Here is a 64,675-nt window from a genome sequence, read left to right as displayed (position 1 = left end):
ATCTGTCTGTGACCCTAATTGTTTAAATACCCTGTTAATGGTATCAAGTTACATTGATAGCATTATAGGCTGAGGACAAAAATATAAAAGACTGTTAAAAAATTGACATTAAAATGAACTGGTAGGACGAATTGCACATGCCCTTTTAAAACTATGTACATATGTCAGTTGCATTTGTGCTACTGGGCATTTAGCATATACACATATTTACTCTATGAAGTAACTGGAACTGGTCCTTATGTACCTTTTTCCAAATGTCTTTTATCAGAGGTTTGCCTCTGATTTTTATAAAACAAGGTGTTTTTTTAAATATAGAAGACTTAAACATATTTTGGCTTTTGGTTGATATTTCTATTTTGTTGGTTTTTAACATATGAAAGTATGTAGAGCCAAGACCATGCTCATCTTTAGCCATTGACCAAAAAGAAAAGTTAAAGCAAGATTGGGGAAATAACTTACATGGTATAAATACCAAAAATGAATATTTTAGTAAGTTAACATGAGCTAGTAGACTATTTTCGTAGTTAAGTATTTAGCATTGCTTATGGTAAAGAAAAATATTTCTCAGAGTGATTAAAGATAATGATGATTAATTCAGGATTCTGATCTTAATAGCATAATAAATTTGGTAACATTTCATTAAATTTATATGTGGTTCCTCTCACAGTTTGACTGGCTTACAACAAAATAAAACATGGATATAAAAATAATTATAAATATAAAAATTAAAATTATAAAATATTAAAACAGGCTGAAAAAACATGGGTTTAGAACAGGGAGCTGGTGGTGGCTTTTGTGTTATTACACTAGCCACCTTCAGTCAACAGCTTCACCTTTTAAGGCTTTTCCTGGAGGCCAGGAGAGAGGAGTGGATCTCACCTAATGTGGAAAGATGTTTCAAAATGTGGGGGCCATGGATGTAATGTAAATACATTAAATGCATAGCTCTGTATATGCTACACAGCCTTAATGTAACAGTGGCTTTCAGCCAAGCCGTCTTTTACAGAGATTCATTTTTTAATTGGCCAGCCCAGTTGTACAGGTTTAATCCCATCCCTTTCATTATATTGTTGTGATAAGGGGAGTCTTAATGATCAGCTTTTAACTGTTAAGAACAGTAGTTTAAAAAAAACAATAAAAAATTACTCTGATACCAAACCTTGTAATTCTCAGTCAAGGTCTGTTTTTTAATATTATGCCAAGTCATAATGAAGTTTCCTTCATTTGCACTAAGAATATTGTGTAAAGTGAGCTTTTGTGGTTTGTGTAAACTACCCATTGTGGTTTAAATGCAGTCTATGGCTTATCACCTGATATCACCTCTGCTATTAGTGTGTATATAGACTAGACATGGTGCTTTAATATGGTTTATAGTTTAACTTCATTTGTGAACCCAGCTGTTGAATTCTGTAAACCAGCCACTGTGATTTATAAAACATAGAAAATTAATAAGAATGCAGCCAGTTTCAATTCAGTCAAGAAACCATGTTCTCAGATGCTAATAGCAATGATTAAAATGTAAATTTAGTGAAAATTAACTGTCCTGGAAAACAGAAAAATCTGATAATATTTTAGTAAATTTCCACTACAATGGCCTACTGAGTTTCTATCATAGATTTCTGTTGCAGGGACATTCTGTTTATTACAATGTAAAAGAAAGTGTGGAAATAGAGAGCTGATGCAACAATTGTGGACAAATATGTGGTAGCAATCTTGCCTTCAAGAGCACACTGGAATAACACTAGTGTGATTTCTGCAAAAATGTTGATCTCTCCAATAACCCCTCTATTTATCCTTAAAGCGAGCATTTATCTACATTTTTGCTTTCAGACTTCAGCTAACCACACTGTTATTCTTTTAAGTATAGAGTTAAACAAAATGCAAATCTACAATATTTAGTGCTTACAAATTAATCACCTCTTATACAATTCTGGGGTACACTTAAACAGCGTGTGGTCCTCAATGGAACTGCATCTACATGGAAGGAAGTGTGTAGTGGGGTGCCCCAGGGCTCTGTTCTGGGCCCAGTGCTCTTCAACATCTTCATCAACGATTTGGATGAGGGGATAGATGGGGAACTCATCAAATTTGCAGATGACACCAAGCTGGCAGGAATAGCCAATACTCCAGAAGATAGGCTTAAGATACAGGAGGATCTGGACAGACTCGAACACTGGGCACTATGACTGGGCAGTACATCATATAGGATATATAGGAAAAAGTTGGAGGTGGAAGATTACTTTAGTGATAATAGAAAGACATCATAATTTCATACTATGGAGGAGAATGTAATGATAAACCATTCTTGTATTTTTTTAAGATAACCACATGAATAGACAATACAAAATGATAGAAATAGGAATAAAATAGAGCTGGAAGGGACCTTGGAGGTCTTCTAGTCCAGCCCCCTGCTCTATACCATCTCAGACAAGTGACTGTCCAGCCTCTTCTTAAAAATCTCCAGTGATGGGAGTGCCCATGATTTCTGGAGGCAAGCTGTTCCACTGGTTAATTGTCCTCACTGTCAAGAACTTTCTCTTTAATTCCAGGTTGCTTCTCTCTTTGATAAGTTTCTAACCATTGTTTCTTGTCCTGCCCTCTGGTGCTTTGGTGAATAACATGACCTCCTCTTCTTGGTGGAAGCCCCTCAAACCTGGAATACTGCTGTCATGTCTCCCTTATTCCTTCGTTTCTTTAGACAAGCCAAACCCAAATCCTGCAGCCATTCTTTGTATGATTGATAATACAGTGCTGGATAATGACCCTCTCAAGTTGGATGGCGCTCAACTTACTGAGAAAGAGCTACAGTCATTGCCATCTTGACATGCAGGAAAAGATATCTAAATTTGTAAAGACATTAAGAACACAGAATGTACAGTAGAAATTACAAATATAAATCAAGTACACCAATGGCATCTTAAGCATTTTTGAAGTAGACTGAAATTCAACATTTCACTCTGAAAATTATGTTTATTACTCCCCTTATTACTTTCATAATTATGAAGTATATAGCAAGGACTGTACGATCTAGAAGCAAACTGCCATGTCCAAAAAAATAATGGAAATTGCCAAGTGAAAAGAAGCCACAGCCAAGAAAGATAAATATCTAGGGAAGGAGCTTAACAAAGAATGTCAAAAGGCTGTTAGAAGAAATGTAAACTAATATTAGAACAACAAAACCTAGTACTATATAGTAGGTATCTTAGCAATGGTGTCTGCCATGAAGATGGTGCTACATTCGAACTTCAGATCCAACTGATCTGTTATATTTGTTTATATTATATATAAATATCTATCTATCTATATCTATATCTATCTATCTAACATCTGCTACTCTAGTGCCAAATAGCTCCCAAAAAACTAATGTGAAATATGAAGATGCCTGATTTTCAGTTATGATACTTTCAAAATAAGAGTTTAGACAAGAGTTCTGAATGACTAAAAGAAACATGATTTATTAAAAAAACCCGATGGTCTCCTCTGGATAGATTTGCACTTTAAGTGTAGGCACTGCTCTGATTTTTTTTTAAAAAAATCAGTATTTTCTTAGAATTAAAAAACTTCAGATTGCTATGCTCCAACGATCTGAAGGTTTAATTCCTAAGTAAACACTTTAGGACGCTAGTATTTGTTTATAATTTCCAGCTCCCTGTACATTACAGTACATTAAGCAGCAGCTCTGGAAGCAAATAGTAACAATTATCAGAGACAGCCCTTCATCACGTACTCCCTATAATATTAACTTTACTAAAACTGCCCTACCTCCTACACGTCCCTACACAAAGCGGCTTTCAGCCACCACCCTCTCCCTTTCTTCTCCACCTACAGGTAAAGTGGAAAGCAATGGTTGGTTAGATATGCTGCCTTTCGGAGATTCTGACCAATCAGACACAAATGAACAGCGGCCGGGTGCCCAATGGGCGTATGGCTGGGCGCCCCTTGCCCGCCACAGGCAGGGTAGTGGACCCTGCGGTGGGTATTTAGGAAGAGGACGGTGGAGTTGGGGGCTAGGTGGTGCGTTGCAGGTGCGGAGGTGATCTGGAGTTCCTAGTCAGGCAGGAGCCCGAGTCTTATGCTCCCCGCCCACTTCGCTGCTGCCGCTCCTCCTCCTCCTCATCTGTAGTAGTCGCCGCCTCGTCCATGGACGATGTAAGCCGCGAGGGATTAAGCTGCCGAGGCGGGCAGTCATGGCCACATCCCGGCGATAAAAGCGCCGCTGAACACTCTGGAGTCTGCTTCTCTCGGCCTCGTCCTGTCCCCTCTTCCAGAGGGCGTGTTTGCGCGTGAGAGAGTCAAGAGAAAAGCCTTCCTTGTTTATTTCGCCTTCGGAGCGCCGCCATGTCCAGCTCCTCCTCGCAGACCCCTCCTCACCACCAGCCCCCGCAGAGGATGCGCCGTGGCGCCGCCGGGTCCCCAACCAGCGGTAACGCCGGGGTTTCGGTTGCTAGTAATGGGTCTGGTGGCGGAGGAAACGGCGTTGGAGGCGCCCCCAGTGGCGGCGCTGGGACTAGCCGGCTGCTCCAGCCGATCCGCGCCACCGTCCCTTTTCAGCTCCTGAGGGGCAATCAGCACAGCCCCACTCGCTTGCCGACCTCCTCAGCCTCCGTGGGGAGCAATACCGGCCCTGGAGGGCCGCGCGGCGCAGGGGGAGGAGGCGGGAACGGCGGCAGTCCGCCTCCACCAAACTCTACTTCGCCGTTGGCTCTGGCGGCTGCTCCTGCTACCGTCGTCGTCGTTGCCCCGCCGGGAGCAGGCGGGGCGGTAGAACCGAGCAGGGTGAAGGTAAGGCAGAAGCGCTCGCCTGACAGCAGCGGCACCGCTACCACCACCACCAGCAACAACGGCGGCGGCAGGCGGAGGAGCAGCTCACCTGAGAGAAGGAGCCCCAGTTCGCCCATATATAGAGGTAAAGCAGAGACGGGATAGAGCTGTAACCCACCCACTACCATAAAAGTCTCCCTTGTCGTATTGTCTCCCTCCCAAAGACCTAACACGATTAGTTTAAGGAAAATATTAGGCTTAAATTTACCATACTTAACAAACGTCCGCCCTCTAACGTTGCTAAGTGATTTCTTTGTAAGTTCTGCTGTGTCAGTGAAGCTTCAATTGGGCAGCTCAAAAGAGAAATAGCAGATTTCTAAACAAAAGCTTTTCCTCAGCTGAAATCGAAAAAGGTTTGCTCCTTTACTTATACGTTAATTACTGGGTCCTATAACACTTTATATCTCTAGAATCGGACAACTAAAAGGTAACAAAAGCATTGTTTTTTTCCAATCCAGATAGATGGGTAAAAGGAGGGCTTGGAAGTGTAGAATCTTGGGGCTGAATTTGGAATAACACAATTTGAAATGCATTATACATTGATGTGAGTGCTGAAAATTCTTAGTGTTTTGCTCTTTTAACTTTTTTTATCAAGTTTTTTATGATTGAGAGCTTTAAAGCTGAATTCATGCTTTTTATGCAGATTCTCATCTGTTTCATTGACTAAAGTGCTTTTCTTTAAGAAGCAACTTGATTTTAAGGGGCTTAAAGGGAAGCCAAGTGCTAATACTAACTGTATTTTCTATATAATGTACATTCCTAACTGCTTTAGAAATCCATATATGCTTCTACTTACAGAAATAAGAAATATGAAAACTAGATTAAAACAAAATACTGCTAATTAGAAGTGCAAATTCTTTATACTATCAGATGGCAGGACAATTGTTTACATCATTTCTAAAACCTGTAGGTTATGTGAATGCCTGCAGTTTGTACAAAAAGTCTTATAAAAGTATAAATGCCAATCCCTTTGCAGATTAAACCTAAACGTTAGTGAAGTCTATAATCTGTTTTCCTTGTTTATTCATTTTAAATATGTCATGTAAATTTGTAAACTTAAGTTCCTCAATGTATTGCAGATATAAATCAAAACACATTCTAAGTGTTACAGAAACCAATGAATTATTTAAGTCTTCTAATGTGACTGATTATTTTAATTGTCCAACTGTCCCTTTTCCTTTTCCATATTTTGATGAATCAAATTAATACACTACTTATTATAATTATATACGGTACTTCATCTTCAATAGTTTTGCATCTGTAATAATGTGTTTAATTTTAATAACAAATAAGCCTCTTGGTAATATTATAAGCAGCAAGTTGATTCTTGGCTTAAATCCTTCCCATTAATTCTTAAGGTAGACAAATTTCACAAGTTATTAGTTCCTCTGATTTGAAAAAAATATATCAAAATGTATATTGTAGTTCTTTGCGTTTGAATTTCCATTTAGAAAAAGTATTTGGTAATTATGGAATTAATTTTTATCTGACTTGATAACTTTATATTATCACGTTTAAAAAATTAAACTGGGGCACAAGACAAATTCAGACAGACAAAGTAGTAAGAACATTTATTTACTTTAAAAAAGTATTATGCTGTGAAAGCTCTTTTCATAGAATATTTATTAAGGGTAAAATAAACATATATATGACTTAAATCGTTCCCTAAAATATTTTTAAAGGAGTAAATTAACTTATATTCAATCAGTCCTTTAAGCTAGAAATTAGTGACCATGTTTTAACTCTGCCTTTGGCGTTTGTAGCAGTCAACAGTTTGAGGGTAAATGTGAGCGTACGATAATATGAAATAGCTGACAGACACACTTACCTGAATGCAAGTAGTAATGATTCAGCCAGTTTGCTTTGACTGGTTGATAAGTGCATAAACTAACCAGTTTTACTCATCCATTCCTGTAATTTGATAAGCATGTGTTTTTTTCTTTACACAACTCAATAGCTATATTCTGTTAACTACAAAGTAAAATACATTTTTTTAAGTCTGCAAAATTGCTTTTGGGATATGCAGTTGGCTTTGAACATAAAACCTATGCCATTTTTGATTTGTTCTTTCCTCAGCTGTTACCTTTTTGGCCTGTGTAGCATAATTGAAATAGCAATCTGCATTTGCAAAGACTTTTAAGACTTTTGGCTCTTAGCTGTGTTGGGAGATAATGCTTCAACTACTAAACATCTGAGAATCTTACTGCCAGAAATGGAGATGTAATCTTCGGTGTTTAATATATATAAAAGTGCAAGTGAGTTTTTTAGGAAAAATATGTAACTTAAATTCTTTTGCTTTTGTGTTGTATGATTCTTCTATCTTTTTACAATGCAGCTATTGCAGTGAATTTTTTCATAAGAACATGTAAACAACAAATTGCCAGATATTCTAAAAGCTGCAAACCTTGTACAGGTCAGGCAGCTGCCACTGCAGACGCTGACATCATTCCTGCATGAATGAAAACAGCTTTCTTTCTTCCACCCTCATTTTTCATCTCTAGGATGCTCTCAAATTCTTGCTTCAAAATTAGTACTAATTCTGAGTTTAAAAACTTACAAGCCAGAGAATAATTACATATTAAATTTATAAGTACATTTTGCAAAATATTATTGTAACTTCCCTGTTTATTGGCTTCATCTGCTTAATTATACATCACTGCATTTTATATTTTGTGATTGTGTATTTGAAGCACTACATACTATCTGGTATCTTACTGTTTGTGATTTTTTTTATGACACTAAGCTATATCTTGCTCTATTTCTTTTCAAACATGCAATACAGCATATATTTTATAAAATGCTTTGGTGGTATTACAGATGAAAAATATGCAGGAGTTAACCGATTTGTAAATAGTTGCAAAGAATAAACACAACTGACTAGCATGGATTGGCTGCCATTCCATTAATATATTATTTATCTACATACTATAAAAGGTCATGGCCTTTAAATTGTGAGAAATGCAAGCTACTTGTAAAATAGTTTCTTTTAAGTAGAATTAATGTCTTATAAGTATGTTACAGCCTTTGTCATGTTCTTATCATATGTCAAATAAAATACTTTTTCAAATATTTATAATGGCAAGAGGAGATGATGATTAAAATGTACAATTCAATATAGTTTAAATATATGTAACTTGTCATTTATAATGATTAATTTTTTAACATGCTTCCAATGAACTGTTACCAACATTTTAAGAGCAATTTTGACACTCTGGTTGTATTGATTGCATTAAGCCCTAGAACACATCCCATAAGCTTTTTTCACCAGCCCAAACTTTTGACCAATCTAATATTTTAAGTGAAAGGAAATTAGCCTGAGTCATAAATAATGAGCTTATAGTGAAAACTGAAATTTGTAATTAGTTTCATATTTGATTTCATGTTATATGGCATAATGAACTCTCTCTGATATGTTTGGTGGCCCAATGCCTTGAAATGCCACAATGCAAGAAGACATCAGATAGTTTCTAAATTTATGTTTATGCGACTATGAATTCTGACTTTACTTTGTCATTGGTTGCTTGGATAGGGAGAATTTCTGTTTACTACAAAGATCTAAAATGTAATAAAATTAATTATATCCCTGAACCTGAACTACACTGGCCAAAATCCAAAGAACTCTAATATTAGTTTGATAATCCCAGCGAGGATTTCAGTTTCTAATCCCCCCTAAATACTGTTATTACTCCAATCATATTTTTATGACAGTGCTTTCTGAATTTTTTTCTACTTTAAAGAAACAATCTGTGTCAGTGAAATGGACGTTTCAATCAGTTTTAAAGCTGGGATATTAAATCCTAAATACCTGCATTCAAATTTTGTGAATGGATTATCTTAATTCAGTGAACCTGTCCAAGTCTCAGTGTTATTAAAGTTCTTTGATTCATGTTTTTTAGCATGTAGTGAGCCTAATATTGAAAACCTATGCAGAAATACTAATAATAATCTTTATGTTGGTGATTTGAATGAAACTATTATTGTATTCTTATATATACTGCTGTGTTAGTAACATGTAATTCTGTATGTATACATTGTTAACACCTAAGGGATACAGATAATTGCCAACTAATAAATAATTTTGCATTCTTAACACAGTTGTGTGAATCTAAATGATTCTGAGGCTCATATTTTAGAGAACAGATTTAAGATCCAAACAGATCAGTGGTAAGTGTGATAGAATGGTTGCTTACAGAAGTATGAATTATTAGTTAGATGTATTTTGCCATATTAATTAGCCTATTTGCAAATAGACATAGTACTTGTTTTCAGTGGCTGACATGCTGACTACAGAGATAAATTACACATGCAAAAAGCATTCTGGCTGGGTTTCCGCAAATTGTAAAATTAAAATATTGTAGCTCAGTTGCTGCAGAAATGTAGACGGTAGAAACCCAAACAACTAGAGTATTAACCCTGATTTAGTTTAACCTTAATTGTCATATGGACTAAAATAAATAAATAGATAGATAAATAATGGTGATAGTTTCATTATGGATGATATTTAAGTAAATGAAACACTTTTTCCCTCATTAAAATACAAGAGTTTAGGAATTACATTTGTGACTTTTTTTCTGTCTGAATCCTGAACTTGAAACAAACATGATTTTTACATGCTTAGCAGGAAGGGTGGTAGCTATAAAAAGAATTGTTGGCAGGGTTTTGGTGTGGTTTTTTTTTTTTGAAGTCTGATCAGGATTGAATATGCTTATTGCCTTTCACAAGGGAAAGGAAAATAGAATCTTTCCAATGCCTAAAACCTAAAAATATATTTTTTATCCTTCCTCAAAATATTGGAAGTTTTTATGGTCCTTTTCCCAGTCATCATTCCACAAATCTTTAGATTGTGAAGAAAGAGATTAGATTTCATCTAAGTTAAAAATATCTTGAAAGGCATAATAACACTTGGAATATGCACAATATTAATGTGCATATTTCTGGTTTTAATTCACCCAGGTCCCTAAATTTCCCATAGCCTGAGACGGGAAAAAACATGCCTTGCATTTCAGTTTAGGCATTAGAGTTGGTGAATAGTTTAGATAATTATAACATTTTTGTTTTGCTTTTCTATTTTGAACAAGAACTATTAAGGCAGTTTTTTTCTTTTCTGATCCCACATAGTATTGTGGTGGTGTAGTGGTTAGAATGCAGTATTGCAGGCTAATTTTGTTGACTGCCAGGAGTTCAGCAGTTCAATTCTTACTGGTTCAAGGTTGTCTCAGCCTTCCATCATTCCAAGGTCAGTAAAATGCGAATCCAGATTCTTGGAGGTAATATGCTGACTCTATAAACAGTTTAGGGAGGACTGGAAAGCACTGTGAAGCAGTATATAAGTCTAAGTAATATTGCTAATTACTATTATTTTAGTATTATTTGTAATATACCACTGGGATTCAGCTGTAGTGCATAAGAATTTGCTAATTTTTTCTTGGGAGGTGGGGAAGGGAGGTTACTAGTGATATTATAGTTTTTGTTTCATTAGATTTTTTTTTATAAAATCTCCACACAATTTTAGTTGATGAAGAAGACAGAGGAATTTTAAGATTGGAGGGCACTGTCAAAAAAAGGTGAAAAAGTTATCTTATTAAAGTTATCTTATTGTTACAGTGCATTACAATGCTATATATTATAGTATTATAGTTGTCTGATTCTTATTAAGGGCCTAGATATATCCTCTATTCTGACTTTTCACTTTTCTTCTCCTCCTCCCCGGGTTTTAGTTATATTACTGAAATAATGTAATTATTTTTGATCATATGATCATTTTTCTGCCCACCAAGTAGTTGATTGTATATATGTTTCTGGTCCTAAAATATATCTTCTGTCAACTAAAAGTAAAGCGTAATTATAACACAATTAGTTAGCTAATTGTAATAGAGTCCTTGATTAAATTAATATTTTGTGTCTTGGCCATATATACTGAGAACGTGTAGGAGTCTATTACTAAAGATGGCATTTCCATGGCATGTTTTCCCCAATCCATAAGTAGCTTTCATAATGAATAAATGAGAATGTCTTAATATATGGTACTTTTTGATCCATTCTGCCAGAATGACTTAGAACAGTGGCTCCTAATCTTTTGGGTGTCAGGGACTGGTTCTGTGGAAGGCAGTTTTATCTGCGACCAGGGGGGTATGGTTTCACATGCTGTCTGGATACAGTGCGTACACTGATTGGGCTTTGCTTGTTTGCACAGCCCCAATACATGGTGGGCCAGAGACCAGTGCTGGTCCGTAGCCTGGGGAATGGGCATCCCTGACTTAGAGAATGGAGATGGAAAAATTTGCAAATGTGGATTTTATAGAATATGTTACATGTGTCATTAGGTAGTTTTTAATATTGCATTAATACAAAGATGAAATTGTAAGTGTGCTGAAAGAAACTGACAAAATTCCATATCCCTAACATTAGGCTTTATTTTCTTAATAAATTTAGCATTTGTCTAAATACATAGCTATCACAACTGTCATAATTTTAGAAACAAAAGTGTTTTTCAAAATATTTTAATATATTTTCAAGTGGTGCTTAAAAGTTTTTGAATCTCTAAGATTAAAAGTATATAAACCTCTAGGATTCATTCAGAGGGAAAATTAGAATAATTGTAATCAGTATAATGTTAATTGTGTTAGGAGGTCAGAATATTAGGAATTTGCTATTCAAGTCTGATTTTCACAACACAGGTATGTGAAAACATGTCATAGTTCTAACAGAAATTTCTGCAAACAAGTAAAACAATTGTTGATACTAACCAGACTAGAAAAAGTTACAGAACTATTTGAAAGGATTTGGACTCCACCAGTTCACTGTCAGGCAAATCATGTACAGATGGAGGCAGTGCAACAGCTTTTTACTCTTCCTGGGAGTGACTGACCAATGAAGATCACATCAATGGCAAGTTGTGTAATATTCTAGGAGGGCACAAAGAAGCTCACAATAACTTCTGAAGAATTAAAGGCCTCTTTTGCATTGGCAAATGTCAGGGTTTATGAGACTACCATCAGGAGAACACTGAACAACAGAGATGTTCATGGCAGGTTATAAGGAAAAAGCCACTATTCTACAAAAATAATATTGCTATCCAAGTACAGTTTGCAAAAGACCATGTGGTTAAGGCAGAAGGCTGTTTGTAAGAATGTTCTGTGCATAGATGAGACCGAAATAGAACTTTTACTTGCATGAAATGAGTTATGTTTGGTGAAAGGCAAACATGCATTTCAGCATAAGAATGGAGCTGGCATTATTTTAATTTGCAGCTGCTTTGCTTCTTCTGAAATAAGGCGGCTTGCTATCTTTGATGGCACTGTGAATTCTGAATTGTACCAGCAAATTCAACAGGAAAATGTTGGGGTGTATGTCCATGAACTGAAGCTCAAGAAAAAGTGGGTCATGCAGTGAGACAGTGAAACAAAACATAGCATGCATATTTCTTCAATCATAATAGTACTTCTAATTGCGGGAAATCCTTTATTGAGAAAGAGATTTAGAATGAAATTGTAAATGAAAGAGATTGTTGCTAATTCATTGATCTTTTGTATAAAATTGTAACATTGAACACAGGATTGAAAACTATTTTATAACTCTATACTTATAATCATGCATGTAACGTTTTTTATTTCAGTGGACAAGTCAAAAGTCCAGCAAATTAGAACATCTAATACTATAAGACGGACCTCTTCATTGGATACAATAACAGGACCTTACCTCACAGGACAGTGGCCACGAGATCCTCATATCCATTATCCTTCATGCATGAAGGACAAATCTACTCAGGTAAATTTGAAAAGCCTGCCACTGCTGCTTAATTGCTGTCTAAATTCTAATGATATAACTGATATCAAAGTCAGTTAATATATGTTTTTTAAAAAAATGGTATGGAAGGTAATAAAAGTAGATTTTAAAAGTGCATACTATTATTTATCTTATTGTTGTATTGAGAAGAGGGTGTTTTTGAATTCAGAAAACATGGTAGCCAGGGTTCTGTTAGAGGCTTTTGTGAGAGATTATGATTAAAAAGAAACTACAAAGTAAAACATTGTGTTTGAACATTTGCTGTGTGATATTACCACTTGCAGCAGTAGGAATTTTAAAAACTTGGCTGCACATATTTTACTTTGCTGTTGTCATAAGCATTGTAAAACATGGATTATGTGGGTTAGAAGAGAACTATAGTTTGAAATTTTTGTATTTATGGTTTGCATGCAGGGATTTCCTGTGACCCAAAAAGGATTTTTGTAAAATAAAATGATTCAAGAAAAGGCTGGTGGTTTAAGTCATTATATTTTGCTGTCTTATTTTGAAACCTTATTCTGTCAAAGGAATATTAAACTATCCACTAGGAATCAGCATTTTTTTCAGTCTTAAAATAGAACATTCTGTAGCATTCTTCTATAGACCATACTGTTTCAGGAGTATTTGAGATGATCCAAAGGTGGTATTCTGGATGAAGCAGATCTGCTTTGGGGCCAGACCATTTCAGCAACTTTTAGACTACTTCCAGCTCAGTGGCTTTGTTTGCAAAAACTGCCAAATAGCCTCAGAAATGGTATGGACTGAAGTAAACAAAATGTTTTAGAGTACATTGACTTCTGCTTTGTCATGCAGCCACTACAGAATCTTCAGGTTTCAGCATTGTCTTCAGCATTTGCCATTGTCTTCTTCCCAGGGTTGTGTGCAAGGTCGCTTACCGTAGTTGGCTTTGTGCCTAAAGTTAGGCCTGGAACTCTTAGTCCCTGTTTCTAGACTGATGACTTAAAAACTACAACAAATTGACTCTACCCCTTCATTACCCCTCTGCAAAGTAAAATGCAGTTGAAGATACAGCAGCACATTGATAAGTAATCTCCAAATATTTTTTTTAAAGTTACTTGGCAATCAGATGTCTTTGAGCAGTTAGGGCTGTGTTCCTGTCCCCATCTACTATCTTCTCAAGAATTCAGCCCAATATCTAATCTAAACCAAAAGAAGTAGGAGTATGAGTCTTTGCTGCCTTATTAGCTAGGATGGGAAATATATGAAAGAAAAATTCAGTTGAAACCAAAGAAACAGTAAACAGTTCTTAAACCAGTTGATTTAAGTTGACTTAACACTGTTTTTAATTACCAGATGTATGCTTTGTTCCAGTTTCATTTCAGAATTCGGAATATATCCATGATATGTCTTAAGCTTTGGAATGCTTGAATTAAATTTCTTGACATTGGAATGTTTTCCACATCTCAGTTGCATAGCATAATTACTGTAAATACAGAACCCATTGATATTACCCTTTTATTGGGGGTTTGGAATTACAGAAATAAAATTGAAAATAAAAACAGTTTCAACCTAGTTGAAGGTTATTTTGTTCTATACTTCAGGTATATCTTCTTTAACATCTCTTATTCAGATATTTTATACAGCATTATCTTGATTAATATTAGAAAAAGTTACAAATTTTAGATTAGAATTCTTTATTGGCCAAGTGTAATTGGACACCCAAGGAATTTGTGGTGAATAAGCTCTCAGTGTACATTTAAGCAACAAGTGTAAATCATAATCAAAATCATAAAATACATCCTATGATAGTCATAGGATGCTAAATAAGCAAACAGCATAAATCGTAATAGGATACTAATATTTATTTATTCACTTATTTATTTAGATTTGTATATTGCCCTTTCCCAAAGGACTCAGGGTGGTTTACAGGGTAATTAAAACAAGAAATACAAAAGTTAAAAACGATTAAAAAATTACAACAGTCCCTGAAAAAGTAAAAGCCCCCAATTAAAATTAAAATTAAAATTCTCAGCCTGGGCCAGAGAACTCGAAGAGCTAGGTCTTCAGGTCCCGGCGGAATGAACGGAGGTCGGGGGCAGTCCTCAGCTCCATGGGCAGCTGGTTCCAGAGGGAAGGCGCACCCACTGAGAAGGCCCTCCCCCTGGGTGTTACCTGCCGGCAATCTTTTACCGGCGGCACCCTGAGAAGACCCTCCCTGTGGGAGCGCACTGGATGAAAGGAGCTTGATGCTGGCAGCAGGTGTTCCCTCAGATATCCCGGACACAAGCCATTTAGGGCTTTATAGGTCATTACCAGCACCTTGAATCTCACCCAGAGGGCAACCGGAAGCCAATGCAGCTCGCGGAGTAGAGGTGTTACATGGCAGTATTGGGAAACCCCCATCACAACTTGTGCGACTGCATTCTGCACCAGCTGAAGCCTCCTAGTGGTCCTCAAGGGCAGCCCCATGTAGAGAGCGTTGCAGTAGTCTAAACAGGAGGTCACGAGCGCATGAGTGACTGTGCGTAGGGCATCTCGGTCCAGGTAGGGTCGCAACTGGCGCACCAGGCGAACCTGGGCAAAAGCCCCCCTGATCACGGCTCCTATATGGTCTTCAAAATTGAGCCTGGAGTCAAGGAGGACGCCCAAGTTGCGAGCCCTATCAACGGGGGGTAACACCTCACCCCCCACCGTTAAAGATGGAATGGTCTGGTTAACCTGAGATGCCGATATGCACAGCCACTCAGTCTTGGCAGGGTTGAGACGAAGCCTGTTTCTCCCCATCCAGACCTGGACCGCCTCCAGGCAACGGGACATCATGGCGAGGGCATCGCTGGGTTGGTTCGGGGTGGAAAGAAAAAGTTGGGTATCATCAGCGTACCCCACCCCGAAACCGCGAATGATCTCACCCAGCAGCTTAATGTAGATGTTGAACAGGAGGGGCGAGAGAACCGACCCCTGAGGGACTCCACAAACAAGAGGCCTCGGGGTGGATCTCTGCCCTCCTGTCAACACCGACTGCAAGCGGCCCAAGAGATAGGAGGAGAATAAAATAATAAAATAATAAAAGCAAGCAATAAATAATAAGATATAAACAACAAAGTTATAGTCATAAGAAGCTAAGGAAATAGATTATAGTGAAATATGAGAAGGATAATAGTAATACAGCCCTACTAGATCTAGACATAAGACCAGTGTTATAGGAATTAGTTATTTAGCAGAGTGACAGCATGGGAGAAAAACCGTCCTTATCTAGTTTTTTGGCTTGCAATGCTCTATAGTGTCATCTTAAGTGAAGAAGTTGAAACAGTTTATGTCCAGGATGTAAGGGGGTCTGTAAATATTTTCACAACCATCTTTCTGCCTCATGCAATATATACCGTATATACTTGAGTATAAGCCGAATTTTTCAGCCCACCTTTTGGGCTGAAAAACTCCACTTCGGCTTATACTCCAGTCAACAAAAAAATTTTACCGAGGACTTGCGCGCGGCCGAGGCTTCGGTGCTTCCCTCCAGAGGAAGAAGGCGCTGGATGCGGCCGGCTCTGCGGGGAAGGGGGAGCGGTGGCGGGGGCGACGGAAAAGCCGCAAAAACGGTAGGAGAGATGCTGACTGGCGGCGGCCTCGGAGGAGGCGGAGGGGGAGGAGGGAGGGAAGGGTGACCGGGTGGGGGAGGGGGGGTGAGCCAGAAGGAAAAGGGAAAGTCATCCCGCAGAGCGGTTGCAAAAAGAGGGAGGAGATAAGCCAGCCCGGTACCTGGATCCGCTTCCTGTGTCTCCTCTGCTCTGCCATGATGTCCCCGTTTTGGTCTCCTGGTGACGTGGGGCTGAGCCGGAAAAGGGGGAGGGGGAGACCGAGGGAGGGAGGAAAGAAGAGAGAGAGAGAGACGAGCTAGCGTCAGCCAGCGGTGTCACGCGGGGCAGCAAGCCATTAGGAGCCCTTGGGGAGGCAGCGCAGTCTGGCCGCTGGGCTTGTGTGTGTGTGTGTGTCCCATCTGCAAAGCTTCCGAGGAAGGAGAAGCGGGATACTGGTTGGGGGGGGAGCGGCAAAAGCGGGGGGGAGAGAGAAACGGCTCCGCCTTTGGTTCCCCCTCCTAAAGCACAGGGGCGCTAGAGAAAGTTTGGAGTTGGGTAAGGAAGCGCAAAATTCAGGAAGAAAAGCGGGGCGGCAGGCAAAAGGGAGACCTGTACAAGGGGGAAGGGGAACTCTCTGCTTTTGTGCGTGCGTGCGTGTGTGTGTGTGTGTGTCCCATCTGCAAAGCTGCCGAGGAAGGAGAAGTGGGATACTGGTTGGGTGGGGGAGCGGCAAAAGCGGGGGGGGGGAAGAGAAACGGCTCCGCCTTTGGTTCCCCCTCCTAAAGCACAGGGGCGCTAGAGAAAGTTTGGAGTTGGGTAAGGAAGCGCAAAATTCAGGAAGAAAAGCGGGGCGGCAGGCAAACGGGAGACCTGTACAAGGGGGAAGGGGAACTCTCTGCTTTTGTGCGTGTGTGCGTGCGTGTGTGTGTGTGTGTGTGTCCCATCTGCAAAGCTGCCGAGGAAGGAGAAGTGGGATACTGGTTGGGTGGGGGAGCGGCAAAAGCGGGGGGGGGAAGAGAAACGGCTCCGCCTTTGGTTCCCCCTCCTAAAGCACAGGGGCGCTAGAGAAAGTTTGGAGTTGGGTAAGGAAGGGCAAAATTCAGGAAGAAAAGCGGGGCGGCAGGCAAACGGGAGACCTGTACAAGGGGGAAGGGGAACTCTCTGTGTGTGTGTGTGTGTGTGTGGCCCATCTGCAAAGCTGCCGAGGAAGGAGAAGTGGAGGAGGCAGTGGCGGCGGAGGCGGCCGCAGCACCGGCAGCCTTCCGCTTTTGCCGCTTTTGTGTGTGCGTGTGTGTGTGTGGCCCATCTGCAAAGCTGCCGAGGAAGGAGAAGTGGAGGAGGCAGTGGCGGCGGAGGCGGCCGCAGCACCGGCAGCCTTCCGCTTTTGCCGCTTTTGTGTGTGCGTGTGTGTGTGTCCCATCTGCAAAGCTGCCGAGGAAGGAGACACACAAAGACACACAAAAGCGGCAAAAGCGGAAGGCTGCCGGTGCTGCGGCCGCCTCCGCCGCCGCCACTGCCTCCTCCACTTCTCCTTCCTCGGCAGCTTTGCAGATGGGCCACACACACACACGCACACACAAAAGCGGCAAAAGCGGAAGACTGCCGGTGCTGCGGCCGCCGCCACTGCCTCCTCCACTTCTCCTTCCTCGGCAGCTTTGCAGATGGGCCACACACACACACACACACACACACACACACACAAAGCAGAGAGTTCCCCTTCCCCCTTGTACAGGTCTCCCGTTCGCCCGCCGCCCCGCTTTTCTTCCTGAATTTTGCCCTTCCTTACCCAACTCCAAACTTTCTCTAGCGCCCCTGTGCTTTAGGAGGGGGAACCAAAGGCGGAGCCGTTTCTCTCTCCCCCCCCGCTTTTGCCGCTCCCCCCCCAACCAGTATCCTGCTTCTCCTTCCTCGGAAGCTTTGCAGATGGGACACACACACACACACACACGCACACACAAAAGCGGCAAAAGCGGGGGGGGGAAGAAAGAAACACCTTGTTCTCTCGTCTCAGCGGAGACTTGTTTCGGGGGATCCAACCTCTGTCACCCCCTTCTCTCAGCTGGGCAGCTGACAGAAAGGGGCGGCAGAAGCTGCATCCCCCGAAAGAAGTCTTCGCCGAGAAAATGGGCGCTGAGATTTTCTCGGCGAAGACTCACCTTCTCCCGTTCATCACATTCTTCGGTAAAGAGATTCACTCGATCCATGGTTTCAAGGTTGGGGTAGAGAAATCCCGGTTTGTTTCAAGAAACCGGGGTGGTTTATGAGCCTATAGATTTTAGACTTTGCATCTTGTTTTGCTTCCTCGGTTCCCACGAAGCCCGAAATTCTTTTTTCCCCCCTCTGGTTTCTGCCCAACTGTCAACTCGTGGTAAAACAAACAAACAGAAAGCCCCCCCCCCCTCTCTCTCTCTCTAACGAATTGAACAGGCACCCAAGCTATCAGGTGATGGCGTTCACGCTTGGGTGTTTGCGCGGATCAGAAACGGAAGGAGAAATTCATTTCTGCTTGCAATTCACTATCTCGGGCATCCCTGAGAGAAGAGAGCTTTTAAAGAAGCAGCTGCAAAATTCGTTCATCCTCATCCTCATCCCCTCTCTCTCTCTCTCTCTCTCTCTCTCTCTCTGTGTGTGTGTGTGTGTGTGTGTGTGTGTGTGTGTGTGTGTGTGTGTGTGTGGTGTGTTATTTCGAACCAGATGGGATGGCAAAGTCAAATGCAAATGGGGATCTTGCAGATCTTGCCCTGCCTTTCACCCCACGGTTACCTTCTGTTCTTGATGAGCTCACGAGTGCTCAAGGACAAAATAGGGCAGGGCAGAGCCGGCAGTTAAAAATAGGATGCAGATAAAAGGAAAGGTAAGGAGGGGTTCAGGTTGAGAGGAGAGGCTGCATAGCCTTAGTGTAACTCCTGTTTGGGCTGACTGGGTTGCCTCCGATGGGCTCTGACAGTGGAACAGAATGGAATAGAAAATATGGAATGGAATGGAACAGAACGTAGAACAGAACAGAACAGAACAGAATAGAATAGAATAGAATAGAATAGAATAGAATAGAATAGAATAGAATAGAAATATAGAAAGTGAATGGAATAGAATAGAATAGAATAGAAATATAGAAAGTGAATAGAATAGAATAGAATAGAATAGAATAGAATAGAATAGAATAGAATAGAATAGAATAGAATAGAATAGAATAGAAATATAGAAAGTGAATGGAATAGAATAGAATAGAATATAATAGAATAGAATAGAATAGAATAGAATAGAATAGAAATATAGAAAGTGAATGGAATAGAATAGAATAGAATAGAATAGAATAGAAATATAGAAAGTGAATGGAATAGAATAGAATAGAATAGAATAGAATAGAAATATAGAAAGTGAATGGAATAGAATAGAATAGAATAGAATAGAATAGAAATATAGAAAGTGAATAGAATAGAATAGAATAGAATAGAATAGAATAGAAATATAGAAAGTGAATGGAATAGAATAGAATAGAATAGAAATATAGAAAGTGAATAGAATAGAATAGAATAGAATAGAAATATAGAAAGTGAATGGAATAGAATAGAATAGAATAGAAATATAGAAAGTGAATAGAATAGAATAGAATAGAATAGAATAGAAATATAGAAAGTGAATGGAATAGAATAGAATAGAATAGAAATATAGAAAGTGAATAGAATAGAATAGAATAGAATAGAAATATAGAAAGTGAATGGAATAGAATAGAATAGAATAGAATAGAATAGAATAGAATAGAATAGAAATATAGAAAGTGAATGGAATAGAATAGAATAGAATAGAATAGAATAGAATAGAAATATAGAAAGTGAATGGAATAGAATAGAATAGAATAGAATAGAATAGAATAGAATAGAATAGAAATATAGAAAGTGAATGGAATAGAATAGAATAGAATAGAATAGAATTATAGAAAGTGAATGGAATAGAATAGAATAGAATAGAAATATAGAAAGTGAATGGAATAGAATAGAATAGAATAGAATAGAATAGAATAGAATAGAATAGAATAGAATAGAATAGAAATATAGAAAGTGAATGGAATAGAATAGAATAGAATAGAATAGAATAGAATAGAATAGAAATATAGAAAGTGAATGGAATAGAATAGAATAGAATAGAATAGAATAGAAATATAGAAAGTGAATGGAATAGAATAGAATAGAATAGAATAGAATAGAATAGAATTATAGAAAGTGAATGGAATAGAATAGAATAGAATAGAAATATAGAAAGTGAATAGAATAGAATAGAATAGAATAGAGCTGGAAGGGACCTTGGAGGTCTTCTAGTCTAGCCCCTTGCTCAAGCAGGAGGACCTATACCAGTGGTGGTGAACCTATGGCACGCCTACCAGAGGTGGCACTCAGAGCCCTCTCTGTTGGCACGTGCGCCACCACCGCTGCCAGCAGCAGGTCCTTGTCGGTTGGTGGACTGGAAGAAAAGGGAGGGGGAAGCATTTTACATGCGTGCATGCGCGCACGGGGCCACGAGCAGGCACATGCTGCAAAGGGGGCGGGGCTAGTGCCTGCGTGATACTCACTAGCCCAGCCCCGTTCTCACGTGGTGCGGTGCCTTGTATCTGCACCCTGCGGTGCGGCGGTTGGCATTTTTGTGCCTTGCGGTACGGTGGCCCATTTTTTGCTCCCCCTTTTTTTTTCGTGCCAGAGGCGGCACTCAGAGGCGCCTCCCTGTCCTCTCCCCCGAGGGCACCAGAATGCCGATGCTGCCTTGGCACTTTGTGATAAACAAATGGGTTTTGGCTTGCGGTTTGGGCACTCGGTCTCTAAAAGTTTCGCCACCACTGACCGATACCATCTCAGACAGGTGAATGTCCAGTCTCTTCTTAAAAACCTCCAGTGATGGAGCACTCTTGATTTCTGGTGGCAAGCTGTTCCACTGGGCAGCTGAGAGAAAGGGGCGGCAGAAGCTGCATCCCCCGAAAGAAGTCTTCGCCGAGAAAATGGGCGCTGAGATGCCTCATTCTCTCGCTCAGCGGAGACTTCTTTCGCGAGATCCAGCCTCTGCCGTGCTGCACCGAGAGAACAGCAAGCCGCCCCATTCTCTCGGCAGAGCACTCCACCGCCCCATTCTCTCGGCGGCTTGCCACCCCGTTCTCTCATCTCAGCAGAGACGTCTTTCGGGGGATCCAGCCTCCAGCTGCTGCATTTCCCAGCCTCGGCTTATACTCGAGTCAATAACTTTTACCAGTTTTTTGGGGTAAAATTGGGGGTCTCGGCTTATACTCGAGTCGGCTTATACTCAAGTATATACGGTAGGTGCTTGAAGGAAGGCTGGTTGCAATTGTTTTTTCTGCAGTCCTGACTATTGGTTGAAGTCTTTATCGATCTTGTTTAGTTGCTGTGCCAAACCAGATAGTTATAGAGGTACGAATGACAGACCCAATCATTCCTCTGTACAACTATATTAGCAGCTCTTTGGGCAATTTGTGCTTTCTGAGTTTGCACAGAAAAAACATTCTTTGTTGTGCTTTTTTAATGACGTTTTTGATGTTAGAACCTAGAAATTTGAAGGTCTCTACTGTTGATACTGTGTTGTCTAGTACTATAAGGTGGTAGAATAGGAGGGCTTCTTTCTCCTAAAATCTACTATCATCTCTACAGTTTTGAGTGTGCTTAGTTCAAGATTGTTCCAGTTTCGCACTACAGGCCAGTTGTTCAATTCCCGTCTGTATGCAGATTCATCATCGTTTTGAATGAGACCAGTTGTTGTATCATCTGCAAACTTCAGTATTTTAACAGAAGGATCGTTTGAGATACAGTCATTGGTATAGAGAGAAAAGAGTAATGGAGAGCACACAATCCTAGGAGACATCTATGCTAATTGTACAGGTATCTGATATGATTTTGCCTAGCTTCACCTGCTGCTTCCTATCTTTTAGAAAGCTTATGAGCCAGAAGTACAACTTTTCTGTAAAGAATGAATTATAAAGAGGAAAACATAGTGTGTAAGTAATATTTAATGGACTTTGTATGCAATTTTCTAGCTACTACCTATTTAATGAGATACTCAGATGATATTTTATTAATTATATTGCTGTTTCAACAAAAGTGGTGTTAATTCTGATAGCATGTTATTTGCTGTGTGGTTCTGGGAGTTGTATGCAAAATGTTTCAAGCACAAAGGTGCTGCATTTAAATTTTGAATATTCTGATCTTAGTTTGAAATAGCTATTCCAATTTTACCAAGACCAAGTTTTTGAACTTGAGCCCCATTTTGAACTCAGAATATCTGTTTAAAAACTAAATAAAGATATTTTAGATGAACTTTTTGCTAGTCAACTAACTGAAGTATGTAGGAAGCATTTCACAATAGTAATGGGGGACTGTAATTACCCTGATATCAACTCTGCACCAAGTGGAAGATCAAACAGATTCCTGACAAACCTAGCAGACAACTTTCTCTCCCAAAAAGTAGAGAAGGCAACTAGGGGATTAGCTATATTGGATTTAATTCTCACTAACAGAGATGAAATGATAGAAGGTGTCAAAGCCACAGGAACCTTGGGGGGAAGTGATCGTGCAATATTGGAATTCAACATTCTGGAAGCACAAGCAATAGAACACAGCCAAACTAGAGTCTTGGACTTTAAAAGAGCTAATTTCAATAAATTTAGAGAGACCTTGGGAAGAATTCCATGGATGAGAATCCTAAAGGGGAAAACAACTGAAGAAGCTTGGGAAATTTTGAAAAGTGAGATAATAAAGGCCCAGTCTAGCACAATACCAAAAAAAGAAGAAAAATAACAGCTCTCAAAAGAAACCAGCATGGCTGCATAAAGAGCTTTCTGATTAATTGAAAGATAAAAAGGACAAGTATAAGAAGTGGAAAGAGGGGCACATAGCTAAGGCAGAATATCAGCAAATAGCCCGTGCCTGCAAAGATGAAGTGAGGGAAGTTAAGGCTCAAAATGAACTAAGGCTTGCGACCAAAGTCAAAAATAACAAAAAAAGCTTCTTTCAACATATAAAAAACAAGAAAAAAGTTAAGGAAATGATTGGTCCATTAGTGGGGGAAAGTGGCAAGAAGGTGACAAGCAACAGGGAGAAAGCAGAACTATTTAACTCGTTTTTTGCATCTGTCTTTACAGAAAGGGGAAAAACAGTCCAACCTACCAAAAACAATGCCATAACAAACAGAATAGAAACGCAAGTTATGATAGGCAAGAAAATGGTAAGTGAGTACGTGTCCAGTCTAGACAAGTTCAAATCACCAGGACCAGATGGATTACACCCCAAGGTTCTTAAGGAACTGGCAGACGTGATCTCAGAACCACTGAAGTATATTTTTCAAAGATCCTGGAGCTCTGGGGAACTACCAGAGGACTGGAAGAGAACTGATGTAGTTCCCATCTTCAAAAAAGGGGGGAAAAATAGATCCAGGAGCCTACAGACCTATCAGCCTGACCTCAATACCTGGGAAGATTCTGGAAAAGATAATCAAACAACAAATCAGCAAACACCTTGATGCAAACAAAGTCATCACTAAAAGCCAACATGGGTTTGTCAAAAACAGATCATGCCAGACAAATCTTATTGCATTCTTTGACCAAGTGACAAAATTAGTGGACCAGAGGAATGCTGTAGATATAACTTACTTGGACTTCAGTAAGGCATTTGATAAAGTAGATCACAATCTACTACTTGATAAGATAGAAAAATGTGGGTTAGATAGCATCACCACCAGATGGATTTGTAGCTGGCTGACCGGCCATACTCAGTGTGTGGTCCTCAATGGAACTGCATCTACCTGGAAGGAAGTGTGACGTGGGGTGCCTCGGGGCTCTGTTCTGGGCCCAGTGCTCTTCAACATCTTCATCAATGATTTGGATGAGGGGATAGATGGGGAACTCATCACATTTGCAGACGACACCAAGCTGGCAGGAATAGCCGATACTCCAGAAGATAGGCTTAAGATACAGGAGGATCTGGACAGACTCGAACACTGGGCACTATCTTAACAAAATGAAAGTCAATGGTGAAAAAAGTAAGGTTCTACATTTAGGCAGGAAAAATCAAATGCACAGGTATAGTATAGGTGGTACCTTGCTCAATAGTAGTAACTGTGAGAGGGATCTCGGAGTCCTAGTGGACAGTCACTTCAATGTGTGTGCTGCAGCTGCCAAAAAAGCCAACACAGTGCTAGGCTGCATTAACAGAGGGATAGAATCAAGGTCACGTGAAGTACTAATACCACTTTACAATGCCTTGGTAAGGCCACACCTGGAATACTGCATCCAGTTTTGGTCACCACAATGTAAAAAAGATATTGAGACTCTAGAAAGAGTACAGAGAAGAGCAACAAAGATGATTGGGGGACTGGAGGCTAAAACATAGGGAACAGTTGCTGGAATTGGGTATGTGTAGTTTAACAAAGAGAAGGGTGAGGGGTGACATGATAGCAGTGTTCCAATATCTCAGGGGCTGCCACAAAGAAGAGGGAGTCAAGCCTCCAAAGGACCTGAAAGTAGGACAAGAAGCAACGGATGGAAACTAGTCAAGGAGTGAAGCAACCTAGAACTAAGGAGAAACTTCCTGACAGTTAGAACAATTAACCAGTGGAACAACCTGCCTCCAGAAGTGGTGAATGCTCCAACTTTGGAAGTTTTTAAGAGGAGACTGGACAGCCATTTGCCTGAAATGGTATAAGGTTCACTGCTTCAGCAGGGGGTTGGACTAGATGACCTCCAAGGTCCCTTCCTATTACTACTACTTCTTCTTCTTCTTATTGTTGTTGTTGTTATTATTATTATTATTATTATTATTATTATTATTATTATTATTATTATTATTATTATTATTATTTTGTGCTTGAGCCTCTTATGAAGTAGTCATTATATGATAGTATCAGAATATTTCCAGTTTAGTTAGAACAACCTATTTTAAGCTCAAAATAATTGTTACAAATATAATGTTTTGCATAGGTTTTATTGTTTTTGATACATGTACCTATTTAGAAGTTAAAAGAAGGTTGTTTGAAGAGACATTCATAAATGTGTATATATTGCCACATTTATTACCATTATTAACCTGTTACTGGTTAGTTATTTAACTTCGATATAGTTCATAGATTTATATTTAGCCTATAAAAACTTCCAAGGTAGCCATGAGGAATGACAGGTATAGTTTAAAAAAAATCCACATAATAAGCATAATTAAAAATCCACATATTAAGCATAATTATTAATCAACTAAGAATACATTAAGAAATATATTAAGAGCATGCAAAACTCATCCAGGAAAACTGCTAGTCATTTTAGAAGCAAAATAAATAGATTTGCCTTCCATCTCAAATATAACAATGTTTACATTGTTAGAAATTGATGCAAGGATTTTCAAAGTATGTTCCTTGATTATTTTATATTTTTAAGATCCATCACTTTGTAGCTTGGAGACAGAATGAAATAAATTCTATAGCAATGGTGATTCCAAGGATGGGGACACTTCTCAAGTGTGAGACAGATTAATTTAGGGGTATGGAGTGTTAGAAAAGTGCTTCCTGAAAGCAGTAGATGGGAAATGATTAACAGATGGCCTTTTTCATTAACTCAAATCAGTAGGTGATACCAACTACCTTCTGCAGATCAGAATATTCAGAAATAATTGGAATTATTCAGGTTGTAGTTCTATGCCATATACAACTTATCCAAAATATATAGGGAAAATTTAATTTGCATTTAATAATTGTGACATATTTATCAAATTTCATGGCTGCTATCACAAAAAGTGACTGGTGTATAACAAGTAATAAAATAAATGTGTAAAAGTGATTAATAGAAATAAATAATACTAATCAATGTATGAAAATGGTACAAGAGAGAGTGAATATTAACTGCACTAATGGAGCCATTTTAGAATATCACTAGTCCCTTGGACCTCCAGCTCCAATGATATAGTCAGGTCTTGAGGGACTTCTAGAACATTAATAAGGATGGAGCTAACTCAGTGCAGAGAAGAGCAATAAAGGTGATCAGGAGTCTGGAGGTTAAAATATATGAAGAATGGATGATTGCAGGAACTGAGTATGTCTGAGTATGTCTAATCTAATGAAAAGAAAAACTATGGATAGCATGACAGCAGTCTTCCAATATTTGAGAGGCTATTGGAAAGAAGAGGGGGACAATCTATTCTCCAGAGCACCTGAGTGCAAGGGAAGTAGTAACAGATTGAAATGTATGAAAGAGAGATCCAACCTAGAAGAAATTTTTTGGCAGTAAGAACAATTAATCAATGGAATGGCTTGCCTTCAGAAGTTGTGGCTATTCCATCACTGGAGGTTTTTAGGAACAGATTGGACAGCTATTTGTCTGGTATAGGCTCTCCTGCTTGGGCAGAGAGTTGAACTAGAAGGTCCCTTCCATCTCTATTGTCCTGTATTCTGTATTCATATAGGGTACATAATGCTTAAGGAAAACTTTATGAGCTCTGCTTTGAATTAAGTTCTGTTGATACTTCTGTTGATAACAGAATTCCAGGTAAGAAATGTGAGGTTCTCAGAGTGAGATGCAGGATACCTTGGGAGGCTCTGCTCAGGAGCTAAAAATTCTCCCTGCCAAATTCCAAGCAGGATTTTCCGCCCCACAGAGGAGGGGCATTTGTGCACAGCCCTTCTGGGGCCACCTATATAACCCTGATCACCCTTAGTTCCTTCCCTTACTGCTCTGTCTCTTTGCTCAGGAGTTGAAAATCCTACTTGCTCAAATTTAAGCAGGATTTTCAGTTCTTGATCAAAGAGAGACTCTCCCACCTGCCTGAGGTATCCCTCACTCTTTACCTTATCACATTGAATCTTTGCTTGGATTTCAGCTCCCTCTCTGGGAGCTGGCTGAAAGAGCTGCCTGCCAAAGGAGTTCAGGTCCTTTCCATGAATGGAAGTGAATTCTTCTGATGGCATGCAAGAATAGAACTGAAATCTTCAAGATTTGTGATCTTTTTCTGCACCCCAACAAAGGAGTTCAGCTCCTTTGGCAAGCAGTTCTTTCATCTCATCTCCAGAGACAAGAGGGAGTCCTCTCAGGAAGCAGCAGCAGTTTGCAGCCTTCCCTGCCAGCATCCCTATTGACATTCTGGGGAAGATGGCGGAGAAGATTGCAAATAGTGATCACATTGCTTCACAAATAGTTGTAAGTATAAACAGGTTGCCAGGCACCCAGATTGTGATCAAATAACCACAGGAATGTGGTGCAATGTTTTGTGATGACTGGAAGTGCTTTAGAGGCCATAAATCACTCTTCCGAGACTGTTGCAATTCTGAACTATTATCAAATGATTGGTTGTAAATCAAGGATTATTTTATTGTATATGTTTTTCAGTGGGAGTTAAAAGAGAAAAATATCAGGTACCTTCTCAGATGAGTTCTATCTTTAAAGGAATTCTCATCACCATTGAACAGTGATTATAATTTGCAAATTTGTGTATTAGTGTTTCACAAATGATTCTTGAGTATAAAATGTCTCATGAGCTGTGGTTCTATGAGTCTTGCCTTTTTAAGGTCAAAAGCTTTTAATCTTGACAATGTAGGGTTAAAGATTGGGGCTTTATTAAATGAAGAAAATGTATTGGAAACTATTAAAATATCCATTTGACTTATCACATCATGCCATTGTTAATGCCTCAAAATCCATGGATATGTCTTCAGAATCCGTGAATTTTTTTTGTCAGGTTATTATTTAATGTATAAATCAGCCAATTTGTAAGCTTTAACATGGATCAATATAGAATAAAAAGGAATCATATTTAATTCTATTTTGATTTATTTTATTTAAATCAAATACAGATTTTGTTCTGGTATTCCCAATTCTTTGCATTGGCCACTTTTCATTGTTCAATTTCCAGAATGCTATCAGAGACCAAAAGTGACTTTCAGATTGCCTTAATGCTTTCCCCAGTCTGGGCTCTCTGAGATGAGTAGGTCAGCTCTGGAGTTCTTGATGCTTGTTACCTATTTGGGTAATGAAATGTCTTCAAGCAAACAACCAAGCTCAGAGAGCACCAAGGACTCTACAGTTCAACCTTGAGCTGCATATATTTTCTTTTATTGAGATAGGATCTTAAAGTAGTTATCAATAGTTACACTGGGTGAGAATTTTAGAAATTGCAGAAATGGTAGAGATTTCAAAGGTGGAACTGATAACTGACCACGTTAATAAATAAAATGGTGTGAAAAACTTTCATGGCCTTAATTACCGTATTTTCCGGCGTATAAGACGACCCTCTACATTTCCTGTTAAATTATAGGGTTTGGGCTATACTTGCCGTATAAGACTACCCCTCTTCCAACGTACACCAAATAAAAATTAAAAAAACATCAGATTTGATTTTAATATGGTAGTTTTAATTCAAATGCTTATGACATGCAGGTACTTAGTAGGAAAACTGTCACTTATAAACATAAGGCTGTTTGTCATCAAACGTAAACATAAAAAGTGCAAGTGGATTAAACTTTTCCTAATTCACTCTAAAGCTTTCCCTGCGCAGACCAAATGGGAGATCTGCTCCAGGTTTTCCAGCCAGCCCGCCCAGTTCCTGAGTCAAATGTGTCCTTAGAGCTGAGCAGCTGCTCTGACTGCTGCATTCCCCACCTGCCTTTCAAGTTGGGATAGACTGCAGCTGCTCTTCAACTTTAGAAGGAAAGATGCCCAGACCCCAGCCTGTAAAAAATCACAGACTGCAGCTTCTTCTCCAATTGGTCCTGCTTTCCCTGCACAGACCAAATGGGAGATCTGCTCCAGGTTTTCCAGCCAGCCCTGTCCCTAAAGTTTCAGCACCCGGCGTATAAGATGGCCCCTGACTTTTGAGAAGATTTTCATGGTTAAAAAGTCGTCTTATACGCCAGAAAATACGGTAATTGAAATTGACAAAACCCAAAAACTGTCATGAAATAATACATTGCTATCATATAAATACTGAAGTTCTGTTTATGTAGCAGGTAGCAGAAGAAACCGTGTGTGTGTGTGTGTGTGTGTGTGTGTGTGTGTGTGTATCTGAAGCAGATAATTAAAACAATACTTCAATGTGGATATTTGTTCAGTGGTATTATTCTTATTGTTCTATTTCTAGTATATGCTAGTTTATTGTAGTTCAGCATTAAAAATGAAATAGTTTGATCATGATTTGCATTTGCTTATACTACTTCCTGTTTGTAAAAAATAATATTAGAGAACTGTTAAATTGTTCCTTGATGGCATAGCGGAGCCAGAAATCAATAGCATTTGATAATTTGCTAATTCTTAGCCTTGTTTGCTTTGTTACTCCTGGGTGAATACTTGTTACTGCGTCTTTTCAACTTAATGAGGTTAAAAATGTTACCAAAATGATACGGAATCTTAGCTTTGTCTATTTGTTATGCAAGAATTAAACATATTTTTGCTGTTTGATTTCCTACATTTCTCTTTCTTTTCCATTCTTACTATTGCCTCTTACTCTCCTATTGCCACTACATCTATGCTGGTTCATTTAATAAGAAAGAACAAATTAGAAAAATAAGTAATCCAATTCATAAAATGAACATGCTTCACTGTATTCCTTGCTGGGATAACAATGTGATTGTGGTTTCTTTTAAGTTTACATGTCCTTTTATTATCTACAGAAAGCAAAATATTGAAGTAGTTTTGTTGTAGCTATCTTGGTATAAGTATCAGTGTAGATGGTTGCGGTTTGGCATAGGCTCTGGCACATGCTCACTTGTAATAAATGTACATAAAGGCATTTAAGAGAAGGTAACGATAATCTTATTTGGGGTAACATTTATGCACTTTTAGCAAGTATAAGATTGCAAAGTGGGTTTTTGTGTACTAAAACGCTATTGTTATAAACAAAATTTCTGAGCATGCTGACTACATAAGGCAGGGGTGTCAAACTGCCGGCCCACGGGCCAGAGCGTCATGGAGAAACTGCGCCCATCCCCTTGACGGCAATGGGAAAAAGTTCCGATATGTCGTGCGACGTCATGTGACGTCGCGAGTTTGACATGTCTGACATAAGGTATTTCTTTAGACATACAGTTCTGTTTTATTTTAAACTGACTTGTTAGTCATTAAAGTACTGTAATTTAACTTTTGAATTTATTACGTGCTTGTGATTTTAATTTGGTATCAAAACAGCTCCATGTAATCTAATAACTCTATATTCATGAACATAAATATATTAGCTAACATGGATAACGTTACTTTGTTTTCTGCATTTTCATAGACTTACTTTGGTCCTTCCCGCCTGCCTCCCCCTCCCTCCCTCTCTTTCTCTCTCTCTTTCTTAACATTACTTGGGTATTTCTAAATGTTTCTGCTTTGTTTTGATTTTTTTCACATCCACTTTTCTTCATGTGGTTCAATTTGCCTTTGCAAGAAGCCACATTTTCAGTTTCATAGCTCCAGTAGGAAAAAAGTAGGAAATAAGGTGAGAATTCATCTGAGAAGTCTTTCTATTGCATAGTTTATTGTTAGGAATTATGAGATTTAAATTACGGTAAATTCTTAAGCATGTATTTATATATGATTAAAGCAGTGTGCTTGAGCTAGAAATAAGGTAGATAGATACAAGTGTAGAACGGAACTTTATACAATTTTTTTGGTAGAGAAATTGATATTGAATGACAAGAAGTATAAAAGCAGCAATCATCCTGTACTTGGGACTACATGTGACCTTTAGAACACCACATCATAAACAAAATGTCTGTTACTATGGCATAAGTATAGTGTGATTTCTTTTCAGTTAACAGTTGAATGTGTTTAGTCTCTGAAACTTACTATATCCATATCCATTTAACTGCCACCAAAACACTTTCTCTCCAGAAAGGCTGTACATTTTTGTTCCTGCCATTCAGAGAGTATCATATCTATAGAGCATCTGTTGTGATTTCTGTAATGAAAACAGTTGCTTTCCCTTGCTTTAAGGAAATGTTTGCAAAATGCTTTTAAATCAAACTAATATAATTAATTGCTAAACAGTATTTTTTGACTAACAAATTGGTGGTGAAACAAAGAATAAGTGCCAAATTATATCCGTTGGTTTCCATTCATTTAGACACCTAGCTGTTGGGCAGAAGAGATATTAGAAAACAGATCACATCAGCGTTCAGCTTCATGGGGCAGCGCTGATCAACTAAAAGAAGTAAGTGCTTAAAACTTGGCAAAGCGTAGCAATCCTTCATGACTCACAGTTAACACTAAATGCAGTTTTATTTATTGTGTCCATTTTGTGGGAATGTACTCATGCCCATGCTTTCAGTCACAAGCTGCTGGTTTTAGGATTTATGTAAACAATAAAAAGAACATTTGATAGTCAAAATAGATATCTGGTAAGATAGGCACAGGTAGTATTGCATTGTCATATGTTAGCAAATGCATTCATGGATGTGTGATAAATCAGTCTACTGATACAGGTTTTCATGGGCGATATCTGTCAGGCGTGTTAGGCTTCAGGATTTAGTGACCATGATTTAGACAGTAGATTTCCTGATGTTTTGTTGCAATAGTGGCTGGCATCTTCAGAGGCAGAGTGGTTTTCTGTGCCAATTGGATTTAGAGACAACTGTGTCTCTGATGATGCCAGCCCAGTTGTGGGTGAAATATCAGAAAATCTGTTCTCTAGACCACTGTCATTAATTCTGAAGTCCCAACATTACCCGACAAAAAAAAAATCCCTTTTCAGACATTCTTTTGGTCATTGGTTAATAACAATTAACATTAGAATCCAGTTGTTTTGTCAGCTTGAAACTGGAAGCCTATATCATTTGTTTGCAATATGATGTTTTGAATTTGGACGAGTTAAAAAGAAACAGTAGCCCATATCATAAGATCCAAGATAAACGGTAGTGTCCATTTAAACTGCTGAATAGATTCAAAACTAAAACTGAAGAATGGTGGTAAAATTGAAAGGATTATGTACAGTGCCATGGAATATGTGCTGATTTTGTTTCAGTTAATTTGAATGCCAATTCAAAAAATACAACTTTTCTGGAACTAAGATTGTAATGGTTTATTCTGTTTAGCTGGTTGCTGCTACCTGGTTATTTTAAAATTAGTTCCAATGGGTTATGTTAATCTACATAGGAAAATGAACAGTAGCTGTCATTTTCTTCTACTAAGATAATTTTTATCTTTTTTTAGAGAAAATAGTAAACAGGTATATTTGAGAATTTACTGTGTACTACGTAAGAACATAGTAATGTGAGTATAATACTTTTTGTGGGGTGGATATCTGGTAAAAGACAAATTCAAAACCCTGGGGGGGGGAAAAGTGGTTGATAAGGTAGGTAAAAGCTATGAATCATTTTATTATATTAATTTGCAATCTTGAAATCAAATCTGATTGTTTTTCAAATTAATTCTTTTCAGGAATAAGTTAAATTGAATCCAAACCATTAACTATTTAAAAGATCATTTAATTAGGATTACTATAAATTTTAAGGAACAAACTAATTTGCAACACCATGTGCTTGTCTTCAGAATATGATATTGTTATTTTGTATTCTGTTACTTACAGAAGAGTATCTCCTGCTTTTATGTCTCTCTTATTCTCTCATTTATTTGATTTTCTTTCTTTTCCCCATCAGATTGCCAAACTGAGGCAGCAGCTCCAGCGCAGTAAACAGAGTAGTCGTCATAATAAAGAAAAGGAACGTCAGTCACCTCTCCATGGCAACCATATAGCAATCAGTCAGACTCAGGTAATCACACTATTGGATTGTTCAGGCAGAATTTTTACACCATAAAATTAGAAGTAATGTATTTTTAAGTTCTGAATTCGTGTCTGCCAATTAAAATAGTTTATTTTTGTGCAGTATAGTCAAGCAACAAATAGAACTAGGAAGAAATATTAGGAAATTTCTAGAAGCGATTAAACTTGTAACTGATCTATGAGTAAAGTTTTTGAGATAGTTAGAAATGAGCTTTAAGCCGACATACATCCTCTAGTCCAGACATGTCAAACACAAGGCCCGTGGGCCGGATCCGGCCTGCGAAGTGGTTTCATGTGGCCCGCAAAGCCATCCTGGAAACAGTGAGGGAACGGCCCCCACTGCCTTGGCCCTGGCCCAGAGACCCTCCCCCTGCCAGAGACCCTCAGATCTGTCCCACTCCTGCCCAGGCCCCCATAGGCACCCTTGATGCGAACGATGTAGAGCTGGCAACGCCCACCCAGTAGGCCACACATACACTAGCCATGCCCACCCAGTAGGCCACACCCACCCTGGCCACACCCACCCGGCCCCCTGAGGGCAACCGCAATGCTGATGCGGCCCTCAATGAAATTGAGTTTGACACCCCTGCTCTAGTCTATCTGAATCCATTCTAAATTACTTACTAATTCTACTAGTTCTTTTATATCCATTGCCAAAGATATTTTCTGCTTATTTTCCTGTAGAATTGTGTTCTTCAGTGCCTTTGTCATTTCTTTATTAGTCTACACTTGTTTTCTTTATTTAAAAGATTTGTATAGCTACCTATCTCAAAAATAACTGGACACCTCACAACAGGTGAAAAAGTTTTAAAAGATCCTTTTTTATGTGGATAACGTGATCCTGTTATACTTGAAAAACTTTTCGAATTTGTATAAAATACAACTTTTATTGAATGCTTGTTTCAAATAATATGTTCAGCAATAATTTGAGTTACCTATACCTCCCTTTTCATTCTACTTATTCATAGTTATCTACAGTTCTATTCTGATTTGATGATGGTATAACTATTTAGAAATGTGTTATGAGTTAATGTGAAATGTGTTATGAAATGTGTTATTAGGTTGATTGGTTTTTATTTGCCTTCCCCACTTTGATTTATATATATGTAGCATAGCAGATTACACTGAAGAAGTGTTATAGTTTCATGAATTATTTTACTGCAGATATATAACTGAATTTTACTCAGTAGTTAATGTAATTTGTATCAAGAATTTTGATATATTTTTTCTCAGAAAAGATCTAAACCAACATTAATTATGGAGTAATACGTATTGTTCATAATCATGTGGAGACATAGGTGTTTTCAAGGAGGTGCTCTTTCATGATATACCAAACGGGTTGGGCTTAGAAAGATAAAGATGATGGTAATTAAACACACACATGCACAAATTATAGTACTACATACTGGAAAGCTGCAAATGTAAAAAAACATTATATTTAATGCACTTTTGAAGAAAATGCTTTATAAGTTAAGCTTGATAACCTAGATATAGATATTTCTTATAGTAAAGAACTGAATAACTGTTCTTTAAACACTGTATAAATTTCTCTCCATATTTCAGTTTGATTTCAAATGTAGAATGCCAGATTTCAGAAACCTATGCTAATATGATTGTTCGAAATATTTATTTACACAGTTTATATAGATACCCATCTTATGAAAGGAGCCATTTGATATGTTTAATAATTTTATAAACTGTTTTATAGTGATGTTGTTTGAATTATACCCACTGTCTTGCTCAATTGGCCTTTTATAAACATACATAGTATCACATGCACCAAAAAGTTTAGAGTTTGTCATTAAAATATTTTTAATTAAAAACAGTGATATGAGTTGTGATTCATCATATTCTGTTTTCCTTTATATTTCAAAATGATTTATATATATTAATCTACAAATGCCCAAATGTGCTTTTATGAAAAAAATATATATGATGTTGCATTACTCTAACCCAGTGATGGCTAACCTTTTAGGGACCAAGTGCCCAAACTGCAACCCAAAACCCACTTATGTATCATCAGGTGCCAGGTGGGCATGGTCCATTGGGTGGGCGTGGCTCATTGGGTAAGTGTGGCTGCGGTGGTAACAGCAGACTGGGTGGGACTAAAAAGTTCAATCAGTCAATTCCAACTTTGTGAGATCTTTTTTTCCCCTGCGATAAGTTGAAATTGATTGATTGAACCTTTTTTTTTGCACATGGCGGCGGAGGTCTAAAGTGAAAAGGTTTTATAAAATCCAGCTGAAGGCCTAGGACTGGGGCGATGACAAGCGTGCCAATAGAGAGGGCTCTGCGTGCCATAGGTTTGCAACTACAGCTGTAACCCATCTAAAATTCCTTTTTCAAATTTGTGGAAATTTTAATTGAAATATATTTAGATTATGGGGATTTAGAATCATATTTTGAATTTCAAAATGTGTGGATAGAATAATTTGAGGATTTATGTACAATTGTTTAAAGAAAGAATTTGGTTTAAAGTGTATTTTTAAATAAAATTTTATTCAATTTCAAAAACAAATAAAAAGTTTTTTTTTAAAAAAAAGATAGCAAGATAAAAGTGCAATAAGAAAAAGGAAATACAAAAAAGAATGGCTTCTGACTTTATATTATGGTACCATTTAAAATAATCATCAGCACTTTGTATTGGGGCCCAGAAGCTTATTGACATTGGTGCAGCAATTTAAGATGCAATCCTGCAATAGTAGATTTCCCTGACTAATAGTTTAACCACTGCATTCTGACTCAGTTGTGGCTTCTTAATCATCTTCAGAAACAATCCCATATAGAATACATAACATTTATTTATTTATTAAACATAGCTATTTTTTCATATTTTTGTTGTCCATCTCCTTCATTGTATAATAAAATGCTAAAATATAAAAACAGCATATAAAAATTAAAAATTTAGAAAATTTAAATTTAAAAGGAGGCAAGGTTGATTAAAATCTGTTAGAAATTAATTTAAAAAATAAGCACTTTTAAGGCACCGATCAGCCCCATGGCTGTGTGCTCCTCTGAACTCCCCGTGCAAGGCTGCAGAGCCACATTTTAATTTCTTTGCAAGAGGTTGGGAGAAAGGGAAAGATATTCCAGAGGTGGGGGCAATGGTAGAGAAGGCTCTCTTCCTAGATCCTGCTGGTTGGAATTCTTTACTTACCAGATCTACAACATGCTTTCCCTGGTGACCCAGTGAAAGAGACTGATTTAATGGGACAAAGATGGTTCTATAAGTAATCTGGCCCCATAGGAAGTAAACTGGCACCCAATGCAATTCACGGAGCACAGATATTACATGTGCCTGTCTTTGCTCACACAGTCACATTCTGCACTAGCTAAAGCTTCCGGATTCTTTTTAACGGTAGCTTCATGTAAGTGCATTGCAGTAATCTAGTCAGGAGATGACCAGGTCATTAGTGACCAAATGGAGAGCCTCTGTATCAATAAAAGAGTGTAACTGGCACATAACATGAATTGTTGGTGTTTCTATCCCATTGAAATCAAAATATTCTTGGTAGTTTACATTTACATTTTGAAACATCCTTGGTAAAAGCAATTCTTCAACTGTCTAATAATCAGGGCAAGGTATTTAAAAATTACATTGGAAAATTATGTAAGTGAAATTACAGAGATAAAACATCAGGCTGGTTTAATAATTGTAGATCACTGAGTTGCATTTTGCTGTTCAGCATTAGACACTCTTTAAATATACTGTCTCCTTTTTCTCCTAATGAATAACTATAGGTTTAGTGATACAGGTGAGCCCGTGGAATCAGTCTGTTTTGCTATATTGTATGTTTGTTGAAATATTATATACCGTTATTATTGCTTACAGTATTATTGCTGTTATTGGTTTGTTTAATATTATTAGGGTTATTAGGATTATTCTATCCTGGCTTATTTTATATAATACTTTGTTCAGCTTATGGTGGAGAACATATCTAATTGTCCTGCCTCCTATTTTCTGATAATAACAATCCTAGGAGGTAGTTGGTAGACCGATTATATCTTCAATGTATATATGGGATTTATGTAGTGATTTTTTTGTTACTATCCGTCACATATCATATGCTATCCTTTTTTCTGATACCATAGATCAATGTTTCTCAACCTTGACAACTTTTAAGATGTGGACTTCAGCTTTCAGAATACCTCAGCTAGAATAAATTTCAGAATTCCCCAGCTAGTATATCTTAAAAGTTGCTAAGGTTGAAAAAAATACCATAGGCTAATTAATCAAAGTAGTGAGGTGTACCACTGAGATGCTAATTCTATCCTGGCTTATTTTATATAATACTTTGTTCAGCTTATGGTGGAGAACATATCTAATTGTCCTGCCTCCTATTTTCTGATAATAACAATCCTAGGAGGTAGTTGGTAGACCGATTATATCTTCAATGTATATATGGGATTTATGTAGTGATTTTTTGTTACTATCCGTCACATATCATATGCTATCCTTTTTTCTGATACCATAGATCAATGTTTCTCAACCTTGACAACTTTTAAGATGTGGACTTCAGCTTTCAGAATACCTCAGCTAGAATAAATTTCAGAATTCCCCAGCTAGTATATCTTAAAAGTTGCTAAGGTTGAAAAAAATACCATAGGCTAATTAATCAAAGTAGTGAGGTGTACCACTGAGATGCTAATTCTGTATAAGAACCAAGGTAGGATATTTTTTTCTTTCCTCAATTCAACCCTTTTCATTTCAACTGTGCATCATGTTAGATGATTTTGCATGTTACACGTCAAATAAGTACTGATAAGTTTCTTATCTCGTGGAGTCTATAGCTATATCTTTTAAGCTAATTGAACATACATTTCACTTTTTTTGAAGGCTTCTATCTCAAGATCAGTACCTATGCCACTGTCAAACATTTCTGTGCCAAAATCAACAATCTCACGTGTGCCGTACAGTGTAGAAGGAATAAGTCCCGAATTAGAAAAAGTGTTTATCAGAGATAACAGTGGAAAGGAGGAAGTATCAAAGGTAAGGGAATGCTATGAGTGGCTATTATAAAAGACATGATTTAGGAATGTAATTTATTCATTTAGTTTTATTTTTCTAATCATATATTCCAATCTTATCTGACAAAGCATTTTATGTAATCTCAATAATGAGATTAAAACAATGTAAACTCTACATATATCCAGGAACAACCATAATACATTTAGTCTCCATGAGAGACAGCAGACCCAAAGGACCAGCTGAAGCAACTAGATCTTAATTGGTTTATGGAAAATTCAAGGCCAGCCTAATGCATTGACCTACCTAAAGAACTAATTTTACATGAAGACTCTAGATAGTTTTCATATCTGTATATGTAAAGTCACTAATATAAGAATTTATATTTTTTTACTTTAAAATATATTGATGATCATAGAGCAATCCAATCAATAGTAATGGTACAAAGATTTTTTTTAAAAAAATGAAATAGAGTGAAATAAAAATTCTTACATATACCGGTATATTCGTGCATAAGTCAAGAATGCTTCTAAAATTTGGCTTCGGTTTATCCATGGATGGGCTAGTTTGCATGTATACCCAGACACACACAAATACATAAACATGCATACAGACACACTTTTTTTAAAAAAAGTATTTCCCTTCACATGTAAGACTATCTGCAAATAAGTAGACCCTGAAATTTTTAACCAAAATACTGTGAAAAATGTTGATTCAATTATCCAGGGATGGGCTTATACACAAGTATAAATGGTAGGCTGTTAAGAATCTTATGAGGCAGTTCTATTCATTGTTTAAAATTTTCTTTTTCCAGAAAATATGTTACAGAATAGAAAATTCTTTTTTCAGAAAATACATTACAGAACAAGGTTGCTGCGTTATAATATCTGACAAAATTAAAGGATAATTGTTGTTCAAAAGTATTATCTTATAAAATTGATGTTTGTAACAGTTTGTTGCTGGATGTTTAAAGCTTAATTCTCAAGGACACAGCAATTTTATTCTGATCTGGCAGCACAAGAGGAGAAACTATTGATTTCATTGGATTTTCCCTATTTTTAGAGGGTTGCTGGATATATTTTCTTTTAATTTTGGAAATAATAGAAAAATCAGAACTGAAGATCTTTGTTGATATGGCTCAAACATCCTATTCTACAGTATTTAATTCCAACAGAACAGATATCCTCAATTTACAACCATTAGCAATTGTTTGAAATTATGATGGTGCTGAATAAGGGCACTTACAACCCCTGCACAATGTTCTGACTGTTGTAGCACCCCTATAGTCACATAATCAAAATTTGAGCACATGGCAACCATATGACCTACAACCATGGAAGTGCTGTAAGTTTCCCCTCCCATACCATGGGCCAGAAAGCCTCAACTGCCTGGCCCAGCAGCGTATAGTCTACTCCAAGTAGTCTTGCCTTCTCTCTTCCCCTCCCCGTTCAAAACATAATAATAAGTCTTTATTGATTAGCCCTTGAGCCATATCAAAGTGCAAAGTTCCAGCGACAAATTATTACTAAAATTTGATAAAAACAATTTAAAATGGAATTTGATAAAATACAATTTAAAATGGAATTGGAATAGAATATGATTTAAAATAAAATTGGGATAAAATACCATTTAAAATGAAATTGGAATAGAGTACAATAATTTAAGATATAGGTAAAATATGATAAAATTATATTTTGGAGTCACCCTTGCATACCCCAATCAGTCCCACATATGCAGATCTCAACTGAACCTTTTTGTTTAAGTACTGTGCTGCGTTAAATGTTATTTTCAAGTTCTGGCCGGACATAAGGTAAGTTGTTTTGATATGGGGATCCCAATGGGTCATTCGTTTGGTATATAGACCGAGGTACCTGTCTCTCACACTCTTATACAGGCAAGAGTCAAATAGGATGTGAGCCAGGTCTTCTACCTCTGCCGCTTCGCAGATGCAGAGACGCTCATTGTAGGGTATAGAATGAAATCTCCCATATCTGACCATTGTGTCAAGCTGTTCGAATCTCGCATAAATATCTCCCTAAGATGTTTTGGCAGTTGTAACTTCAAGTAGCTGTCTACTTGAAAAGTATGTTTGTATTTACTCAGCCATTTCAACTTACCCACCTTACTAAGGATAGCTATATCATTTTGTCCTTCTATATCCTTAATTCTTTGGGCAACTTTGATTTGTTCTCCTATTACGGAAGAGACAGGAAGGCCACAGCTTCTTACAATATTTGTTAGTTTAGTGATCCAGGAGATTTGTGATTGTAATTTTATTTGCTCTAGTAGACATAACCTGGGGAGTCTATCAGTCTCCATTTCATTAACTTTGCACCAGTAATTATATGCTCTAATTTTGGATAGTGCATGAATTGTATGAATTTCCAATTCAGCTCTAACTGCTGCAGCAGATGTTCTTGGATCTACACCCAAAATACATCTCAAATGCTGGGACTCTGTTCTAGGGCTGTGGTTGAGTAAAGACCCCAAATGTCTGCTCCATACAAGAGCATAGTGGTAAACTTAGCCTTATAAACCTTAATTAATGTGGCTAGGGACCCTGGGTAACTATGGTTCTTTAGTTTAAGCAGTAAATTCAAACAGGCTTTTGCTCTAAATGTACTCTGTTGATGATGGCAGGCCCAAGATCCAGTCTTGGAAAAAGTTACAAAGGTGTTAACCTGTTCAATTGGTTCACCATCTAATTGCCACTTATGTCTCTGATGGTGTCTTCCAAACACCATTATTTTTTATTTAGATTTGCTAATGATTAGGGAGTTATCCTGGCAATAAGAGCTGAATCTTTTTAATAGCCTATGTAATCCTACTTGTGAGTATGACAATAAATCATATCAGCATAAAGCAAGATGTTACAGTAAGTATTTAGGATCATCGGCATGTGTACCGTGGGATCCTTAATTAACCCTGGCAAGTCATTGATATATAAATTAAACAATAATGGGGCCGTGATACACCCTTGCCTTATCCCTTTATTTGTGTAAATTTGTTAGTCAGAGCCCCATTAACCCCATACTGTACCCTCAAACAGGTACTTGTGTAAAGGGCTTTAATCAAGGCCAGGAGTCTAGGTTCTATTTTAAGAGATGTCAGTTTACTCCATAGTACTTCTCTATTTACCATATCAAATGCTGCTGTAAGGTCTATGAAAGCAGCAAACAGGGGTCTCCTCTTATAGGCATACTTGGCAATTAGATGTTTCAAGACAAAGCAGTTATCAATAGTAGATCTGCTTTGTCTAAAACATGCTTGTTCTTCTGTGAGGATATTGTTTTCCTCTACCCAAATTTAAATTCTGTTCAAAAGGTACCTAGCATACATTTTTGCTACAATGTCAATCAGGCTGATGGGCATATAATTACTAGGATCCTTTTTATTCCCTTTTTTATATATGGGGACTATTGTCATTTCCCACCTATCTGGTATATGGCAATTGTTATTTATGTGTGTAAAATGACCTGCCAATACAGGACCCCACCAATTGGGAAAATTCTTGAATAATTCTGTTGGTAAAAAATCCTCACCTGGGGCTTTATTGCTCTTTAAACTTTTGATGATGGACTGTATCTTCAAAACATCTTCCCAGTCTATACTGCTCCCCTGCAAGCCATTTTTCATCTGCAAGCCATCTAGCACTCCCAAGCAGCTCCAGGCACCATTCCAATGTGTACTACCACTCCTGCACCCACTCTCTGATTCGTGCAGAGTTTCTTGGGCACACCCACTTATCCTTCCTAACTTGTGCAGCACCTGTTATGCACACCCATGTACCATTCCCAGTCTGCATCCTCCTTCCTCTACATGGCAACATCCATTTATCTGCCTGCTGGCCTTGGAACTTCCTGCTGGTTATTTCACTGACTTTCTGTCTGTAAGCTTCCCACAAACAAAATAATTGGGAAAGATGGTAGAATTCTAAATAGGAAGACAAGGACATGATGACAAAATGATGGAGGGTGTTAGGGAGGGAGGAAAGGAAGGAAGGAACAAAGGAAAAAAGAGAGAGAGATAAAAAATGTGGAAGAAAAGAAGGAACAGTTTGGGAAGAAACAAGAAAGGAAGGAAACAAGGCAGATTTCTCATGTTACCTAGATTCTCAAAAGGCAACTCAATAGAAAAGGTAGCAGGAAATTGAAAATTACTCCTGCCTGTACTGCTTTTTTGCTCAGAGTTGATAGATTTCCTAATGGTTGCAGTCGGACAGATAAGATCCTGGAAAATAGGAAAAAATAGGAAAACATTTGAATATCTTCATATGGTGGCAAATATGCCAGAAAATTGCTTTGAAGAAAACTGGAAGATGAATTCCATTCCTATCTTTGGCACAAAGTTAGCTGTGTGACTTTGGAGCCAGTCACTCTCAGCCCCGGGTAGCAGACAGTGGCAAACAATTCTGAAATCTGCCAAAAAACCTGAAGGGATTTGCCATCAGAAATCAAGATCACGTGAAATGTTAGTACCTGAAAGTAAGACCTACCCCCAAAATAAGCTCTAGTTTTGGGGCGAGGCGCACGCCTAAAAATCAAGCTAGGGCAGGGGTGGAGTGGAGCTTACCATTGCAGCCAGGCCTCCCATGAATCGGCACTTGTCTCGCCAGCCCACTTTTTTAGCAGCCAAAGGAGCAACTTCATTCTGCAGCTGAGAATTGAGCTCTGGCCTGCATTTCTCAGGATTTTCCGGAAGGCCTGTGCAGCCATGAACCGAGCTACGGATTCAGTATTTTCGGGAAACATGTTAATGCTTTAGTAAGACCACATTTGGAAAACTACATCCAGTTTTGGTTGCCACAATATAAAAAAGATGTTGAGATTCTAGAAAGAGTGCAGAGAAGAGCAACAAAGATGAGTAGGGACATATGAATAATGGTTGCAAGAATGGGTAAGTCTCCAAAGCACTGTATTAGGACAAGAAGCAATGGATGGAAACTAATCAAGGAGAGAAGCAACCTAGAACTAAGGAGAAATTTCCTGAGAGCTCGAACAATTAATCAGTGGAACAACCTGCCTCCAGAAGCTGTGAATGCTCCAACACTGGAAACTTTTAAGAAGAGACTGAGCAGCCATTTGTCTGAAATGGTACAGGGTTTCCTGTCTGAGAAGGTGGTTGGACTAGATGACCTCCAAGGTCCCTTCCAACTTTATTCTATTATCATTCATATGTGCTAACACTGACCTGAAGCTATCCTTTCCCAAAAAATGCAAAACAAAAAAATAACACCCACAAGAACAGATTATTTTTACTTTGCCCAATTTAAACTTAATAAATTATGCACAACAAAGTTTGTCTTCTACAGCTACAAGTTCTTACATAATCTTATGAAATAGGGCTTTATGTCTTTTACTTCTGAGAATGCTCCAGCATATTTGTATTGTTAACACATTTAAATAAAGAATAAAAAATATAGAAAGGTATAATAATGATGTTGAGGATGATGATGATGGAAGGGACCTTGGAGGTCATCTAGTCCAGACATGTCAAACACAAGGCCCGGGGGCCGGATCCGGCCCGCGAAGTGGTTTCATGTGGCCCGCGAAGCCATACTGGAAACAGTGAGGGAATGGCCCCCACTGCCTTGGCCCTGGCCCAGAGACCCTCCTTTTGCCAGAGACCCTCAGATCTGTCCCACTCCTGCCCAGGCCCCCATAGGTACCCTTGATGCGAATGATGTAGAGCTGGCCATGCCCAACCAGTAGACCATACGCACTCTAGCCACGCCCACCCAGTAGGCCACGCCCACCCTGGCCATACCCACCTGGCCCCCTGAGGGCAACCACAATGCTGATGCGGCCCTCAATGAAATTGAGTTTGACACCCCTGATCTAGTCCAACCCCCTGCTCAGGCAGGAAACCCTATACCATTTCAGACAAACTTCCAGTGTTGGAGCATTCACAGCTTCTGGAGGCAGGTTGTTCCACTGATTAATTGTTCGAACTCTCAGGAAATTTCTCCTTAGTTCTAGGTTGCTTCTCTCCTTGATTAGTTTCCATTCATTGCTTCTTGTCCTGCCTTCAGGTGTCATTCTTGGAAAGAAACTTGACACATATGCAAGCACATACAACTAAGTAGTCCATAAACTTTCATAAAACTTTATTTAACATTAAAAAGATAATTATGATATAATTAATTATAAGAGCCAAAGTGGTCAGTGGACTTTCTTTATGTTAAATATACAGATTGTTAACAGAGGGATTTGAAGATTGGTGTAATGTTTAGCTTAACCAGTTGACTGTTTTTTCTTTTGTGTGTGTGTGTGTGTGTGTGTGTGTGTACACAGTGTGTACACACGTATGTGTAAAGGGAGGAGAATTTACTGCTTTTTCCTTCCTTTTTTTAAGCACCCAGCCAGGGTGGATCCTACATGTTAAATGTTAAATTTATTTGATCACTTTTTCCTCTTTTTTTGTACACTATTTTTTTCTCTTTTTTGTTGTTAGGGTTGAATATATGCTTTTGTTTAATTTTGTTTGTTTTTCTATTTTACTTTTTATGATAAAATAATATTAAAAATATAATTACAAAACAGCAGGAAAATCTTTTTAAAAGCTTATATATATTTTTATGGGTGGGTTTTGTGTTGGTTTATGCTATAGGGTAAGGCAAGCGAATTTATGTATTATATAACTATAGTAAACTACAGCATATATTTGTAGATTCTTAATTATGATATATATGCCATTATAAGTGGCAGTCCCTTAATTTGACAGCAACTAGAGATGCTTTAGCAAAGATTCATGACAAAATGATATTGCTGGTGGTTGGGAAGGAATGAAGTCCTCACCACTATGAAAATAAAGGATTTAGGATGGGGACCCTTATAGCATGTGAGTTTTTGTTGTAGTGGCAGTCATTATGATTTTGCAGCATTGGCTGAAATAGAAAAAATGGAAAATCATCTTGCAAGTATTGTTTAAGTTACAGGAACACAAAAGCTAATATATGCGTAAGTTTAGCTGTTTGAAAACTGAAGGAAAAATGCTAAGTGGAAAGATGTAAATCATAAAATTTAACAAACAGCATCTAGAATCTTGCATAGAAAAATGCTCTTTAAATAAATCTTTTTTTAAAAAAATTAAATCATTTTAATTTTATGGCTACACATCTTTTATGTGTTAATATATAACATGCATAACAATGGTAATTGGGTCTGGCAACTACATTGCTATGCAGTGTTGTAAAGCACAGTGTCATGTGATCACATTGACCTATGACAGCAGTTATGGCAATCTAAGTTGCTGCTGTTATGCAAATCCCAAGTGATCACAGTGTCCCACAATCAGAGGATCACTATTGCAATCTCTTTCCAGCTTCCTTATTGACTTTGTTTGTTGGAAACCTGCAGTGAAGTGAAATGATGATCTTGTGAAGACAATGTTCTGACGGTTGTAACTATGAGGACCTGTCATGAGTCATCTTCATTCAGTCATCGTCACTTCAAATAGTTAATGAATGAATGGGTCATTCAGTGAGGACTGCCTATAACAGCGTTACAGGAAAGGGTGTGGGGGGATATATTGTTTAGTAACTAGTGACTATGAATCCATTAGTGTTTATTAGTAAAAGGATTCTTCATGAAAATGAAAGACCAGGGAAAAATGGAATTTTTTTCTTAAAAATGATAATGTAAACCATATAGGGATTCTTGATTTGTAAAAGATAAATTAGTTTGTAAAAAACTGCCATTATATATCATATTCTACAATATGGAATATTGGAATCAGAGATTTGCTGTATCCTCTCATTGTGAAAAGGATTTCTGTTCTTTTATCACTGTTAGAAGTTTCTTTAAACTTGGCTGCTTTTCCTGCTTTTTAATGACATTTTATTACTATTAACTAAACTCTTTTGTTACTGTTAAACTGCCAGACAGTCGGTTTGGTACAGATCAATCTCAGAATGAAACTTTAAAAAGCACAACCATGTCATAGGACCCTTCACATTAAAGCTACTGATTTTATTCTCCTTTATAGCCCTACGAACTGATGCATAGCACACCACTGGGCCACTTGCTTCTTTTGTAGGAAAAGTGACCTGCCTGCCCTTTTGCAAAGTCAAGTCTGACATGAAGGACATTGAAAGAGGACAGGTCAAATTCCCTCCAGGACTCAAATTGCCTTTGGAAGGATAAATTCTTACTATGCATGCTAAGAATGATGTTTGTATTGTAGCCGTTGGATATTCCTGATGGTCGGAGAGCACCCTTACCTGCTCACTATCGTAGCAGTAGCACTCGAAGCATTGATACACAAACACCTTCAGTCCAGGAACGCAGTAGCAGCTGTAGCAGCCATTCTCCATGCATTTCTCCTATTTGTCGTCCTGAATCTCAGGATGGGAGTCCTTGTTCTACAGAAGACGTGCTTTATGACCGTGATAAAGGTGAGAGTCTGTTGAAATTACTAATCGTGGCTTGCATTTACCATAATGTACCCTCACTGTGTTAAAATCATTTTTTTGTTGTCATCCTGGTGGTGTGAACACAGATTGCTCATTGATAGATATTTTTTTTTTGCTTGTTTCCTTTTTTTCTCTTGCTTGTGAAGTTTTACAAACATCTTCCATAAGTGTCAGAAAAGAACACAGCAGTCTTAACTCTTGTTAATGAATACTAGAGTAAGAAGTTAAGAGATAGTTCACCATTCCATATAACAGAACGTGAATCATTGGTCAATGAAGTTAAATCACTTCATGATTATGTTACTTTTAAATAATGAAAAGAGTTAAACTAGAAATACAACAGCATTTTCCAGTTCAGTGTGTAAAGATTGTGACTTTGGAATGAGTTCTGCTGATGAGCGAATCATGGCTGTGTTTCATTGTCTGTATTTAACAGTGCAATCTTCTATATGTCTACTCAGAAGTAAGCCCCATTGAGGTCAGTGGAACTTATTCCCAGGTAAGTAAGTACAGGGTTGCAGCCTTAAAGCTAATGGTTCCTTGTAATTAAATGAAGACATTCTCAGCACAGTTGGTGCTTTTGTACAGTGTGCAGTTCTGGGCACATTCATGGATTGATGAGGAATACAGTATTCAGCATGCTTTAAATTATAGCATCCATTTATATTTTTCTAAGTAAAAGTTTCTAGACCTCAGTGGCTGCAAAGATAATTTTAAAAGCATGTAATTATTTATTTTGCAATTATGTAAATCTCCAACATATTGAGGGTAATAATGGTTTGGGTTTTGTGTAGAACCCTCTACATTATTCTTTAAGGAGTTCGAGATGCCTTATGACACTTAACTGATGAACCTCCTATCCAGGCATTGACTCATTCACTTTCAAGATGAATTGTGTCTTCCTAGTTTGTCTTCTAGCCATCTATCTGAACTTATTTTGTAGAGTTTATAAAGGCTACACATTCCAGTTTGCCTTATAATTATTTTAAAATATGGTTATATAGTTTCTTTGATCATTTTGAGGAATCTTAATTATGAAATGGCTAAAATTACTGATGTAAATTTAAATACAGCCAAATCAATTAAAGAAATAGATGAAGTGAATGAATGTCCTTGATTTTTGTTTGTTTGCTCATTCTTAAAAAGCTTTTTCTTTCTTTTTATTTTTTACAATCCTTTATATGCTTTATTTTTCCCTCTTTTAACCAAAATACATCTTGAATTCTGCCTTTAAGATTTTACAGTTTTTACATTTTCACTTATATGTTACCTACATTTCTTAAATTTCCTTTTCTCCAGCATGATAGATGGAGAATCCACGAATGGGTTAACTCTGTCTTCCTGCCCAATTAGACTAAGTCAGTCAAACTTGCCACGCCTCTCCTGGGCCAGGACACTTCCCAGTCACGACTTAGTCTGTGCCGAGAATAGATGTTGTAATGTTGGCTCCCAGAATCTTGCTGAGTCATCTTTTATAATCTCTCTCTCTCTCCCTCTCTCTCTCTCTCTCTCTCTCTCTCTCTCTCTCTCTCTCTCTCTCTCTCTCTCTCTTCCTCTGAAAAGGCTTGGGCAGCCTTCATTGCTAGCTTCTGAGAAGGGGGGGTAGATTCAGGGCCCCCCCCAACAAAAACAAAAAAACCCCACCACAGGCTTCAAAGGTGCTTACCTTGCCTTCCAGCTCAGTGAAATTGGTCCCTGAGCCTCTGATCAGTTCACAGGGGTCCTTTTTCAGGCTCTTCCTCTCACAATCATTGCAGAGAGTTCTGAGTTCAGATCCCTTCTGACTGTAGCACAATCATTGTTTGCCTTGCCCAAAACCTTTCAAAGTGGATGATCAAGTACAGGAGGCTTCAACTGTAGCGCTAGGCCTCAACCTAGTTGACTCATTGTCCATTCCAATAGAAGACGTGTGCTGGCCCTGCCATTCTTGGCCTTGCCACCACCAACTAGGACCAGTGAGCTGGCTGTTTATCACTGAGGTGATCTGTCGCCACTAGGTTTCTACTGTGAGCTCTCTGTCATCACTGAGGTGATCCGTCGCCACAGTAGACTTGGCCTGTGCTACAAAGGGTGCTTCAACTGGTCTTAAGTCCATCAGGAGCCTTGCAGGTGTGCCAGTTGTCCATTAAGTTGGTTCTGCAGCCACCATTGACATAGAGTACTTATTGATCCCTGGGAGTGGCACACAGCCTCAGATCAGTACTCTGCTCCTCTGTTTGAGATCCCTCTCAGCATTTCACTGAGATATCTCCAAATTGTGATGGCAGACAACAGTGCACCTCAGGCTTCACAAGGTGCCCCCAGCACTCCGGCGCAAACAAAGCATAAGCCCTCCAAAATGGAGGCTGCTGGAAAGCTCAAGGCCAAGGCCATCTCTGGCAAAAGGTCCTCCAAGGCGGCAGAGAAAGAGGCCAGCAGGAGGCACCAGGCCTTAGACAGTTTGCCAAGGCCCAGGAACAGGGCACGATGGGCACTGAACAGGTCTCTTCTCCTCTGGCAGAGGACTCTGTATTTGGGCCACAGCTTGCTCCTCCCTCATCTTCCCAAAGGGTCTGGTCTCCAGAGGGGGATGATGATGACCAACCTTATCTTCCCAGGGCTGAGCAAGAGAAGATGGTTTCCTTTACTCAGGGACCAGGTATCCGACTGACACCTCCAGTCGCCAGAGCAACGCAGTCCAGGCCTGAGGCCACCTTTACACCCATGGCACCCGGCCCTCAGAGGTGCAGGGAGTGTGGTTGCCAGAGCAGTTTCAGGCTCTGATCTCCCAGGCGGTCGCCCAGGGATTGGCCTTACAACGTCAACAGAGGTATGCACCCAAATCGGTGGCCTCAGTGACACCGCCTTATCTCCCCCATTTGGGAGCACCAGAATATTCTGACCCTATTTCCCCCACACGGTCTCCTCACAGCAGAGTATCTTTTTCTGAGGAGTACAACCCGATGTAAATGCCCCTCTCAGAGGATGAGGATCTTACTCGGGACCCTCCTCCCTTTGTTGGTCTATTCAGTCTGGCGCTCTTTAAATCTCTGCTTCATTAGTCCAGCGCTACTGCTAAGATTGGTGCTGACCAGGTTCCCCATCCTGGTCCGTCCACCAGCCAGGACACAAGGCTGGTATTTTCAGAGCATATGGTCACTGAGCGTCACATCCCCTGTCTTCTTCAACACAGTACAGAAGCAGTGGGGAACACCTGGCACTTTTCCCTCTCCAGGGGGGATGGACAAGAAGCTCTTTAATGTTGGCCTGGCCTTGTCGGAAGTGCTAGAGTTTCCTTCTGTGGATGAACCTCTGACTCCACTCTTCTCCTCCTCCACGGTGTCTGATGATATGGCTGAGACCTTGAAGGTGGAGGACAGGAAATCTGCCTTCCGCAGGACCCACCAGGCTTCGGCATAGGGGGTGAGGGCAGCCACATCCACCTCTTTCTTTGCCAGAACCTCCCTTCTTTGGCTCCACCAATTTCAGGCCAGACTACCCCCGGAAGAAGTCCGAATGCACCAGGACTTAGCCAAGTTAGTGGCTGCTTCGGAGTACATGGATGCATCTCTACATGCCGCCAGGTTCTCTTCTAGGGCCATAGCCTCCAATGTTACCGCTCGCAGGCTCCTGTGGCTCAAACACTGGCAAGCAGATGTTAAATCCAAGTGGCGCTTGGCAGCTGCCCCTTACCATGGTGGTCAGCTTTTTGGGGATGCCTTGACACCTTATTTGGTGGAGAAAGGACAAGCGTAAGGTGATGTCTCATCTTCTTAGGCAGGCAGATAGACGGCCTACCCCGTACGTCCGCAGGAAATTTTTCCAGTCAAGATCAGGATCGGAGTTTGCTCAGCCCTCCCATTCCTTCCCTCCCAGGTCTGACCGTCAATTTGACCGACCAGAGACAGACCCAGGTCGCAATTCCAAGCAAAGCGGCCCTTTCGAGGCACAGGGGGCTGTCCCTTCAGAAAGTCTAAATGCCTTCAGGACAGTCTCCCCGATTGGTGGCAGACGCGTTGTTTGTTAAAAAATGGGAGGCCACTACCACAGACACTTGGGTCCTCAACACTATCAGGAGCGGTCTGTCCCTAGAATTCATGTCCGTCCCTCCAGAGCGCTTTATTCCTTGTCCGCTGTCAAAAAATGCGGTCAGGAGGGCTCTCATGTCAGAGGCTATCCAGCACCTCTTAGAAATAAGGGTCATAGAACCAGTCCCGAATGGGCAGCTAGGAAGGGGGGTCTATTCCATTCTCTTCGTCGTTCCGAAGACGTCTGGAGGATGGAGGGCAATACTCGATCTAAAGGGGCTGAATGCTCATCTCGCATACAAGAAGTTCAAGATGCAAACACTACAGTCCATCTTGGCCAGCATCAGGAGGGGAGACTTCCTGACGTCGACCTCACGGAAACATACCTTCACATTCCCATCCTTCCCGCCCACCGGAGGTTCCTCAGGTTTTGCTACAAGACTCACCATTTCCAGTATAGAGCCTTACCGTTCGGCCTTTCATCAGCCCCAAGAGTGTTTACCAAGATCTTGGCGCTGATAACGCATTAGAGGTCTGTCCCAGTATGCATCCAGTGCTATTTTGACGACATTCTCATCCAGTCCCTATTGGTCCAGGCAGCTCAATCGGACCTGGCTTTGTCTATCAAGACTCTCCAGGACCACAGGTTCTCAGTGAACTTTCAAAAGAGCCAGTTCCCTCAACCCGCCTTCTTCATTTGGGCGCTGTCATAGACACCGAACTATGCAGGGTCTATTTATCTCAGGAACATCAGGACAGCATCAGAGCCCTGGTCCTTCAGTTCCAGAGGGAGCGTGTAGTCACCCTGGCCGTTCCTTCCCAACCGTTAGGGAAGTTGGTTTCCTGCATAGGAATAGTCCCATGGGTCAGACTACATTCCAGGGACCTGCAATGGTTCTTGCTCCCGTTTCAGAGACAGCACCAGCTCCTCCAACCAAAGGGGTAAGGGTTCCGTCTCGGACCCTAAACTCCCTCCAGTGGACCTCACCAGCAGTAGCTAGGGGCTCTTTGTTCCAGGAGCCTGTTTGGATCACCCTGACTATGGTCGCCAGCCTGTTTGGCTGGGGGGCACATCTAGGGTATCAGTTGGCTCAGGGCCGGTGGTCCCGGTCCGACCTACAGCACAACATAAATTGGTTGGAGCTCAGAGCCATACATCTGGCCCTACGCCACTTCCGCAACAGGGTGGCGAGACAACATGTTCTGGTCCTCACGAACAACGTGGCGGCAAAAGCCCATGTGAACCGGCAAGGGGGGGTACCCATTCCAGGTCCCTTATGGCTGAGGCCCAACTGTTGGGCTCTTGGGCAGAGACCAACCTTTCATCACTCAGGGCCAAGCACATCTCGGCAAATCAGCTGGCGGACTTTCTCAGCAGGTCGACAATGGATCATTCAGAATGGCGCCTGCATCCTGGTATCTTCAAGGAGATATCGGAGAGGTTCAGTTGGCCGGTACTGGATCTGTTCACTTCTCCAGCGAATTCCCAGCTTCTGAGGTTTTTCTTTCGGTTCACCTCTCCAGGGGCAGAGGAAACAGATGCCCTCTGCAGCCCTTGGCCCGGGGACTTGCTGTATGCCTTTCTGCCTCTCCCTCTGATCCCGGCAGTCATCCGCAAGTTACTGCAAGAGCGGGCAAAGGTGATACTTGTTGCACCACACTGGCCAAGACGGCTGTGGTTTGCTGACCTCGTGAGTCTGTCAATCTCTCCCCTGTGGAGGATTCCTCCAGATCGCATTTCACTCAGCCAGGGAGCTCTGCATCATCCAGCACCCAAGTGGCTCCAGTTGACCGCCTGGCACTTGAGCGGCAGCTCCTGACACATGAGTCTTATTCATCAGAGGTAATTACATTGATTCAGGCCTCCAGACGGCCTACAACAAACAGGATCTATGACTCCACTTGGAAGAGTTTCTGTAGCTGGAGTGCAAATAACCAGTTAGATCTTTCGGCTGTTACTATCCTGAGGATCTTGGACTATTTATTGGAAGGGCTCAACAAGGGCTTGGCACCCAATACCATCCGCCGACAAGTAGCAGCTCTCCACCGTATTTACATGGGGCAATTCAGAGGCATTGGCTCAACATCCTATGGTACGCTCATTTCTCAAGGGAGCAACCAACACCAAGTCTCTAGTGGTTCACTGGTATCCCTCTTGGGATTTGTCATGGGTCTTGCAGGCCCTTACCTCTCCTCCATTTGAACCCATCAGGACCTGTACTCTGCGGTTCTTGACAATTAAGGTGGCCTTCTTGATAGCCGTCACATCGGCTAGACGCATTTCTGAATTGGCAGCTCTCTCTATCAGACAGGACTTCATGCTGACAGGGTGGTCCTTCGATTGGATCCCTCCTTTATTCCTAAAGTCAATACCTTGTTTCATAGAGCGCAGGAAGTCATTTTACTGGATTTTTATCTTCATCCATCTCATGGCTTGGAACGGCAATGGCACACACTGGATGTCCGCAGGACTTTACACCACTATATTAAGCGGACAGCGTCTTTTCGCAAGTCGGAAGCCCTCTTTGATTCCTTTCAACCCTCTACTATGGGGCGGAAGGTTTCTGCCTCCACTATAGGCAGGTGGATCAGGGCTTGTATTGCAGGAGCGTATCAATCTCATTCCCTGTCAGTTCCCAGGCGTATCACTGCTCACTCCACTCATAGTGCTGCAACTTCTGCAGCTTGGGTGACACAGGCGTCCATTGAGGACATTTGTACGGCGGCGACATGGTCCTCGCCTTCCCCTTTCGTGAGGCATTATAAACTGGATAGGTTTGCCTCTGCAGACGCCTCATTCGGCCAGAGAGTGCTGCAACAGGTTGTGCCAAAGGGTGGGACACAGGCCCAGACTGATAGGATCAGGGCAGCTTTGGTATGTCCCATTCGTGGATTCTCCATCTATCATGCTGGAGAAGGGGCGTTGTCTTACCTGAATGCCTTTTCACAGCATGATGATGGAGAATCCACACCCACCCCTTAGTGTCCGTCAGGTCCTGTGTCAGAGATATGGGAGCCAACACGTCAGACTGTCATTTGCTTCACCTTCATCATGACTGGGAGATGTCCTGGCCCAGGAGAATCCTGGCAAGTTTGACTGACTTAGTCTAATTGGGCAGGAAGACAGAGTTAACCCATTCGTGGATTCTCCATTATCATGCTGAGAAAAGGCGTTCAGGTAAGACAACGCCCCTTCTCTTTCTTTTGCCTGCAGCCCCATTTGAAATCTTATCCATATTTTATCTGTTCTTGTATATATTCTTCCTTAGCCCCACACATGGTCCTGTTCGTATTGCAGTTTTAGTTGAACTGGTTTGTTCAGTTGGTGTCAATACAGTGCTGTCTTTTTTCTTACATTTATTCATTTTTGATTTCAGAACAACTTAATAGCTTAGTTTTCTTATGGATAAAGGTATCCATAGTGAGCAGTATGTTAAGATATATTAGAAAAGATGTAAAGATATACTATAAAGTATATTGTGGAACTAAAACTAAGGTATTTTATCAGTAATACTTGATTAGCATCTTTACATGCTGCTGCTCTTGCTGTTGCTACAATCATATAGTGTTAAAATATTACTTTATAATGCCTTGGTAAGGCCACACTTGGAATACTGCATCCAGTTTTGGTCACCATGGTGTAAAAAGATGTTGAGACTCTGGCAAAAGTACAGAGAAGAGCAACAAAGATAATTAGAGGACTGGAGGCTAAAATATATAAGGAACGGTTGCTGGAATTGGGTATGTCTAGTTTAATGAAGAGAAGGATGAGGGGGAGGGTGATAGCAGTGTTCCAATATCTCAGGGGATGCCACAAAGAAGAGGGACTCAAGCTATTCTCCAGAGCACCTGAAAGCAGGACAAGAAGCAACGGATGGAAACTAACCAAAGAGTGAAGCAACCTAGAACTAAGGAGAAATTTCCTGAGAGTACAATTAATCAGTGGAACAACCTGCCTCCAGAAAATGTGAATGCTCCAACTCTGGAAGTTTTTAAGAAGAGACTGGATAATTATTTGTCTGAAATGGTATAGGGTTTCCTGCCTGAGCAGTGGGTTGGACTAGCAGACCTCTCTTCCAGCTCTATTATTGTTATTATAGCAGCAGATTTTTAATAGCTTTGTCTTTCTTTAGTGGTTGGGGCAGTCTATAGCTCATAGATGTTATCAGATTCCTAACTATAGACTGGCTGAAGAAGTTAATGGAAGTTTGTAGTTCAACGGTAGGGATAATGAAGGCAAACTCAGGTTGCCCATTTCTGTCTGATATAGGATACAATGAGCTGTTATTTTCTTGCAGATAAACTACGTGTGCATTATTTAAAAATATATCTCACAAACTGTTTATCTGATTTCTTTGTCTTACACTGATCTTAATAAAACATTTTATAATTATAACTTTTTAAATAAAAATGTTCAGTTAATAGACACCTTTATATTTTTGTCACATTCCTTATGAGTCTTTTAGATAAATTTATTTTTGGTTTCGGCAAATACAGTACTTTAAATTTTAGTTTATTTTCAAAGGAGAGCTCATAAAGGTAGGCACAAAAGTATGAGTTTGTCATACTTTTAAGCTGTTGAAAATGTATTTTTAATATTCTGCTCCATTGTTACAACTGTAATTGCAGTATACTGTACATTTAAATGAATGTGATAATTATATTCATTTTATGCATGATAGCCTATTAGCTGCTCTTTCAGGAAGAAGTGATAAGTCAACACAAATTACTATATCTGAGCGCCTGTTACTCGTCCCAGCTTCTGCCAACCTAGCAGTTCGAAAGCAGATAAAAATGCAAGTAGAAAAATAGGGACCACTACGGTGGGAAGGTAACAGCGTTCCGTGCGCCTTTGGCGTCTAGTCATGCCGGCCACATGACCACGGAGACGTCCTCGGACAAGCGCTGGCTCTTCGGCTTTGAAACGGAGATAAGCACCGGCCCCTAGAGTCGGAATCGATTAGCACGCATGTGCGGGGGAACCTTTACCTTTTTAACTTAAGTTGCCATAATTATCATGCTGTATATTTAATTGGCATGAATAAATAAATGTATATGTTTTCAGAGTTGCATATGATTTAAAACATTTCATTGTAATGTAACTGAGCTTGTCCAGTAATTTTGGAGCCAATTTTAGCTAATCCATTTAATTAATGTATTTTACTTTGTTTTTTAAAAGGAAATTAATTTATGTTACTAAGATAATGCCTTATGTTACTTTAGCAGTTCTAAATGAAGCATTAAGTGATCTTTAAAAGCTGTTTACAAGCTAAGCAGACATTTCATTAACTGACAATAAATACATTTAAAGATAGATTGTGGATATTGATTATTAAATCAATAATCTGTTCTAAAATAGTGTAGCAGGATTGGGCTATATCTAACATTACGTAAGCAGGAGACAATCCTCTACCATTTGATGTGTCCAAATCTGCTGTAACCGCATCCTCAACATTTCTAGACCAAAGAGAAGAAAGTCTATTATAGATAATAATAATATAGTGATGATGATGATAATGTTGGAAGGGACCTTGGACATCTTCTAGTTCAACTTGTGATATTAGTCATAAGTTTTGGCAATTATTGTGGTAATTACTAATTGCTGTCTTGAGAAAGATAATGTGCCACATGTAATATTGCTTGTTCTCCTAGTGTAAGCTTACGTTTGGATAAAGCTAGCATTATAACTGAATTACATAGAAGAATGTATACATTGCAATTGAACTACATAAGCAAACTTTTTATTCTCTTGAATAAAAATACACTTTAAATGATTTTTTAATTAGAGAGAAAAACCCTAACCCTAGCGGTAGCATTTTCTGTTCTACGCTACCTGTGAGATTACTTTGGCATCACATTTTTGTGATAGCTTACTGCTGTTTTGAATAATATAGGTCAGACATGTCAAACACAAGGCCCGGGGGCCAGATCCGGCCCGCGAAGTGGTTTCATTCGGCCCGCGAAGCCATCCTGGAAACAGTGAGGGAATGGCCCCCACAACCTTGGCCCTGGCCCAGAGACCCTCCTTCTGCCAGGGACCCTCAGATCTGTCCCACTCCTGCCCAGGCCCCCATAGGCACCCTTGATGCGAACGATGTAGAGCTGCCACACCTACCCAGTAGGCCATACACACTCTAGCCACGCCCACCCAGTAGGCCACGCCCACCCTGGCCATACCCACCCGGCCCCCTGAGGGCAACCGCAATGCTGATGCAGCCCTCCATGAAATTGAGTTTGACACCCCTGATATAGGTGGTAATTATATTATTGCCAAAAACATTTGTCAGCATCAATTTTCCCCATTTTTCTGCTCTAGGATAGAAGTAGCCAATTTTCTATTATGGGTCTATCTAACCACCAGAGGTTAAGTCTCTCTCTTTGACTTTTATATTTGATGATCTTCTGCGATGATTAAACCTAGTTTATTAACTTCATGTACTAGTTTTGGAAGGAGGTATTTTCAAGTTTAAATATCTTAAGTCATATAAAATTACCCAAAGATTCTGAATTCGTTGTTCTTTATCATAAGCCTTGTTTGCAGTCCAATTCACCTTATACTTTTCAACAGAAAATCAGCTTTAGGCTGGAACTTACTGGGTTTGTGAATAAAAAAATGGAAGTTAATAATTGATCAAGCATAGGGAGAGCTAACCTGCTGGCCAGACACAGACCTGCTTTACATTTCTAAAGCATCTTTTCTTTTCATTGGAAGGCTGTACTTTAACCACAGGACCCATTGCTACCTTTTGCACAAGATCGGCTATTTACTTTTCTATAAAGAGCTGCTTAAATAGGTTGAACTTTTCAAAAGAAAGTGAACATAAAATCTGTAAAGGAAACCCACGGTCTACTTTGGGGTGGGAGAATGATCTTGCTTGGCAGGGAATGGAGAAAATGTCAGTGGCACCTGTTGTGTGTATGGGGAAAGGGAGAGGAGAAAGCCCCCAGCCTGCAGTGTGATTAGAAGCAGTATTATTGCATTAAAAGTGCCTGCTCCACAGGGGGCCAGCGATTAGAATTCAGTTTAGTCCCCCCCCTCCCCTTCTTTGCTATTTACAGCCTGCGGGTGTACTTTTGAGACCTTGTACAAAGAGGGCTGGTTTTCGGCCTCTACTATTTAGATTGTAAAATAGAACTTCATTTTTGTTAAGTAAATCTCATCTTTTTTAGTAACAGGCAAGAACCTTTAATGTTACTGATGAGCCATCTGTTTAGTCCACCTAGTTTCAGATTAGTGAAGGCTCTTATTCTGCAGGTCTTTCAGTATTAGTTAAAACTAGCTTTATATGAAAACTATATTTAATGTGCTTTAAGGAGAATGTGAAGACAGAACTTGTAAAAGTAGGATGGAATGATTTATTACCTGAAATTTAAAAACTGACAGATAGAGAAATATTTCTCTAAAGTTATTAAGACAAGCAGCTGGTAGATGTTAGTTGAATGATTCAGTTAATTATTTAGATACAGAAATTAATACTGGAGATCCTTTTTTTTGCTTTGTTCGTTAGGATGATTTATTTCTGAAAGTCAGGGCAGAGGATATTAAAAAAGAAATAAGAGAAATTGCATTTAACTTTTCACAGACAGTAAACGAGCGTGTTTTTAAAGTTTTCAATTACAGCTACTGGGGGATTGATACAAGAAGATTTGGCTTGCCAGTTTGTTAAATAGTTATAATATTCTGTAGGCTTCTCTCCATAGAACTGAAAATACCAAGTAGCAGAAATAGCACTTGATGTAATTGGTGTACATGATTACTAATTCACCTATGGAAGGAAATTAATGAAAAAAGAAGGCTCTGATAGTTGCACAACTTTTTAAATGTTGTATTTTTGAATCATCCTTTGAGCAAGATTATGAATGATAAAATATAATGGTCAGATCAGTAGATGCAATCCATCGGCATTTTTTCATATATCCTATTTTTATTGCTATATTTTTGTAGTTACAAATTACAGATTGTACTTTAGTACTGTTTAAATTTGCTAGGTTTCTCCTGTTTTAACATAGATAAAGAGAAAGCTAACAAAAGAACGGGTATAGCATTGTGTCAGGACTAAAAATTGGAGATGCTTACTTTGTGTTTCAAAGCCCATTTGTATAACAGCAGGGTTTATATTGTATAAATAGTTGTGGTTGTTCATAATATTGCATGTATTGTGGGCACTGTTTCAGATGATATGAGCATTGTTTTAGTTGTTTTGTATAGTGAGAAGACAATTACAAAAAAGGTCAATTACTTCTCATTATCTACTTACCCTTCTTTACTTGAATTGTACATATTTATTTAGTAGCTTCCATTTTTGAAATGCTTAATAGAAAATTTAACTTATTCCAAGATTATAATTCTGCTTTATTTGATCTGTGGTACTCTGGATAATATCTTCTTGTTATTTTCTAATAGATAACACTTTCAGATAGGCCACAATTAAAAAAAACTCATTTGAAGCAAACCAGTTTTCACAACCAAGTTGTGCAAAAACCGTCATATTTGGAAATCAGACTAATTTTTATAAAAATTTTAATCACTACTAATAACGATTGCTTTAAATTTTCAGACAGTGGGGGTAGCTCACCTTTGCCCAAGTATGCCTCCTCTCCTAAGCCCAACAACAGCTACATGTTCAAACGAGAACCCCCAGAGGGATGTGAACGAGTGAAGGTCTTTGAGGAAGTGTCGTAAGTAATGTCTTTTATATCAGCTGGGATCTGCAAGGGTGGAAAATCAGTTTGTTGGGCTTTTTTGAGCTGCAGATGCATAATCTATTCCAGCTGATGAAGTTTACTTCTCCCCTTCAAGAAACAAATCAGATTTGCCAATTTTTCCAGGCAAGAAGTTGAAAGTGTTCCTGTTGATTTAAAGGGACATGGGGGAGGGGGAAAACACCCTTGGTCATGTGATTTGTATCTTATGAAAGGATAGCCAAAGGGGAATATGGAAATAAGGAGTTTGTGTAATGTTTTTCATTCTGTAAAGGCAATTGTTCTTTCGGTAGTTTTTAAATTGTATTTATTTTATTAGCTTCTCTCTGTGTGTTTGCATCTGTGTTAGGAAAAGAACAATATATCAAAGTGTGATATCCACATTCTTTAAAAACATAGCTTGTGTGGGCAAACTGAAGTTAGAAGGTATTGTATGAGCTCAGTAAAAATGTTTCTCTGGATTTGCTGCCCCTTCTTGTGAATATAATGAATTTGTCTGCTTGCTTTTTCCATGCATATTATTTATTGCTGTGAATCAGCTAGCTGACAGTCAATATGGAAGATGTTTGCCCATCTGTCAAGTAATTCCATTATTTTGTCATTCTGCATAGCAATATATAATACTGCACATTTGTATCTAAGTGTACTAAAGTGTACTCTCAAATTGTACTCAGATTTGTAATTATTCATCTGTTCCATTTTTTTGTAGAACTCGTCAGCCTGTCTCAACCCCTCTCTTTTCATGTCCTGACAAAAATAAAGTCAATTTCATCCCAACTGGATCAGCTTTCTGTCCTGTAAAACTTTTGGGTCCTTTACTACCTTCTTCTGATCTGACTCTCAAAGGCTGTCCAAACTCTAGTCAAAGCACACTTCTGAGTACTCTGACTGTGGAGCAGCTGTCTTCTCGGGTTACTTTCTCTTCCCTGTTGGATGACACCAGCACAAGGGACTCTTCAGAGATCTTAGTACAACAGCCATCCCAGCAATCTCCACAGCTTTTGCAAGAACCGCAACCTGAAGAACACTCCCTTCCTCAAAATTATTGTATAATCTAGTGCAAAATATAGACTGTTGGTCTAAAACACAACTGCATGAGTGGCCACTTTTCAAGGAAAAAAAAAGCTATTTTTCAGCATCTTTCTATATTTCAAAGCTCTTCTTGGCAGGGATGGAAATGCTGATTCAGCATTTTTGTATTGGTGGGGGAGCAAAATGCTTGCAGAATCTATATAACATTAAGCATTTTAAGGAGACTATGCATTTCATAGAATGACCAGAGTAGTACTGTGTCCTGTGTTTTCTTTTTAAAATTCTACAGTATAAATAAGCTCTGTATCAAAGGTTGCCTGTCTAAATAGAAAATGTCTTGCTGTGTTGTGTTCTATAGAAGATACTATACTTCAGGATTATGTTTACAATTTATCCGGGTATTTATGTTTTAAATTTTCTGTGATACATACAATGCAAAAAAGAAAGAAAGAAAACCCAAAAGAAAAAATGTCCACAACAGTTGCACAGTGCCCATTCAAGGGCATAGCTTCAGGTACTTCTCTCGAAGTCTAAACTCAGGTATCTTGGAATGTATATCATACTGGGATATAAAATATTTTACAGCTAAAAAGCTAAAGAGGGATCATCACTCTTCTGCCTTTTTATTGTTTTATGCATTAATAGTTCCTCATTACATTCCACTTATTATGAGGAAAATACATTCAGATCCAGGGAACTTTGTACTCTGGTGAACATGAGGAAAGCCAGCAAATTTGTGGGTACAGCATCACTTCATGTCATTACAAGTAAAACATCTGTGGCATTTCATTTCATTGTAACAATTATGGCATTGAAAAGCTTCAGGTGTTGCACAGTTAATGACTGTTAAGCTGTTCTGAATAAAGTGTTCGATACGACACTTACATAAGCAACATTCCATGGTGTGTGTGTGAGAGAGAGAGACAGAGAGATGCCCAACAAAGGCAGGAATGCTTTTGTTGATTTCCACAATTTTTCTGCATTTGGGAGGTTGATAGGAATTTTCTCTCAAGCTTATGCTGGCGAGTTAAGGTTGTGAAATACTACTGTTACAATATTAAAGAGTCTGATTGATGTTTAGTTTATCTTTTGGGGAAATAGTAACTTGTATCTTCATTGCAAAAAGATTATGAATTCTTTTGACAAGCAATGAATGATAATCTGTTTTATCTATGAAATGTATATTGCACCTGGATTAAGAAAAGTCTGTTAAGCAGCATATAATGTATTTAAAAAAGCAAAAAGGATAGGGAAAAAAGCAATAGTTGTTAAGTTATATTATCTATTCAAGTCTTTGTAGTATCCTAGTACATTTATTTTACATTAGATAGGCTGTGCTGGAGTTTTTCTGTGCTGCACACCCATGGAACATCCAGCATCATTTTTCACTCTGAAACTGCAAAAGCAGTGGTTTTGGAGATAATCGGCAATAGAAAGAGGACTCCAAGACAAGAAGCATTTAAAATTCCTGTGTCTGTGTTTTTGGCTCTTTGCGAGTAGCTTTATGTAAGGTTTGACTCTTCTGTTCAGAAATGGAAAAGGTTGATTTGACTGCAGCTTCTGTATTTGTGCCCATTTGATTACTTTCTTTTGAGGACAACTTGGGGCAAGAAGAAAGGTACTTAAGAAAAGACATGGAAAATAAGTAGCTGCTACACAATGTTGTATGGCTTTCTTTGTATTATTACCAAAGAGTTTGGTAAAAACAACAACAAAACTGTTAGGGTAGAGCAGTGGCATTTGTACAGTTGTATGGCTGTAGAAGCAAGCTGAGTGAAAGTTAAAGATTACTTTTAGACAGGTTTTTTTTGGTCTATTTTTTCCTTTTGGGAAAAGGCATCTATAATCCTACTAAACTCAGGCTTTGGTGAAAGTGCTATATAATTTTTGTGTTAAAATATAAGGGAAGAACATTCAATTCTTCTGACAAGTGTGCATTCTTTAAAGTTGTACTTTTTAAGTGTTAAAGTGTATTTCCATTTTTATTCTTGAGTTGTTTCCAAATGTAACAATAGCTTGATTCTTAATGTTAGGGTTTATGAAAAGCTCTTGTCAGATTAGATCAAGAATGAATTCCGTGTACAATATTTACAGTGATATTGATTGTAATGTTTCATGAGAAACTAAATATTAATTATCACTTGCATTTGTTTTTTGCTTATTCAAAAATTCTGAATAAAATATATTAAAATTGATGCTTTGCTATGTAAATTTTCCAGTAATTACTGATCTCTGGTATAGCCTACATTGAGCTGTAGAAAATTGTAAGGTATTGTTTCAAGAATATTTTATATAGTTGTACTGTCATTTATAGTTTCTGTGCTGAGCAGTATTCAAATTACCATACAATATTGTTCCCCCCCCCAAAAAAAAATTGTTTTTCCAGTATAGACGTTCCTGTGTCTGTTGAAATGAAATTATTGGGAAAACGTGCTACAAACTACAAAGTATAATATGACTGATTTATTTGTAAACTAGCTAGAAGGTAATTGAAACAGAAAATGTATGAGATTCTGAACTTCCTCGCTGCAGGCATAAATTGTCACATGTTTTGTTTAATTGAACTTCATGTCTGCTCATGGGAAGAAAATCCATTTGAAATGTAAGATATTGTAATGTTTATGAAAAAAAGAGTAGTGAGACTTTAGATAAAACTTGTATTTCATAGAATGGATTAAACCACTTTATTTCAGTCATCAACCAGAAAATTGTACAACGGCTATCATTACTGTTAGGTTTTCTAAGCAGTAATCAAATGTCCAATTGTATCTTTATTTCATCAAAACAATTCATTTATTTCTCCCATTAGATGTTATGATAAAATACAATAAATATATAACATTTCTGAAAACATTTGCTTACTTACACTGGGTATGCATGTTATTTAGTTTCTTATGGTTTTTAATATAAACCATATTGATTCAATGACTGACTGACTTATTTCTTTTTAAAAAGATGTTACCCATTTTAATGTGATATGTTAAAAAGTATTCCTATCCTAAAAATGGCAATGAAGAAGCAGACAGCAACTTTTGTGGCATCTCTTGCAAGTAGTACCAGTTTTGGTAAAATGAATGTACATTCCTCCTGCTACTGAAAGATGAGGAGCAGAGTATTTTGTGTTTAGGACTGTGTTTAATTTTTTTTATATCTTAAGATGTCCCATGTGTCCGTCCATGTTGGGCAATACAAAAATTGGTTTAGATGTCTTGGGAGCCATTTTTGTGCGTATGCCTGTGAAAACGGTTCTGTTCGACATAGGACATTGTACAGAATCCACTCTAGTCCTGCTTTACTCACTAGGTAAAAGGTAAGAGGATCTTTTGCCCCTCCTGTCTTAGATGTTAGATGCCTAAAGAAAATATTTTCCAAAAAACCCAAACTACAAGGGATCTTCTGAATGCCTTCCCTTGTGAAGCTTCAGCCAAAGTTGATCACAGTAGTTTTCCTGGGAGTTAGCTCCTTCTTTCTAAGTGAATTTTATCCATGCCTTTGCAATTATCTTTTGAATTGGAAAAGGACCTATTTGAATTAAGGGTTTCAGTTTATGCTTGTGCTTAGAAAGTCAGTGTCATATTTTTTTAATCAATAGTTTGGTTTTATTTTACCAAGCAATAAAAAGGTGACAAATTCTTATTTTGATTTTTATCCAGTAGCACTTTATTTAATTTTTATCTAATGTCCTTTGAAATAAAAAATTTTCTGAATATGGTAGGTGATTTTTAATGGATTTTTGTTGAATTGTTTTAATAAAATACACATTTGTGAAATCCAAAGATTTTCAATGACTTTTGTAGAGGGAAGGGGCAGATCGGAGGCAAAAAGAGTATTTGCTTGTTCTTTCATGTTTCTTCATATTTTACCAATGTAAGGGTTTCTGTTTATTTTGGCCTCTCATTTCCAATCAGCCATGGATATTATAGGCAATGGTCAGGAAGTCTGAAAGTGGCAGGTGCTCCATTACAAGCCACCAGTTTTCATCCTAAACTTAGCTGAGTAAGCAGAATGGTAATTTTCTCAGGGGCAGACAGTTAAAATTAAAAATCTAGTTGTTATAACCTAGATAAGGAAGTAATTTGCTTCAGGGAATGAAGAAAGAATGTGGGGAAAAAAGGCAACAACTAAAGTTAGCACCACCACACCCTGGTGGTTTCATAGCTTTGGAATATATTTTCTGGAATGGAGTTTGAAATGAGTTTCAGGTTATTTCCAAAGTCAAATTCTTCACTTTCACAGTGGATCATCACATAAAAACTAATGTCCAAGCTGTTTGTGTAGGAAAAGAGAAAACTGAATGGCACATTTTCATTCTATGGCTATAAAAATCTTGATTTCCTATATATAACGTATCAAAGAAATTTTCAATACTACATGCAATTTAGAAAATCTATTCTCATGCAGGTTTAAAAAGAAAAAAAAATAGACTTCATGTTTCTTTTATATACAATTCTTATGTCTTTGAAATACCTCCTCTAAGCAACATCCTACATTTCATGATCAACTCACTTCCTGGAAGCTATTTTCAATTTTAAAATTGTGGGAGAACAGGAGTGGGCACAAAATAATAACTGAATAGGGTTGTTCAAATAAAGGAGACCTATCTAAAAAAAATTCTATGATTTTAGTTCAGTTGGTAGCCTTGTATAAATACACTTTGTGATGAAGTGAATGTTTATGCCACTGTGGTGCTC

At 38.8% G+C, this 64,675-nt stretch overlaps 1 protein-coding gene across 2 annotated transcripts; it reads left to right on the top strand.

The window, feature by feature from the left end:
• Positions 1-3,957: 3,957 nt before the first annotated feature.
• On the top strand, positions 3,958-62,177 carry GLCCI1 (glucocorticoid induced 1). Of its 2 annotated transcripts, XM_083376359.1 has the most exons (8): positions 3,976-4,906; positions 12,437-12,588; positions 31,208-31,294; positions 32,739-32,852; positions 37,701-37,853; positions 46,014-46,224; positions 58,808-58,928; positions 59,662-62,177. In XM_083376359.1, exons 1-8 carry the CDS (start codon positions 4,339-4,341, stop codon positions 60,008-60,010), a joined length of 1,755 nt encoding a protein of 584 aa, XP_083232485.1. In that variant the 5' UTR covers positions 3,976-4,338; the 3' UTR covers positions 60,011-62,177. The 2 variants fall into 2 exon arrangements, with proteins under 2 accessions (XP_083232486.1, XP_083232485.1); XM_083376360.1 differs by lacking the exon at positions 58,808-58,928 and having other exon boundaries at positions 3,958-4,906; positions 59,662-59,930.
• Positions 62,178-64,675: the final 2,498 nt, after the last annotated feature.

The sequence above is a fragment of the Vipera ursinii genome (genome assembly GCF_947247035.1).
Source record: "Vipera ursinii genome assembly, chromosome: Z".
In the NCBI taxonomy this organism is placed as follows: Eukaryota; Metazoa; Chordata; class Lepidosauria; order Squamata; family Viperidae; genus Vipera; species Vipera ursinii.
This window is presented reverse-complemented; position numbering and strand designations above follow the sequence as displayed.

What these genes read in the sequence shown, in the direction of transcription:
- GLCCI1 (XM_083376359.1), top strand. Translation starts at nt 4,339, where the DNA reads ATGTCCAGCTCCTCCTCGCAGACCCCTCCTCACCACCAGCCCCCGCAG. An exon ending in GCGCTGATCAACTAAAAGAA is followed by an intron (nt 31,295 to 32,738) that starts GTAAGTGCTTAA and finishes TTTCCCCATCAG; the next exon opens with ATTGCCAAACTGAGGCAGCA. An exon ending in TAGCAATCAGTCAGACTCAG is followed by an intron (nt 32,853 to 37,700) that starts GTAATCACACTA and finishes CTTTTTTTGAAG; the next exon opens with GCTTCTATCTCAAGATCAGT.